The 70,087-nt window shown below is 44.3% G+C and overlaps 1 protein-coding gene and 1 non-coding gene across 2 annotated transcripts; both read right to left on the reverse strand.

Annotated features, from left to right (window-relative positions):
• Positions 1 to 31,469: 31,469 nt before the first annotated feature.
• On the reverse strand, positions 31,470 to 36,766 carry LOC122719493. The gene is made up of 6 exons (XM_043945361.1): positions 36,651 to 36,766; positions 33,903 to 36,567; positions 33,273 to 33,380; positions 32,902 to 33,117; positions 31,838 to 32,158; positions 31,470 to 31,628 (listed from the first exon to the last, which is right to left on the reverse strand). The coding sequence occupies exons 1-6, from the start codon at positions 36,764 to 36,766 to the stop codon at positions 31,470 to 31,472; spliced, it is 3,585 nt and encodes a 1,194-aa protein (XP_043801296.1).
• A 2,135-nt stretch (positions 36,767 to 38,901) lies between these two features.
• Positions 38,902 to 38,983, reverse strand: Trnal-aag. The gene has a single exon. It is a non-coding gene; the product is annotated as a tRNA-Leu (tRNA).
• Between the last annotated feature and the right edge of the window lie 31,104 nt (positions 38,984 to 70,087).

The following is a 70,087-nucleotide window of genomic DNA, read 5'->3' on the forward strand; positions in this document are numbered from 1 at the left end:
CAACCGGCAAGGTTTTCGAGCATAAAAGCACCACGGATTTCCTTGTGCATTGTAAAATGCCTTTTAACCTTTAAACGGCGCTCATACGGATACCATATATCGATCGGGCCGCCACGGGGAAACTCCATTAATAAATCGTGTTTACGAAAGAGGAAAAAAAAAAAAAAGAAAAAAGAGGAGAGGCGAACAACAAGGATGCTTTGACGCCGGTTGTGTTAATCATCGCCGCGCTCCTTTTCCCTCTTCCTTTTCTCGCCACCTCTTTCGTTCCTCTCCTCGATACCGCGATACGGGAAAACCGAATACAGGAGAATCGATCTTTCCGCCCTTCTCCGTACCGGATATGAAGTAACGACGCGCGCGAGATTCGAAACGACTGACCCGATTCGCGTCACACACGCTCACCCTCCCATCAGCCGCGCTGCCTACGCCGTGTTTCTCATTCCACGCATACGCGTCCATTGTTTGCCGAGTGGTAGAGGCGGAGGTGGTTGTGCAGGATCGAAGCGGAAATCGCTACGCTGTCCAAAGTTCGACCTTTGCCACCGTCGCGTTTGTCCCGGAGGCATCGTGCCGCGGAACAACGCGACGACATCCTATAATTATGTTAAGTACACGATCCGAACACGGCAACTGTATATAATATACGGGAACTAAACTAGCACGGCCGGTAATCGTGCACTCGGTTTGCTCAGATTCCCGCCTCTTGTAGACAACGAGGGATGGGTGTGCATATTACGAGCCAGCCTATAACCTAACGCTGTTACGAAGCAACGCGGCCGACCTTCCCTGTGGTGATCAGACAGTAACTAACCGCATCTCGGTGGCGACCGTGCGCTCCTACACACACACACACACACACACATACGCGCGCGAGTATGTGTGTGTGTGTGTGTGTTGGAGTACTTATCGCCGGTGGAGTGGAAAATGTAAAGCGTATCGGGAAAACGAAGGTAAATTTTGTGTCGGGCAAGTGTCACTGTGTTGATTGCGAAAATGTCTCGTTTCGATTTCCAGTGGAATTAAGTAGGAACGTATACCTGTGCGCGATCGCGTAAAACGCGCTTGATTACGAACGGGTGCAGAATAAATATTCAATCAGTTTCTGGCCCGGTGGTCATCCGCGCCTTTTCCACCCACGAGGAAACAATCAAATCCGCCAATGAAGTTTTAATCTTTTCGTCGGAACGCGTCTCCTCTCCTTCTCCCCCTCCCACCCCCTCGAATCGGGTGAGAAACAAGGGGAGAAGAGAAGAATCGGAGAAACGGGGAGAAACGTTTTGGAACGATCGTAGAGCGCAATAATAATAATAATAATAATAATAATAACAACAACAACGCGCGTTTCTCGGCCCGCAATTGGCATCGGTCCGCAAATTGACGCTTGGCCGACGATAATAGCCGTTCTTTGACGTCGTCATTGGCTCGCTTTCACCTCGATCATTACCAATTGGGAACGGTTGACGAACAAAATAAACTCGACTAACCCGTATAAGTTAGGTTGGCGGGCAACCGGAACGTAATATCTCGGGAAAGGCAATTAACCTGGGATACAAGGAATCGTTGTTTGCCCGAGCGCGACGTTTGCTCGAGCGTTAGAATTACGCGTTGGCGGGCAAATTATCATCGACACTCGAAACATCCCGGGTGGAAATATCAGCTGCGGTTCGACCGATCGCCTCGATCGGACGGGGGGCAGGGGAAGCGTTAGATCGGGGCAGAAGCGGTGATGGGTGACGTATCCTGTATTCCGCAGTGACGGCAGACAAGCACGTATATCAAATAATTAGATTTCGGCCTGAAACGTCAATAACCATGTCAAACCATTACCCGTACGAGACCCTGTCGGCCGGTTCGTTACAGGATGGGCCGGCCGATGGTCGGTCGGTCGGTCGGTCGGTCGGTCGGCGGGGAGACCGGTGCTGTCTGCTGTCTGCTCTCTCTCTCTCTGCCCGTCCGTCGTCTAGCTCTGGACGGCTGCTCGCGAATTTAACCGTGTTAGCAAACAACTCATTTAACAAAATTAGAGCCCGGAGCGCCGCTTAAAATCGGAGAAATAAAATTACGTTTCAAAGCAAAGGGGTGGCCGAGTGGAAAGTAACCGGGAGGCCGTCCGAGCATTCCGCGCCTTCTTTTCTCTTCGTCTGGCTCCCCTCCCCTCCATCCCCAGATCGAATTCTGCCTGTCAGCCGATTTCTCGGCCTGGTCGATTGCCAGAGGGAGGAAGAGGGAGGGGACGTGTCGCGGATATTTCCCTCGAAATGAATTTTATCGAGAATCCGTTTTCAGTTCGGGGGTCCTCGAAATCGTATCACGGAGCTGAGAGTATCATGTGCCAACTCTCGCCTGAGACGAGTTTTCTCTCTCGACTCGAATCGAATCGGTCAACGGAGATAGAAACAGGGATTAAGAAGATCCTCCTCTTCCTCCTTCTCCTCCTCCTCCTTCTCCTTCTCCTCCTTCTCCTCTCTCGGTCAGATATTTCATAAATCTCCTCCCTTCGAGGAGGAGAAATCTTTGCCTTAAACTTAATCAGTGCTGCGATAACTAACTTCGCTTCAGACGAGTTCGGTATAAATAAGATTTGAATATAAACGAAGAAAGTTTTTTTCTTTTTTTTTTTTTTTTTTTCTTTTTTACACTCTCGTTATAAGATCCTTCGCCCTTCGTGATACTACAAATTTGTATTAATAAGATATCGATAACATCCTAATACGAATATCTTACGTACGCGTTATCGCGCTCAAAAATTTTTGTCTAAATCTGAGATCTGAAAAAAAAATTGCGAAAACCATTCGTCCAATCATCGTGTTCAACCCGGACGAACGAACGACGAACATCAAATCGTTACGCAACGCTGGAAAAGAAAAATTTTTCGCGTCTTCTCGATAATTGGAATACGTGGTATGCATTAGCGACGTCACATAATAACGTTTGGCAAATAATAAGGGAAGAGTGAGGCGAGGCGAGGCGATAGCGTTTGTTTAAAGCGCGAAGGAAACGTCGCCGATGTCAAACGTCGGAGCCCGCGGGCGTAACAATGGGCGACGTTGCGCCTTCCGTTCGAGATACGATTCGTCGTAGTCGTCTCTCGTCGGTGCGCGGCTCGCTCGTCGTGGCCAGGCAATCGCGCGTGCAATTGTGTAAGGGGGCTCACATTGTGCCTCACCGCCCGCACACAGAGAGGCGCGCGAAACCCGCGCGTACGGCTATCGCAACCTCGCCATCTGACAGCCTTCCCTCCATTCTCCCTCCTCTCTTCCCCCCTTCCACCGTCCCTCCCTCCTAACCGTCATTGTTTCGACGTAACCGCGTACCGAAACTTGCGTGCAGTTGCATCGCGAGGAGAGGGAAACTTTTGGAAACAATGCGACGATCCTTAGAACGATGCGACCGATCCCCCCGTTAAATTGGAAACTTGGATGTAACAGCAAATGTAACCGATAGAGTCGGCGATAGAGTGGGCGTTTCTTTTTGTCCATTTCGAAGGCCGCGATTTTGTAACGTTGTGTGTGGAGAAATAATTTGTGCCTTGTCAAGGGAGTAAGCGAGAGAGTGGAAAGAATAAGATTGGCGAGTGGTCGGGAAAAATATCTCTGCAATAAACGTGGCAAATTGAGAACCATCGTCGTTTCATCGGGAGGGGGGGGGGAAGTTTGTTCGCCCGACGAAAAGAAGTCGCGAAGTCTCTTTTTCTTCCCTCTTCTTTTTTTTTTTTTTCCTTCCTTTTTTTATTAGAAGGAGAGCTTAAATCCCGTTAGCGGTGGCGAAGATGAAAAGTTTGGATAGGCGTTCGATCGATTCGCCACGCTCGGCGAAAAAGTGGCGAGCTTTTGCGATCGTCGATATTTTTATCCTATTCTATTCACGTCGCTCCATTTTCAAATCGTTTCTTCTTGCGAGAACAGAAGAGTGGTTGATAGAAGTAGGATGGAAAGAAGTAGGTGTTCGAGGATAAACTATACGATACGATGGGGATTATTGGTTATTGTTCACGATGGATATCAGATTAATTTTCCAAACTTGTTTCAAAAGTTGTTAATTTCGCTAATGCTCGAGACAGGCTGTTGACGTGGATCGTGGTGTGAATTCGACAAGTGTTTACGACGTAGATTAGTTACAAGATTATTTTAACATAATGCGAAAATACATCGTGTGGTAATTAACGCGGTATGCGATATATACCGAGGCGTAGTGCTATTAAAAGAATTCACAAGGTGAACATCTTAAAATATTTAAATATTTGTATGGATCTCGAGTTCCAAAGAATAAACGCGTTTTAGTTTAAGTCTGTTCGATCGAGCGCCACGCTACCGTACCGTATTATATACCACGTTCGTATATACGTTCCTTTTTTTTTTTATTTGTAAATATAACGAATTAATGCGCCGTAATGAAATGCGAAAAATTCCACGCACAACGATCACGTGGTAGAATGGAAAAGACACGGTAACGAAAAGAGCAATCCAGCGAAATATTAAAGCGGAGCGTGGAAAGGAAATATTAAAACAAAGCGGTTAAAACGTTGGACAAACAGACGAATGACAAAACATGTTTTCCTATTCGCGAAGAATTTTATTTGCCCGGGAACCCGCTGCCCGTTATTAACCGAGTTCGCCGGTGGAAACGTTTTAATAAGTTTGCCGCGGGTAACGCGGCTGATTTTTGCAATTGGAGAAATTGCACGGTCGCAAAGGAAGAGGCGAAGCAACGATGACTTGGACGAGTGGACGAAAACGGCGACGAGTCGAGACCCCCCCCCGTTTAAAAAAAAATTACAATTGTGAAAGTTGTCGATTCCCGATGCGGCGAATTTTTTGTTCCCCAAATTTTGTTTCCAGATTCCCGGACCGCTAAACGTTTCTTCTTTTTTTCTTAATTCCAAGTAATCCTCACGCTTTATCTTCGTTACGTTGACGAAAAATCGTTCTTCATCGATCGATCGTCACGTAACGAAAGAAATGAGAATATATAAAAAAAAAAAGAAAAAAAGAAAAAGAAAGAAAGGAGAACGTGCACAAATACGGTGTGTAACGACGCGTTAATCTTTCGCTTAGAACGATCGACCAACAGTTTCTACTTTCTCGAGTTTTATCCCGGCATCCATCTTCTCACACTCTCTCCTTCGGTTTCTCGCCTCCTCTTCTCCTTCCTCTCCTTCTTCCTCTTCTTTTTTTTTTTTTTTCCAACTTCGATCCAACGTTTTCCTCGTTGTCGCCTTTCTCCCTCCCCCTCCTCCCTTCCCTCCCCCCATTTCTCTCTCGTCGTCCGCCGAACAAAAGATCCCTCCAAGTTTCTTATTTAATTAAACTTCGCGAAACAGCCGGTAATGAATTTAGATATCCCGATGCGTTCCGTCCGCGGAAAAGAGATACGTCTCCTTGGCTGTCTTCTTGGCGGGAGTTTCCACCATCTTGACACGTCGTGAGACGCTAGAGACCCCCGTGATTAAAACGATCGCAGTGGAGCGAGTCAACCTTGGGACGGACACCTTCGATCAGACGTGCCGCGTTACGTAAGTAGAAAACGGACGTTCTCGGTCAGACTGACCGCAGACCTCGAGATTGCGTTTTATCGATATTTCTTTTGACTTGTATATAAAAAAAAAAAAAAAAAAAAAAAAAATTCTCGAAGAGAAGTAAGAGGTCAAAGAATGAGAAAAGTTATTACTTGGCTTAGCAACGGACACGTGTTTGGATTGTTCATTGTGGAACAAGGCTGTTTATCTCTTCTTCGTTTTCTTTCTCCTTTCTTTAAATACATTCGAAGAGAAATTGAGCGGAGAGAAAGATTATTACGTTAGACGTAAGAGATGGGTAAAATTTAATAGTTGAAGTTAAGAATAAAGTTACTTCGATAATTTATCATTCAAAGCGTCGAATAATTATATATGGCAAACGGCCGAGGTTAAAAGAAGAGTGCGGATTAATAAAAATACGAAAAAATTATTATTCGAGCATTTTAATAAGTAATTATTTGAAGTAATTTTATTCGAAATTTTTATCAATGCTTTTATCTTAGGTATGTTTTTTAAAATTATATTAAACAACATAATAATCTTTATATTTTTAACGATTTTGTTTGAAGTTGTTTGAAGTTTGTTTGAAGTAGAGTAATTTTTACGGAATAATAACTTTGCGTTTAATTCGAACATGAGATTCTAATCGACGATATTTGTATCAGTGTTCATCAATGTTTTCCGATTTTCACGAGTGTTTCGGGTACGACGATTGCCGGGCAAACACGTATGAATATGTATCGACTCGTGTCTCGTCGCAAGTATCAGTTTGTCTTGCGGCTGATTGCCAGGTGTATCGCAATTATTGGATGAGCAAAGAGCCATGGGCGATATCATCGAGTTTCACGGTGTTTCGTCTGATTTCCTGAAGGATACGAATCGATCTGACCCGATTTTAAACCATTCTGCTCGAGATACTCCAACCCTCGAGTATAAGTGCAAGATGGTTCGTCGTTATTTGGGAATATTTTGGATAGTTGTTGATTCGAAGAAATTTTCTTTCAAGATATAACGTTTTCCTTCCCAAATTACAGACTTTTTTGTGTTTGTATACAAATGCTCCATTTAACTTTATCCGATCGTTATCCGGCGAAAGTGAAAATCATCAAAAAGTAGCCTTTCCTTTTCAATCCTTTCGAATCGATTAAGCTTCTTTCGCGAAACAAATTATTCGAATAATTTCAGGAAAATGTTTCGCGCTCGATAAACGGGGAAATCGCGATGCGAAGAAAAAGCGTATAGAAAAATCGTAGAAAAATGGATACGAAACGATGCGAGGGGCGTGGATAATTCACGGCTACGCCTTTATTAACAAAATTAATTTTCAATAATATAAATTAGTTTCATAATTGAGTAATTTAATACGGTTACATTATTAAACGCGTTGATAATTAATATCATCCGACGATTATACGATAGTGATACAAGGATCGAAGATATTATAGGGCGGGGGGAAAAAAAAAAGAAAAAAGAAAAGAAAAAGAGAAAGACTTTCGTTTTTCAACGAGCTGGAAAAAAAACGATGAAAGGAGCGAAGATCTTTCGCGCTTTGACTGCTCGACGAATTTTTAGCCAGAGAGATGGGGATCGATTTCCATTTCCGGCTTCATTGCGCTTTCCAATTAAAGGTCCCGCTAAAGTTTCTTAAGCGGCGGACACCAATTTCCTCGCACTTACCCGACAAAGAGATTGACTAGACGCGGAATCCTCCTCTAAATTAAGTTCTCGATGACTTCCAATATACGCGAGATCGCATTGGATACCGTTGAAAGGGAACCGAAATAAGATTAAAATTTTAGATACGAATCTGTTCCTCGTTATAAATTTTTCCGATCGTTTCGAATTGCCTATAATCCCCCCTTCCCAAAATCAGCCCGAAATATGGACGAAGGTTAGTGAAAATCAACGGAAACGGCCTATTTTTCCGCCAATTAACCACCATTGGAATCGCGTAAACGGGAGAGACATTACTCTCGGACAATTATCGATTCGCGGCAGTTTCGAGGCGAATTCGAACGAATCCGTGGCTCGTTTCGCGCGGGAACTCGAAACACGCCATGTTAATTTTCGTTGCTTCCGCGTAAATAGGCGTTAAGTTTAACTGCCCGTGAAGTCGGCGCGACGCGGCCATCAATTCCGTCGCATCGACCGGCCCCGTTTTCCCTGTTCTCGTCCCTTTCGCAGAGTGGCTCGGTGGTGATCCTGTAAACCGTTTCGCGAAAACTCTCTCTTTCTCTCTCTGTCTCTGCCGAACGGAGAGGAGATCGCTTCCGTTAAGCCCGCTAACTGAAATATCGCCTCGATAACGAGAACGTACGAGGGATACCGATGGGAAAAAAAGAGATGGAACTTTGGAGAAAGAAGAGCGGAGAAGGGAGGGGGAGAGCGAGAAATAGATAGGGTACGTGTATACGGTACATATATATATATATGTACAGATAGAAAAAAAAAGAGAGGGGGGGAGGACTAGAGATCCAAGAGAAACGCAATCGTATCTATTTGTACGAGTGTAACAGATGCGGCTATACCGTGGAGTAGGTTGTATATAGGCCGATATATAACGGTGTATATATATATATATATATATGCGCACGTATTGTAGCGAGTACGGGTAGAGAGCTTAACGGGATCAACGATCGTTTAGTATCATTTTATCCGTGGGTTTAACCGTTAATTTTTGCGAATAAACTGGGTGAACTGTGCACACAGCTTAGCCACCGTGCGTGCGGCTATTTAACGAATTTACAGCTGGATCCGATCTGTTACGGATTTGGCCGCGAACTACGACCCCGAATTCGATTGCGGCTTTCTCGATGATTCATTTATTGTACGATCGCGTCGATCGTGATTCCGCATTAATTACCGAACATCCCAACTATCTATCGCGGATTCGGACGCGAGGAGGAGGCGCGGAAAAGGGGGCGGAGGAGATTCGAAGTGGAATTTTTCGTGGCAGTGACACGGCTCGTCGTATCGTTTCCGTTTTATTTTTATCGGCGGGAGATGGGGCGGGGATCGCGTTTTATGGGGGTCGTTTCGATTTAGACCTCCTCTCCCTCCCTCGATTCCGAGGGATTGGTGGGTCATTTCGGGTAGCGACAACGGAATTCGATCGTTCGTTCGTTCATTCGTTCGTTGGTTCGTTCGGACGATCAACGGATCCGGCACGACGCGTGCGGGAAACGCGGTTAATTGTTTATACGATGCAGATTGAATACCCGCTTAATGATTCATTGGATCCAATAGATCTTGAAATTGGATACAAACGATAATGGAACCGTGACAGAACACTTCGATGCGATTGATGAAAGCATTCGGAAGGGGGGGAGGGCTTCGATGCGTGCCGGCCATTCGAACCGCTTAATATAAATCCGATATCAACTATCGATTTATACAAGTCGGAGAATATAGTTCTTCGCGTTTCATTCAGGATTATCGTACAGCTCCTCGTGTAACGACGTTATAACGCCCATCAATTTCAATTCTATTCCCACTCGAATTAAATCGTAATTAAATCGACGATCGATGTAACCTTCCGACGGAACCACCAGATATCGTCACCATCTTTTTATTATATCCACCTCATTCCCGTGGAACAGCTTTGTCGAGAGTTAAGACTCTCTCTCTCTCTCTCTCTCTCTCTCTGTGAAACCTTAAACCTACGAATCCTCAAAGGAAGAGAGACCAAGGAAGGAACGGTTGCTGGGCAAATGATCCCAATTACCAGGTCCAATCGGATAACTTAATCCCGAAGCGATTTACAGAGCTAGCGCAGGTGGTCTGCGGTTTAATCGCGACTCATCGCGGCCCATCTTTGTGCCAGAAGCACGAAATAACATGGAGGGGCCAAAAAACGCGGGAGGAGGGGGAGGAAGAGAGAGGAGAGGGAGAATAGCAACCAGCCAACAGGCTTACGGCGAACGGTCAGAGACGAGCTTAGTATGCATTGCATGAAGGCACCGCGTATATCCATTATATTACGATCCCTCCCCAACCTCCTCCTTGCAGCTCCGTGCTGCTATATCCACTGGAAGAGATTTTCTGGCGGATGGTTCTCCGCTATTATCCGGGTGCTATCTGCTTCTCTCCTCTTTCCATACCCCCCCTCCCCATGTACCACCTCTCCTTTATGTGCACCCGTTATATGGAGAGGTATTTACCTGAATGCGATCTAGCCAGTGTGGCTCACGTGCGCGACTGCAGTCTAGCCTCCGCCCGGAATGCTCGACCCATCCGCGTTACCGCCAGATATATTCGAGCAGTCTGCGCCATAGGCGAAAGCACCTATGCCCTGCTTCAACCGCAATCCAATGCGAGAGAGAGCGTTGAAATGCACCAGAGGCTCCCTTCCCTCTCCTGCCGTTTGTGCCAGCCTGAGGCTTCCGCCTCCCCCTACATCCACGTCTACCCCTATCCGTGTATCCATACGATACGTGCAAAGTAGAACGTAGATTCGCGTTCGTAGAGGCGCGTACAACTGGTGACAGGGGATGATAGGTGATGGTACGCGTCAACGCGTAGACAATGTTCCGTCCAGCGAGCGCGGGGGTGGAAAACTGCGCGACAGGCCCAGTGGGCAACAACCAGTGTATTTTGCCGTTTTCGTTTACCTGTCGAAACGAATTTCACCGTTTCCGCTCGGCCGCATCTCGAGCCGCTAATGTCTGCAGATGTGCTGCACAGACGAGGCCGTCTTCCCCGCGCAAGAGATGGCGCGAGATGGCGCGCGGCCATGCCTCCTCTCCGCTCGAATAGCCTCCCGGGGTGTAAAATAAAATTTTACTACTACGTTTCGAGGCTTCCGTCTCTAATTTGATCGTAACCCGTTTTCCCACGAGCCGCTATCACGGCCCATTACGAGCAAATTTCATTTTTTCTTCCTCGATCTATCGCCCTCTCTTTCTCTCCCCGGGTATTAACCGTTAATGCCGCCACTATTTTCGACCGCTTTTCGCAAACGATCCTCGTACAGCCGCTCCAACGCCCGATCGCCAGGGGAACGAGAGGCTTTGAGAGTCAGGCCAGGAGCAGCGTCTGGAGATCGTTTCCCTCCCCCTCCTGAGTCTAGATATCGTTACATCGAATTCGCTATCCGGGAACCATCTCGGCCAACTTTAATTGCAACAGCGCGCTTCGAATTCGACCGAAGAATGGAAGCCACTAAATCGCGCGGGATTTCCTTTTCCGCTCCATCGTTCCTCTCTCTCTCTCTCTCTCTCTCTTTTTCTTCCTCCTCCTCCTCCTCTCTTTTCGAGGGATATTTCACTTAGAACGATGTAACGCCACGTCCGAGGCAACAGCCCCGGAAACACCTTTCTCTTCATTACGTTAATAGACCGGGCGAGAGTTAATTCCCTTTTTCTAGCCGCAGACTCATCGTCTCGTCACGGCTCGTTCTTTTTTCTCTCGCTCGCTCGTTTAGCCCGCTTTTTCTCGATCGCGTCGAGACTGCCAATGTACTCCGGGCCGAGATCCTAGACTCGCTTGATACTCTCTTGATACTAAGATGATTTTAAAATTGAGAAATTAACAAGTGATTACAAGCTATGTTACAGCTGATTTGATAAAGCGAAAAAGAAGATGGAAAATTTGAAGTTCGGTAAGTAACGTCAACATTCGTCCATTCGTAAGGGAATGCAAAAAAGTATGTAACGTATATCGGTAATTTGAAACGAGCTCTTCAACCTAATTTAAAAGATGTCCAGTCGTCCGTAGAATAAATATTATATTCGAATATGGTATTATCATTTTAACACGCGAGATATCCGATGCTCGCGGTTTCGTTATTCGTTCCCTCGTTCGCGAAACGCACGAATCGCTTGTCCTACGCCTGGCTTCTCCCCATTTTCGCGGAACACCGGAATATATACGCGGACGGGGCGCTGGGAGGGAAAACGTTAATGTCCGTCGAAAAAAAAAAGCTGTGCCGGCGGCAGTTTCCCACGGAAAATTGATTTAATATACGCACGGGGAAGCGGGTGACGCCGCGGTGAGAGACCGCGTCGCCTGCGCCCGTCTCGATTTTCGCGTTTCATGAGCATAACAAATCCGGTAAATCCGATTTCGCCTTCGCGGATGGAACCTCTCTCGCATTGGACAACGTTATTTCGAACGCGGAATATTCGCGTTCAACGTTGATTTCGCGCCGCCTTTCGATCTTTCGCCCCCTTCTCCTCGCCATCCTTCTCCTCGTCTATACGCGTCTTAATTGCGAATGAACGCGTCTCGAGTGAGACTTTTTCTTCCTTTTTTTCCCTCTCTCTCTCTCTCTCTCTCTCCATCCGACCAAAGAAATACGGAGAGAGAAGTCGATGGAATTCCACGGGTGAAATCAATCATTCTCTGAATTCAACGTTGATCCCCCCATTCGAGGAGAGACCTGGAGCTCTTCACGCTTCCATTCACGACACTCCCAATCCCCTTTCCATCGGCGGGAAAATACGTAAACGAAGATAGACGCGAGCACGCGAGATAGGATCGGGGAATACGTGCATCCTCGACATGTGCATGGCAACGAATATCGCTCCGTTTCGTGTTTGCCGAGGGTGCGAGGTCGAGGAGAAGAGAGGACGAGGTGTTCGTTCGACGAGGTGTGTCGTTTGATACCTCCTCGAAGGGATTCCAGTCGAACGTTATTAAGGATCGTTTCTTCTTTTCTCGAGAGTTCTCGAGAGAATGAGCGAATATCGACGCGTGGGGAAGAATTTTTTTTTTTTTTTTCGAAAATTTTGTAGGCCGACGACAAGGATCGAGAGGTCTCGAATGCTCTCGACACCGACGTACGTAAGCGTGAAAATATCCTCTTGCATTTTTTCGCGCCTTTACGAGGGTGGAGGGTGGAGGGTATTCCGTAAATGGAATACGGTGTGCGTTTACAAATGTACCGGGTGGTGCAATGTAACAGGTGGGCAATTCGAGATATGTACATACGTTGATACGATTTCCCTTTTGGCGAAACTTTTTCCAACCGACGACGATTCTGACGGGAAAAATCGATACAATAGTTATTGGCTGCTCGTGGATAGATTCTATCGCTAATGTTTGAGATTTGATAAGAATTTAAACGAGTTATATTTTCTATCATAAAATTCTACCGTAAAACTAATGTACCTTTTATCAACGAATCGGAATATTTAAAATTAAATTCGTTCAAATATGTATATATATATATATATTTACCGAAATTTATTACTTCCATATAATTTCGCGAAACAATAACATTCTGGAAATTAAAATATCCACGTATGATTATGTCCGAGCGAATCCCCTTAAACGAAATCCAATAAATCCAAATTAACGAAGAACATAGATTACTTTACTAAAATCGGTCTCCGTTCCAAAAATATATACCCTCTGATAAAAAATATTCAGTTTCTCCTTACGAGGGTGAAAAAAATCATAACCGAAATCGTATCGAACGACGAGTGATAAACAATTTTTAAAAATCGTTTTTTTCACGAGAGACACTCGTGGCAAAAACTCGTGATCATCGCTCGTGGCGTAAGTAGAATCGTTCCACCGACCGATTCATAACGAGTCTAGCCGTTTTAAACGCGCCGTTGCATCTGTTCGCGGAAAATTAGGGGCGTCGGCGCGATCGGCTCCTCTCCGTTTGATTATCGATCGAAGGAGGCATCGAATCGGCCGAGTATCCAAGTATCCTCGTTCCGTCGCTGCGGTGTACCTTTGCTCTTCCTCCGCCGCTTGCTATTCTCCTTCTACTTTCCATTCTCTCTCTCTCTCTCTCTCTCTGCCTCTCTTCACCCCTGTTCCCGCTCCCCGGTCCCACGTGCCTTCCCTGCCACGACTCTCCCAACCGCTCTCCCCGTGACTAGTGAACCGTGTAAGAGGCTGCTTGCTTTTTCTAATCTAGTCTCCAGGGATTGACGGAGGCAAGATCGTGCTTTAAAGCATCAATTTACATGTAAGTTTCCGGCCGATGCCTCCTCGTTCCCGCTCGTAATTACGTTCGCACCAGGGGTAATCGTTCCCGTGTCTTTATCAGAGGATGTATATAGGCGCGAGTCGCGATCATCGCGCGTCTACGTCGGCCGAGAGACGTATCTTCCGAGCCTCTGTCGAGGGGATTTTATCGATTCTCGGTCTCGCCTCCCCCCCCCCTTTCTCTCTCCTTCTCTCTCTCTCTCTCTCTGCCTTTAACAAGCGTTTCGACGCGGCCGTGTCTAAAACTTGATATAGAGCTTGCTCGAACAGGAGGGAAGAAGGAATCGTTCGTGGGGGATTCGAGTTTTTCGATTTAACGATGATCGTGGGAGTCGATCGTGTTTGGGAACGAGAAAAATTCATCGTTTCCGATCTTAGGTTGATCGAACTTGGAGAATGAGTTGGAAAGGAAATTGTTATATACGGACACGTAGGAGATTGTCTGGGGGGATAATTGTGAGTGGAAGTTCCTTCTCGTTATTTTAAGAATCGTATCGTTAATTGATCGCGAGATGCAGGCGCGGCCTGTTTGCTCTTTCTTTCCTGCTATTATTCCACTTTCTTCCTTACTTTCTTCCTCGTTATTGCACTCTAATAACCGATCGTCTCCGTGACTCGACGCGTCTCGCTCCCCTCCCCTTAACTTTTTCGAACTCTCGAAAATCGATTCGTATCCTAAGCTGGATATCCCACCTCAATATTCCATTAATTCTCCATTGAATAATTTAACATTTAACGGGAAACTAAATTTCAAAAACAAAAATTCTTCGTAACTGATTCATCTTCAATTCTTGATTATTTTCGCTCGCCAATCCCCGATACAAACGTACTCTTTATTTCATATTCAACGTCAGGAGCGTTTTATTAAAAAACAAAGTCGCGAAGCAAGAGGGAATCGCCGTGGGATCGAAAACTTGCAAATTAATTTCTATCGTGACGTGTTCGATTCGCGGAAATATCGGTCAAAAGGAAACGAAAAAAAAAAAAAAAAAAAAAAGAAAAAAGGCAATTGGTCCACGCCTGTCCTGCCGGAAAGTCTCATCCCTTTCACCACAATTTCGTCTGATTTGCTCGCACGAGTTCCAAAATCATTCGTGCATGTTCAGAGTCCTCCGTTTCCAATTTTTCTACGCACGCTTGATTCTTCACGCCGTGCCATTTTCCTTCTTCCTCCCTCTTCCTCTCTTTCCCCCAATCTCCTCTGATGGTGTATCTCTCCTCCACTTTGCTCGCTCTCGTTCGTTCCACGCGGGGCATCGGTCTAATCGCAGCTGGGTGGAAGGAGGGAGGGTGTCGAATCGGGAGGCGAATTAGAGAAATCGCGGGAACAATGGATTCGTTAGCTACCACGGTTTACTTTCGAAACGTTCCTCTTTGCCGAAACGCGGGGAAATTTGGCCGAAATACTGGAAAAGATCCGGTCGAGGTTCGGTGGATCTGGCTAGAAAGAAAGAAAAAGAAAGAAAGAAGGTAGGAAAGAGAAAAAGAAGGGCGTGCAACGAAAAAAAAACTGTTTCGCTTGTGTGAGAGGTAAAAGAGAGGTAATACGACGAAATATCGTGTACAGTCAATTTCACTTTGTCGAAAGTTTCTTCGTAGTCCCTGGTCATTATAACGGCGCTTTGTTATCCATCGTCTCGTCGTACTTGCCCGCGATATTCGCGACCGCTCTCGAAACTCTAAAACTTTCTGAAACAACGGTGGAACAGAGGGAGCGTGGCCCAGGCTTGCGCCGTTTCGGAAAAAAGAGAACTGGAAACCGAAGGCAGTGTAAATTGAGCTTACAATCCAATCACCGGCCCCTCCCCTTCCACCCCTCGCTTTTCCTTCCCTCGGTGTCTCGGAGGTTCGTCTCGAGGCTCGGGAGGAGGTAGTAAAATGGAAGAAGTAAAACGGGAGAAAAGGAAGGCGAGGAGGAGAAAGTGGAGGAAAAAGGAGGAGGAAGAAGAAGAAGAAGAAGAAGAAGAAAAAAAGGATGACTGGTAGATGGGGAAAAAAGAAGAGAGCGAGGGAAGGAGAAAAATCGCGCGAGAAGACGTGGAAGGCGAGGAAAGGAGGAAGGGGAGTTGGTCAGGATCAAGGGAAAGGGTGGAGCGTGGGGCCTCGGAAATAGCCCCGAGGAGGAGGGTTGATACAGTGACAGCGAAAGGAGAGAGAGTGGGGGGGGAGGGGGGAAGCGAGAACTCGGGAGCACGCAGATATTTCCAAGTACATTTTTGATGGGATTTTTAAATGAGCCCCAATTGCGTTAAACGGTACGGTGCTCGACTTAAGGCAAGATTTCCTTAAACGATGTTTCAGATTCTCGGGGATTCTCGTTGGGCCGCCTCGTTAAGGGATGAAGATTAAGCCGACGACGTCTTGTATTTCTTCTTTCGTCGCGGCCTGCTTGCGGCTCGTATTATAAGCAGAGCCCCGATTTTCACCCCTTAATCTATTCGAATTCCTCTATTTTCGCGCCGGTATTAAAGCGGACCAGATTGGATATAATTTCAAGGCGGTTGAAATTGCCAAGAGTGTGTGGCGTTGAAGGATTTCTCGGAACAGTCCTTTTCGAAAACTACCATTTTTTTCCTTGAAGAGGCGGGGAAAAAAATTATTAGAGCAGGGAAAAGCGGCGAGTACGAGTCGTTGCACGAGATTCTCGGTACGAGAAGTTGCAGCGTAAATCGTGGGGTATGGTCGACTAAAGTAAAACTAGTTGACACTTGATCGCCGCGAAATTGCTGGTGTACCTTTATTCTTTTTCGCGATGAAGAGGAATCTTTGATTGGGAAGGGGACTAGAAGATGATGGGAAGAGCGGGAATATAGGGAGACGGGATGACGTAAAATAAATTACGCCGGGTTTAAATACACACACTTTCACAGAAGCCAGGTTTCACACTCGAAACTTCGAAACGGCCTCGAAGCTTCGTTTTATCCCGAACGAGCGCGAAAATTGTGCGTCTCGCGGGTACCGTCAACCTCCACCGACGACTCCATCCGTTAATTTAACGGGGATATTCCGTTCCGAGTAAACACGATCGCCCCGACCAACTTTTTCACTCCCCCTCCCTCTTCTCGACCGAGTTACGCTCGAAACGTCGCGTCGCTTCCTTCCCTTCCCTTCCCTTCCCGCGGCCCAACTATTACCGTAACCGGTTCAACCCGCTCGAGATCCGCTCGAAATCGCGTCCTTATTTATTTCCGCCCCGCGATAAGCGAGGAGGGAGGGAGGAGGGAGGGGGATTCCCAGTTTAAATTCTATTTCCATTACCGCACAGATTCGATCCCCTCCCCCTGCAACGTACATCCCCTTTCGTCTTGCAGAATTGCGTCACGCCGGTTCTCGGCTTGCGCGCGACAAACGGGATTTCGCTCGACTACCGTGCCATCATTCGACCCTCTCCGTTCCTCCCTCGAACGGATAAAAAAGGGGGATAGAGGAAATCTACCCCTCCTGTTCTGTTTTCCACGCGACGCGAAATTCCTCGCGGTAATCGATCATACGCGAATCGAAAAACGGATTTAACGGAAAAACTGTGCGTGTGCGTGCGTGTGTGTGTGTGTGTGTAACTCGTATCGTAACTCGTTACGAGAGCTCGATTCGTTCGATTATCCTCTCTTTCTCTCTCTTTCTCTTTCTCTCTCCGTTCGTCCGTCTGGTCCGGTCCCGATCGTTGATGCTCATCGAATTAAAAGTTGGGCACGCCACGCAATCTCGCGGTGCTAAGAGCCTAATTGGCATTTAATCCCGTTAGCGGGGACCCGTTAACACCCTTGGACGGGTCGTTGGAGGAGCGATGATCGCGCTCTTTGAACGCGATAGGTAGGTAGTAGGGTAGGGTGTACGATAAACTATATTCCATTTGGGCCACGAGCATTTTGCGAAGTAATTAATTGCCGGAAAACAGGGATACGCTCGCGAGCGCACCACGTACTCCGCGCGTACACGCGTCGATGAAATTGTTGAACGACGGTGGTTGGCGGCGCGCGCTCTCTCTCTCGGTGCTTCCGGCGTGGCGGACCGATACACCGCGATGCGATATAATTATTTATGTGACGAAGTTGGACGGCATTCACGCGGCAGACACGCGTCCAAACGATATACTTTGCAATTTCTCTGCTCTCTGGTCCGATCGCGTTTCGATGCGTACGACGAGAGTGTCGCATGAGTAACCAGTGTATCCAGGGACAGATGGATCGCGGTTATTGTTTATCCTGGAAGAGATCGTTCGTTCCCTCGGCGATAGTCAAACACGCGACGACAGAAGTGGGAACGGTGTGTTGCACGGTGGTACGAGGTTGAGAGCGGTGAACTTGATAACGTTTATTACGCGCTGTCCCGTGTGGAACGCAATAATTATTCGCTGCTTAACCACCGCGCATCGTCGGACCGACCCTGGTCTATCGGATAATTTTATGATCGCAACGTTGTACGTTCAACGTTGTATCCTCCCGTCGCTCTTTTTTTTTCCTTCCTCCCCCTCCTCCCCCGTTTGCTTTCCATCCGTTTTCTTTTTTTTTCTTTTTTTCTCTTTCCCCCTCTCCCTTTTGTTTCCTTTTTTTTTTTTTAGACTGGATGAGGGTCGCTCGGACGGATACTAAATCCGACGATGGTGGATTAAACGATTAACAAAGGCGGTCGAACGGAAACGAAGCGAGTGTTCGATCGGATTGACCAATGTCAACTATTTTAACAGTTTATTTTTAGCCGGTGTACGATCGAAAGGAGAAAATTTTCCGCGTTTCCATGGAAAAGTACGTTAGAAATTAAAATTTCGCAAAGTCGGGGCGAATAATATGGAAGCCCCGTTGAAGCTTGATCTCAATTCCCCGAAACTATTTCACGCGAAATAGTTGATAACGTTATCAAGGATCGATACGAGGGGGAATCCGATTCGAAATTTCGCGACTCTGTTATCGATATCGATAAACGGTCACGCGAAAGAAATACGGTTTATGGGCCGATAAAAGAGACGTGTTTCAATCGGGCGGATCGCAACGTTCAACGGGATACAAATTGTTATTCGATTATATAGGGAGAATGGGATTTCGTTGGCGGAGAGATAAACGTTCGATTTCAACGAGCGACGACGAGGCTTCGCGTTACTAGCGGGTAGACGCGCCGGTGTGCTCCCGAGGCTCCCGTTTATTTATAAACGAGGCGTTAACTTTTGTTTTCCGACGTAATTGAAACGGCACCGACACGACCATTCGTCACCACCGTTAAAACCGGTAGAGATGAAAACCACCACCGCGTTTCGATTCAATTCAATCGTGGAATTTTCGTATCGAGGCGATTTACGAGCAACGTTACGCGCTTAAGATTTAAAACTGTGCCAACTTGTTTTTCTGACAACGGAAGAAAAAAAGATGATCTTGATTACCTGATATTCGTGTTCGTCGTTGTTTCCAGCGTCGCTCGTTTCGAACGGCGATAAAGAATTGGTCGATCGGTCCGATCGGTTTATCGGCAGTCACAGGCTGTACGAATGTAATGAAACGCGCGTGGATTGGAGGCGAAGAAAGAAGTGAGAAAAAAAAGCGGTGAAAAAAAGATAAGACGGGGATCGCGGGTACGTATCGCGGGATAGCGGTTGAGCGGAAGGTCGAGAGGGAGAGCGAGAGAGCGTGGGTGGCGAGAGCGAGAAGAGGGAACGGGGGGAGAGAAGAAAAAAAGAAGAGATGTAGTTGGAAGGATAGGTGCGGAAGCGCGTTGAACCGAGTACGTGCTTTCCTTCGAGAGTTTGGCGCGCGACTGTGCTACTGAGGCCAACCCGGGCCACCATCAACCCTCTTATGGCTCTGTCCCTTCGTTCAAACCCCTCTTTACACCCCTCTCTCTTCGCGCCACTCGTCCTCTCCCCCACCCCGGTTCGCGCTCCCACCAGAATTCCGAGCGTCACATACTCCTCTGTTTCCCTCTCTCAACCCCTACCGCCTCGCCCTCTCTCTCTCTCTCTCATCCGACTCGCTTCTCGCCTTCCCACACCCTCTCTCTCTCTCTCTCTCTCTCTCTCTCTCTCCCGCCCATGGCCCGTTCTTCGCCCCCTCCCTCCCCTTCCTCATCGACCTCCTCTCTCCACCGTCCACCTCTCCCGCGCAGCTTCATTACACCCTTTCCTCCGTGAGCACCTTCATCCCCCTTGTCTCTATACCACCGACTATCCTACTCTCTCACCTCTGGCCACTTGCTGGGTTACCTACCCCTACCTACCTATCCACCTACCTACCTATCCATCTCTCTCTTCCTCACTCTCCTCTCCTCTCCTCTCCTCTCCTTTCTTCCCCATTATCCTTTGTTCTCGCTCTTTTTCGCCAACTCGTTATGTCTTTATTTCACTCTCTCGGCTTTCCTCTATCCCTCCCGATTTCGTTTCGTTCCTCTCTTCCGTTCGCCTCTTCTCCGCCGTTCCTCGTCGTAGCGCGGCGACGACCACGACTCAACCCTCTCCTCCTCGTCCTCCTTTTATCTCCCGCTCTTTTTCCCTCGTCTCTCGATGTCTTCGTCCCTTCCGCGCCCTCCCACGATCTCCTTCTTCAACCACCGTATCCCTATCTCCGTCGTGCAAGCCGTGCAACCGTCCTCCCTCCCTCCCTCCCTCCCCTCGACCCCGTCGTGAAATCGCCAGCGACGTGGACCGACGTGGCGCGGTTGGCGACGGTGCGCGCGCCGCAATTCAAAACTGCGGTTAGAAGGGGTCGTGGAAGATAAGGATGAGCCCCTAAATATAGCGACACGAGGTGCTTAAAAGATCCTCACCCCCTCGGCCCATCGGCTGCTTACCTCGCCTTACGTGCTCCTTTTAGAGCCGCCACCTATTCACCGCCGGACTTCCCGCTCCAACGGCCGAAAAGCCAATAACCCTTTCGACATGCGTCATACGCGCGTTCAGAGGCGCTTCGCGTGGAACGCGCGCCCGTGCAACGCTCGTTAATTTTCTCGATCGACTCGCTTAATGGCCTCGCACCCCTCCTTTTTCAAAACGTAACGTAACGTTCACCCCATCGAACCATTCGCGCGAAGAAGAAGCTTACTTGAGAGGAATCCGGAATCGGGTGGAAATTTTTTGGAAAAATTGTTTTCTCGCGAGAGCGAGATTGATGTTGTTGACGTCGAGGCGCACACGGGAACAGGGCGCACGTGGTTGCGACCGGCTTTACCTTTCGTAACGAGTCCGACGAGAGAGAGAGAGAGAGAGAGAGAGAGAGAGAGCGTTTAATAAAAACTCGAGCTCGATGATACGAACGATCGTGAAGGATAACTTCGAGGAGAGGGGAGGGGGGAGAAAGTTGGCGCTGCTTTAACGGATAGAGATCGCTTTGGAATAAGCTTCGGAACGTACATGTATTCGATCTTCTCGATCGAACGTGTAATTTCACCCGTTTCGCGCGATTGATCGGCGATCAATCGAGGACGCCGGGGTTGCACGTTAAACGCCGCGTTCACGAGTGGAAAGTGTGTGTAAGTGTTGACCGTGTGACGCGCATCGCAGCGTGACGCGTGTATAAATAAAGATCGGCTAAGCCTCGTCCTGCTCCTGTAATTACGATGGAACTAAGCTGGGTAGTCTGCGGATCGGTGATCCTTCGTCCTGGATCGTCCTGCACCGTGCTTCCTATCTCCACGAAACCAATTTGGAATTAATGTAACGTCCTGCTAAATTAACGTGATGCCCTCGCGGATGGAAAGAGCGACCTCTCGATCTTTCACGGAATTCGAATAAACCTTACCGCTTCGTTTTTTTTNTTTTTTTTTTTTTTTCCTTTTTTTAAACGAAATTTTTTTTAAACGATTTCCACGCTACTTTTTCACTCGCTTCACTATTATTATTGATTTTACAGAGAATTAAAATAATTAACGTACAAATTTCATTTCTTTCTTCTTCTTTTTCTTCTCCTTCTTATTATTATTATTATTATTATTATTATATAGAAACGGTTAATATTAATCTCGTCTCGAAACGATAAAGTTCATTTATCCTAGGAGACTACCGTCCGATGACTTATGACGGGTACGTACTTATGATGGATCGAGGCCATGGATCACGCGATCCTTGTAAATTTATATCAAATATTTCCCACGCGAGAAGTAATTAAAGCTGGAAAGAGGATCGTTTTCTAAGATTATCCTTCCCGTGGAAGGATCTCACCGTGGAAAGTGGAGGAGATTCCACGCTCTTACTTCCGTCCGACTAATATCGAAGCGTCGTGAAGGCGAAGCTTAAGCTTTCCATTATTAAACCTATCTAATCTACCCATCCTTTTCCGAATCGTAACAGGGAATCAAAGGGTAAGAAAGAAGAGATCGCATCCGATTATCCACTCGACGTAGAGTTTCGCTGGACCAAAAATTTCAAAAAGATTCGTTTAATAACACGATTAATCTTATTCTTTTCCCTTCTCCCCTCCCCCTCCCCCTCGAACTCGAACCTCCTAGGCGAATTCGAATCACGTGAATCGAATCTGATTCGAATCGAGGAGGGAGGAGGGGAGGGGGTAATATAGCAAGGTCAAGCCCCGCGTGTCCACGGGTGGAGGGATTACTCGCGTGAGATTAGATAGCGGATCGCGGTGCGTTAAATGAAAGGCAGGCATCGGGACAATAAGTGCTCCGTGCCGGTTCGCGTACGTGTGCTGGACGCAAAAGCACTCTCTCCTCCGTTCTATCTCCTCTCGTTAGCCCGGTGGACGACGGTGTTTCACGTGGCATGCGCGACGATACACCTATCCGCGTCCACGAATTAATAATCCGGCGAACCGAGGAAGATTTATGTCCGCCACGTCAACGTGTATGTATATGTGTGTGTGTGTGTGCGTGTGTGTGTATGCACGCGCGGAGAGAGAACTTTTTGCGGGGGAAAAAAAAGAGGAAGGAGATCGCGGTGAACAGGAGCGACCCTGTGACCGTCGTCGTTGGTGAATGATGGAAAGGTGAAACGAAGATATCGATGATGTATGGGGGGGTGAAATAAGTTTTCCTTTGTCGTCGTAGCCCTGTATATATTTTTCCTCTCTAGGATATAAATTCGAAGGAAACTTTTGGGAGGGATCGGTTGGGACGATGGGAATCGGAGGAAAGTGGAGGGCGGAAATCGTTGGTGGAACGTCTAACGAGAGAGGCGTTAGCGACTACGGTTCGTAGCAGATTCGAGAAGCAGTCGAGGCAGGGAACCACGGATGGAAGGAAGCCAGTCCGCGGAAACGCAAGAGGGGCATCCTATTTCGCATTAGATGGCTATTGTTTCGAGGGTGATTGTCTTCGGGTGTCGACAGTGGACGGGTGGTGGGACGGGAGGTGGAAACGCGTTTTAAATATTCACCGATATCCAACGTTTCTCGCGCGGTGCCGTTCCGCGCGGGATTGCGAGAGAGGCATCGATCGGCTCCGCGCGATGCCTCCTCGGCTTCTCTCGGCGGAGGAGAGGCGGTATCCGATTATGCGACTCGCCGATCGAACCCTCGCCCATTTAACCGGTGGCTTATAATAAGTGGAACGATGTATAACTTGCCTCGATGCACGAATTTTAATTAAACTTCCACTCTCGTGTTTGTCATCGAATCACGCTTCATTTTCAATAAAGCGGTACAAGTTACCGGTTAAACTTTGCTAAAGTTTTAATCTAATTTCTCGAAATTAACGGTCATTTGTCCCCTCTCCCCCTCCCCATTTCGGGAGCCAGGGGTCCGGCCCAACGTCGAAAAACAAGGTAAACTACGATAAACGTGGACGCGATACGTAGTATCGATCACCGTCGATCGGGGGAGGAGGGCCACGGCGAACGTTGGAAATTAGGAGTACAAAAAGTGGAAGCCGTGGTAGGTGGAGGAGGAGAAGGAGAGGGGCTCCAGTGCGGGCGTGGGGAGGAAGAGAAGAAGAAAAGTGAGACGAAAAGAGGAGTCGGCTACAACCCTTGCCGATAAACCGACACCATACCAAACCCTTTCCCCTTCCCTTCCCCCCTCCCACGGGTTGTGACAGTTTACTCGCGGTTCACTTGTCATCGGCAAAGATACAAAGATAATTGGTCATTGGGGTATGCCGTGGCGCGGGTCGGAGCGAGATAGACGCAACCAAGTACTTTGAAGAGGACAAGCACTTTGAACAGATTTGCTTTGGCCGTTGTTTCGGCCTGGTATTTTAGTTTAGATCAAAAGACTGACGCTACTAGCCAATTCAGCCGTATCTAAGCTGCCGACTGTCACCCTGTCTCTCTCTCTCTCTCTCTCTCTCTCTCTTCCGTCACCGTGTAACTCCTCCCCTCCCCGTCTTCATCTCCCTATTTATCTCTAACTACGTTTCTCCGGATTTCCACTTGCATTCGCGCCGCGCCTATTCGAATCCTGTTGCATATATGGAATATGCACTTTGGAATATATATACACTCTTGGCTTTGATGCCGTGTGTATAATAACCGAGGCGGATGTGGCCGCTGCGAAAGGGATACGGCACGAAATTGGCGAATTGGAGAGGATCATTCGCCGGCCAGACTGTTAAATAATTATCCGTTGATAAGATTTTCTTCTTGTTAATACCGTTGGATTAACGCCAACATCTCGTTTTATTCTCTGCTTCGTTCGTTCGGATCTGTGACATAGGTGAGAGTAAAGATTCTCTATAGAAGGAATCATCGAGTTGAATCTCCATCGAGCTTTTCCATTACATCTGATACCAAAGTTCGTTACTCGTTTTCGACGTTTTCACCACCGAGTATAATGTCGAGGACAGAAAAGACGCGAGGAAGAGGAGAGAGAGAGGGAGAGAGAGGGAGAGAGAGAGGGAGAGAGGAAACGATGGAAAATGGTACTAGGAAGGACGATGAGGTCCGGGAGGCGGAGAAGCAGCGGCGTCGAGCCTAGGACAGGCATGCATGGTTCCCAGATTTGCATCTCAATGGCAAGTAATATAAATTACACGTAATTACCCGGCCGTTCGAGAGAGCCGTGAATTTTATTCCACCGCTATTTCGAGCCGCAGTCACACTTGGGGGCGAGGGAGATGGAGGACTGTGGCTTCGTGCCACCTGGCCAAAGATCGTTCCGATTCTTCGTGCGAAACCTGAATTTAATCGCGATTCATCGTTTCGTTCGAGCGATTCGTTCTCGCGGCTTGGAATCGCGTCAAATCACATTACATTACAAATTTTTGACCCATGCGATCAGAGCTGATCCCCTCCGATGAACGGTACGAGCGAATCAGCGTTTTGCTGCCGATAACGCGGAACTTGCCACTGGAGCTGTTCAACGCATCGATTTACGATTACAATCGCGGGCACCCGTCTGCGGCCGTCTGAGCTACGAGAAAACTTTTTCACCGAGTTAAACCATCCAATTATTGTCCGCGCTTTCCAACTCTAATAATAAACATCGAGCGCGATAACGAACCCCATTCCAGACGCCAACCAGCTATACGCCGACGGTCTTTCGCCTTAGTAACGTATCTAGACTGCGAGCCACTCGATCGCCCCCTCCTTCCCTTCCTGTCTCGTGCAAACCACCTATTATTTATAAACGGTCATCGTGAACTCTCTCTATAAAGAGAGTTTCGCGCCCTTTAATCCATCCTTCTTTTAACACACCACACTTTCTCGGCTCTTATAACGAATCGAATCGTTCTTTCTTCCTTCGAGACGGGATGGAACCCTTTCTTGCGCAATGCGATGCAACGTAAAGAAAAATCAGGTCTCCCCGTTCCCCGTCTGTTCCTCGATCGCATCGCGCGGCGTTTAAATCTTCCAACTTTCCTCCCCCTCCCCGTATCGGCCGACGATGGAAGTTTTCCAGTTTTCTTCCCCGGGAGGAAGAACGTAAGCCGGCACTTTTTAATGTTTATGCTTTTCGAGGCGCTTAACGCCTCCCATGAATATGGGCTGCGAATGAACGAGCAGACTTCTCGCGAGCGAGCGAGCTCGCGAGGAGTTTCGCTCGCCACGGGCCGCGACCGAGATAATTAGAGAAATATCGCTTAATAAAGTTGGCGCAGGGAGGATTGCACCTGATCCTGCCCTTCCCTTGTTACGCGGCCTGCCCTCCCCCTCTCTCCTTCCCCGCTTCGATCCCCGAGCCGCGACGATCGCACGGTTTCACGCTGAAAACATGCACGCTGAGTACAATCGAAACTTCGCTAAGTGCCTGCCAACGGCTCGGATTAGTCGAGCCCGGTTACCTTCCCCGGCAGGAAACACTTGTAATTACACGAAACTCCAAGTTTCTCTTACTTTGATTTCAATCTGGCCCGCGTGCACCGGCGCGTAAGGTGTCGTTTAGCAACTTCCAAACGAATAATCCATTCTCGGCTTCCACTCGTTCCCCGGCTGGAAGATTATTCCGAGTTGTCGAGGATTCGGTTCGTTAGGGAATCGTTCATATTTTCTCTAATGCTTCCCCTCCCTTCCTCCTCGAAACACCGTTTCGCTCCCTTTTTTCTTTTTTCTTGTCTCCCTCTTTCACCCCGTCCACGTTTCTAGATCAACGCATAACGCGTTTAACACGACGGGATTTTAATGAGAGTTCGTCGGAGGATACGGGTGGAAGAGGGAGGGAGGGAGGGAGGGAGGGAGGGAGGAAGGAAGGAAGGAAGGAAGGAAGGACGACGAAACAAGGATTTCGAATGGAGAAGCTACCGATTTTAGAAGCTATAAGTCAACCCCGACGCGCAATTATCCCCCCTCAGGCCGTCACAGACCCTCTCTATCATCGTTCGCCACGGGATTCCTGCCGTGATTCGACCCCGCAGGGTTATAACTTCTGAAAATGACAAAAAAGAAGGGAGAGAGAGGAAGAGAGAGAGAGAGAGAGAGAGAGAGAGAGAGAGAGAAAGGCTTCTTCGATAGGTTTCGGATTCTTTTTCTCGAAACACGAGCACTGTAACGTCGTGTCGAAATTGCAAAATTATCGTAATACCTGACGACATATATATATATAAAAAAAAAAAAAAAAAAAAAAAGAAATGAACCTATAAATAAATAATCGAAGAAGAGAAACCGTAGAAACTTCAAAATTTTCCCCAAGTCGACAACTTCGTTTCCCTATTCAACAGGTATTCAAGATTCAACTTTCTATTTATCGATCATCCTCGTAACGTATTACCTTACGGAGGCGTCGGAGAACCTTTAACTTTCCAGAAGAAAACTTTTCTTATAAAGCGTTGAAAAAGGAAATTCGTATCATCGACGGGGAGATCTTCAACGAATATCCAAGAGTCGATCAACGATTCCGGGATAACGATTTATTCGATTCTCGAACAAATTCGGGGGAGAGGAGTGAGATGTGATCGAGACATTGCTCCTTTCTCTTCTCCTTTCTTCACCGCGGCGTGAGGAACGTTCGTGGAACGTTGGCCGTGAAGCATTGTCCCAGGGGTTAAAATCCGGGCGCGAGACGCGAAAGGGTCATCCCCAATTCGGTCGACATCTCTGCGGAGAAGGGGATGGGGGAGAGATAGGAGGGGGTGCGCGAGAGGTGGTTTGACTCCTACGACTGATATCGGTCGGCAAAGTAAAGGCTTTGACCGAACCTTCGTATGTAAATATACATTGCGGCCTTGCTCGGCTACGATGCTTACGACGCCCGGACTAGGGTTCCCTATCGATCTAGTGCCTCGACGCTTCAATCCTAGAAGAAGAGGAAACAAGCTGGCGGGTCCGTCGAGGATTCAACGAGATGACAAGTGTGCACTAGCGTTATCTGAATTTCCTACGAGTGGATAACGAAATCGTTCTTCCTTCCTTCCTTCGTAACACTTTTCGCGAAAATTCTTCTTTTTCCTTTTCTCTCCACTTTTCTTTCCACTCTTTCTCTCTTTTTTCTTTTTTCGTTTCTTTTTTTTTTTTTTTCTTTTATTCATCGAAGTTGGAGGGTTTGCATACAGTTCAATTACGAGAGATTCCCGATTTTTCGGGCAAAGTGAAGCAACGTTCTGGTCCACCGGTTGAAGCGGTGCTCGATTAAAATTAAACGAGGCCGTCCGGATCGATCCGGACGGTTTTTCGTGTACGTACAACTCGGGCCTACGTGTCGATGAATCGCGTCCTATTTACTACGGTCAGTTTGGAGGCAACGAGGACGAGGGTTCGGCCGCTAAAAGGGGGCTAAAAAAATAGAGAGACGACGGGAAGGAGGAGGAGGAGAATGACGACGACGACGGCGACGGCGGCGACGGCGGCGGCGACAACGAGCAAACCGTAACACACGTATCCGGACGTGCGGAGGGGTTTGGTGTAACCATCTGGAAACGGCTGGAAACGCTTTGCCCCGCTTGCGTCATTACGCTCGCGCACCTTTTCTTTCGCGCTTCCGTCTAATTGCTTTGCTTACGTGCCAAGAGGGAAGGGGGACACTGTGTCACGTGGCTCGAGCAGTTCTATTACTTCAAACCGGACCTCTGGAAAATTTCTTTTCCATTTCGTCCCCTTTCGTTTCGAACGGACGTAATCGCGCGGACGTACCTTTAATCTCGTCCCGTTCTCTTCTCTCTTTTCGCAAAACCTGCGTCGAGTTTCACCAGTTTTTTCACCTCGAAACATTTTACGGGACGAACAATTTTTCGCCTCTCCTCGTGAAGAAGGACCGTTCAACTCGAACTGTATAGACTCGAATCGAATAGGCAAAGATGGATAGAATCGATCGATCGCACGCACGATTGATCGCACGGATGACGTACGTGGCGATGGACGATGCTCGACGTGTCATCGGGTCAAAGGACAACGGGAGACTGGTCGATCTACGATCCACGAGCGATGCTCGACGACACACGCCGTCCTTTGGCAATAAAACGTGACGCACTGTCGAAACGCAGAAGAATCGCGCGTTATGCCACGGGTCTGTAACTATGACGGGAGTAACCGTGACGGGAGCGGCCTTCCGGGTGTAACCGGATGTTCGTTCAAGTCTATTACGCGTCGCTGTTTCAACATTGTCAAGAGTTTGTTGAAATTTTAACTGGAACTCGAAGAATGGAAGATACTCGAATAATTTCCGTTTCGTATTTTTTTTCCCCCTCCCCCTTTTCTTTTACCGCCGATTTTAGCGCCGAGAGACGTCTCGCTTCCTCTGTTCCAATCTAATCGAAGAGAGAATCAATTTTCAATAGTTTTTTCCATTTTTCTTCCCTTTTTTTACCATGATGCATTTTCGTTCGCTTCGTGGATGTTATCCACTCCTAGAACGCTAGCAATCTGTTTATTACACGAAGCCAGGGCAGCCAGCGTCTTAGGCGATTCAATCAGGAAGTGTAGAACGCTCCCTGAAAATTCGTTAAATCCGTCGGATGGTTCTATCTTTCTCTCTCGTTACAGAAACTTTTGGCTCACGGTAATTTCCTCATTCTACCCGAGGCGTAACGCGCATTAAGTTATCGAAGGCAAAACAGAGGCTTAATACACTGGTGCTAATCCACTCGAGCGTCCATTCCTCTCTATTCTTTCCTTTTCTCTTTTTTTTTTTTTTTTTTTCCACCCCAAATCGAATCTCTGGACGAAAACTCGGACGAGAATTGGTCCGAGAACGAACGAGAAAGATGGATAGGCGGTGTGTACCCGGTTAGCCAGTGTGTACTCCACTTGTTATATACACCGTCACAAACTTAGCCGACAATAGATCGAACTGACGCGAACGGTCGGCAGGAAGCGCTTCCTATTTCGTTCGTTGAATAGGTACGCGCTCACACGTTTCGAGCTCTCGTGTTATACGGGGAATGAACGTAGCGGACCGGATCGCCCTAGAACCACGCTTCTCGTAGGGACCTATGTTGCGGAGACAAAAAAAAAAAAAAAAAATCGGTCATCCGATTCGATCAATCCATCGAACGGCGCGATTATTGCCTTTCATAATCGGACCACGTGTCGGACCACGAGTAGCCAACGCTCGTCGGATAAAGGGGAGCGGAATCGGGTGAAATTTCGAAGCTTCATCCTTCGACTCCTCGTACCCACGGAAGAATCTGTGAAAAGTCGCATCGAAATTTGCATAACGTTTGGTAGTGTACGCGCGCGCCAACTGAATCTAGATCTTTCGAGGAATAGTGGAGGCTTGGAAAGGAACCGGTAGTTCCTTGAAAAGTAGCGAATCGAAGTGGCGCCACCGAGAGAGGCGGAGTTTTTAAATGCAAACTTGATAGCATGAATAAAAGATTTTGGGGAGGGCCCCGGTGCGCGCGAATGCCAATGCGATCCGACAGCAGCCTAACCTTATTACGGCCGGTAATTGGCTGACGTTGGAACGACGCTGATTGTCGCGTACGATTATCGCGGGTATCGTATCGTATTCGATCTCGTCATCGGTCTCTTTCTTCTGTTTTCCCCCCTTTCCCTCCCCCTTTTTTTCTTTCCTTTTGGATCGTTCGAAAAGAAGGAACGCGAGAGTTGGATGATCGCGCGCGAGGCCGTTTCCCTTTCACATCCCAGGAGGCGAAGGGAAACCGAAGGTTTTAAATTGAAGTAATTAAAATCCAGGCATAAGAGGGGGAGTCAGAAAGTTGGCTATTGTCGGTAGGGAGCGTGCGCCTTGTTAAATTTCTCGGTCGAGCGCAAGTCTCTATTTCCAAGTGGAGCGAAACGGATGGCCAATGGCCAATGATCACGCTGCGTCCTTCTTCCGCTTCCGCGGGCTTCCTCTCCCTCGTTTTCCTTCGCCGATTCTTTCGCTACCCTTTCTGCACCAACCTGCTCCTCTCCCTCCGCCTCGTCGATACTATCTCCTGGGAAATCCCTTGATAAGGAAGCATAAAAAAAAAAAAAGAAAAGAAAAGAAAAGAAAAAGCGAACGTAACTATGAAAGCAACGGGATACGGATACAGGTTTTTTTTTCGAAGAATTCTGATCGACGTTTCTGATCGAGACGAGAAATTCATTCGTCGCATCGAGAGGGGAAGGGGATAAATCGTGGACGACGAATAGAATTTCAAACTTCAGTTTCTCAGCCTCGATTTTAAGTAGCCTCGAACCGTTAAGCCGCGTCGAACGATTCTATGCCGTGTTCCTGTTCCTGGGCTGTCGTTGGCAGCCCTTCTCGGATACATTTCCAATATTCCTCGACGCCTCGTTTGTATTATATGCATCTCGCGCAACTATTGACATCGGCAACGAGGACGATTCGTTTCGTGGTCAAAGGAATCGGTTGGATTGACATCGGATCGTGTTATTCCCTATTTATTATCGTCCCCCGGCTGAAAAGCATCGCTCGTTTTCATTTCGCCTCATTCTCGGGAAAGTAGGCGAGCGAGTACACCTACCGGTTTAATCATCGTCGGCCTTCCCCCTCCGAATGGGAAAACACTTTCCTCTATTTTTCCCCCCTCCCTATCGCGCCCCTTCAGATCTTGTTTTTTTCCAAATTCAATGTTTGCCGCGACATATTTTAATATATCGAACGTTGACGAGTTTATTTACGCGAGACGATGAAAATAACGATCCTCCACGCCCCTCGAATATTATAATTCTTCGGATATTTCGTTCTCGATTCAAACGGCCCGCTCGATATTCGTGCAAATACATAACGGATACACTGGACGCACTGGTCGAGGCAGAAATTTCTCGTACTGGCGAGGCCTCGGAGGTTAACCCCTTCGTTTCGTACGCAAAACGAGAGCGGGAGGGAGGATAGGCTTTTGACACGGTGTCATCGACTGGTCGTATCGGTTACACGCCCATTTATAAGCGGAACGGAGGCGAGAAATTCTGATATCATCCATCCATTTGGACAGCGTTGATTTTTGACGCTCATTTCGTATTCGTGCGACATTTATTGCGGCACAATCAAATGCAATTAAAATATTCATGCATCGGCTCGATTCAAAGCGAAGTGAAACAAGTATATATACAGGAATATCGGAAGTAGGTACAATGTGTGCGTATGAAAATTTCACGGATATTGAAGTAATTCGTTTCGATGAATAAAAGTGAAAATCCCGTAGAAGGTTTCGCGCCGAGATACACCATGAGGCTATTCATTTGAGAGGTGAAATTAGAAGAGAGATGAAGGAAGAAAGGGAAGAGATGAATGTATATAAACGTAAGCTCGGGATCTCATATCTTCATGGGAATGTCTTCGTTAACCGCCACTCTCAAAGTTTTGATTTGCTCGATATCCAGCTCGAGATGGGCGAACATCTCGTCGTCCTCGATCTGTCTCAGCATTTTCGGATCCATCGCTACCATTTTCTTCAAAGCTTCCGGCGGTGGTATCTGCAACGGCAATTAAGAGGATTTTAGGCGGATCCGGGAAACGTTGTAACGAACGAAGGAATTCGGTTCTAATTATTCGTTTGTCTTAAGCGCAGCGGCGTTGGTAGCGCAAAGGTCAATACAGGAGGGAAAGAAGCGAAGTGGAAATGGACGTATCGATAATACCGTCGCATCTTTCGAGAAATCTCTTTATAATACGGTATAATTACCTTTGGATGCTCTTGAAGCCACTCCACGAAACCTCTCACGCTTCTAAGCATCATTATATCTTTCCAAACAGCTTCCATCGTTTCGATATCCACAGGCACGTCCTCGCATTCCAGCCATCTCTTGTGTACCTGATTATCGGGCGGTATGAATTGAATATTCAGAGGCAGAGCCGTGCCGAAGGCTTTTATCTTCGGTGGAGTTTTTTCCGCTTTCGCATCCCTCATCACGTGTTTCTTCGTCATGATGAGCTTGCTCGCGCCGGGCGAGTTTCTCGTGAAGGCCACCTCCGCGGGCACAACCGGCATTTCCTTGATCGACACCTACTTAAAGGGAAAAAAAAAAAGAAAGGAAGGAGTTAAACGCAAGAAATAAAGCGTACAGGTGCGATTAAACGAGACAGCTGTGCAAACTTTCTCGCGAGATTCAACTTCGGAAGGGAGGAAACGGCCTTCCACCCGAAACGTGTTGTTCAAAGTAATTAGAGATTCGAGTCGATATTTGAGGAGAATTTTACGAAGAGCTCGTACCAAAATCAATAACGCTTGCGTGGAATGGGTAAATATAAACGGATTAAAATTAGAGCTTTTATTAAGTATCCTGATATGTATTATTTGAATACTCGAGATTCGAATTTTCTTCCTTCTTTTAATTGGATAGTCCCAAAAATTCTCGACCAAAAAATAAATTGGGAACAAAGAGTAAATTTATTGATGTACAGTGAAACCTCGATTAACAAATTCAATGTGGATGAATATATATGAAAAAAGTTTTCAGATAACCAGAATTATTTTTTGCATACGCGTTTAAAACGAGTATTGTCACAATCATTTCGTTGTACTTTTTTGTAATCGTTTCTTGTATATAAATCGATATCCTCCATCCTCCTCGATTAACGCGTCAACCGAGTTCTATACTCGAAACTCTAAATCAAATATTCGAGTACTGCTTGAATCTCGATTAAATAGATATTCAAATACAATAGGATTCGAATGAGGCAACGGTAAGAGCCCTAATTAAAATCTGTCCAACAAACAAGGGAACATCAACGATATTTCTCTTTAACCTGTAACGTTCTGCAAATATCCGCACTGAAATCGATTTCAAACATATCCCTGAGAACTTCCTCGTCGATGGTATTATCCGTCCCGCCCAAAGATTCGACCCACTGGCAGAAGTCCTGACATATCCTTTTCATCGAGTTGTCGGCTCTCATTTTGAGCGTCGCCTCCGGATCGTAGCCCTCGAGATCTTCTTTCTTCAAAGAGCGCCACGTAATCACCTGTCCCCGTAAAAAGATATTATCTTTCTTTTTCTTTTTTCTTTTTTTTTCTTTTCCCTCCCCCTTTATCTCTCTTTCGCCCGACACTTTTATTTTTTTCCACATCTTTCCGATCGTTAGAAGATTACTCTATCGCTATCAATCCGATATCGCACCTTACGTCTTGGTTTCATCAGAAATAGAGCGTAAGGATTGTATCTACGCTCCATGGGCAGTTTCTCCTCATCGGGCGGTTCCTCGTCTTCCAATGTCGGTGGATTCACCTTGATAATTATAAAAAGAAGAAAAAAAAGGTTATCTTTAAAAAGATGGATTAAAGTAGAACAACAAACTATAAATATCGGGTAACCAAGAATGTTTATTTAATTAAAGTATAAGAGAAATGCATGGAATAATATAAATAATCGTTTTTAAATTGGACTCGTGGTAAATTATAATTAAATGTTTTATTTCTATTGTGCTCGATTATGGTGAATCTATTAAAATTTTCTTTTCCATAAGATTCCTTCTCTTTCATATTGTTATATATATCTAATTCTCTTTTTAATAACTCGACTCGAATTCAAAAAATCAAAAAATAACGAAGAAACGAATGAAAATTTCTTTCTCTATATTTTTTGTATTTTCTGTTCTTCTTTGTCGTGAAAAAACAATCAAATATTTCTTGATTACCTAATAATAACAACTCACAACATCCGTCTAGTATCGAGTTATAATAATTTTTGTTTTTTTGTTTTTTTTTTTTTTTGGTTTTTCAAAGGAAAACGAAAGTACGACAAACTTACCTCCAAACTGTCGAAACTTTCTATTTCGACTTTCTCCTCCTCGACTTTTTTTTCTTTAACTATCTCTTGTTTTATATGCCATTTGGGTAGTTTCATCAATTTCGAAATTTTATTATAAGTATCTATAGGTAGTATCCGTTTCAAGAGTTTGATGTTATGTATGGGTGGCTGATCAATGGAGAAAAGCAAATCAGAAGGATATTTATCAGGATACAAATAACGTTTAGAATCAATTAACAACCTGACGAGATTCGTAATCATTCTATTACGCTCTCCTGTGATCGGGTCGTCGTTCTCGCTATTTTTCGTCAACCGTTCCGAAAATTCTTTGCACAAGATGTTTAACATATCGGTGGACGATACGTTCTCCTCGAGATTCGTTAAAATTTCCACGATCTCGTCCGGACGTGTAAGCGGCAAATTCGTCCCGGCTCTCGATAAATCGGTCGCGAGTGGTGTTTTTAAAAGGCCATCGTCACGAGTCTCGTCCAATTCTCGTAATGTGCCCTTTGACGCGTCGTCGCGATATATTTCCGACTTGTTGGACGTCGGTGTTGATACGGAAAAGCCCGAGAAGCTGGTTCCCTTTCTGAGAACGCGTTGCCGCTTCTCCACGATCGTTTCACCTTTTTCAGCCGTCAATTTTTCCAGGACAGACTTCGCTTTCGTTAAGGGCCGAGGCGGCACAGGCTCCGCCTCGTCTCCGCTCGATCTCTTCTTCTCGAGGACACTTTTAGGCCTTGATTTTTCCGCAACCTGCTCGTCCACGGAATCGCTTTTTCTCAACGAGGATGTGTCGAGCAGGTCGACACGATGTTGCAGAGTCGTCGGTTTACGGTTTCTCAGGGCTCGAAGGGGCTCTAAGCTCGGCCTGAAATTCGTGGGAGCATGACAGGGCGCCAAGTATTTCGGTTTAGGTTGATCGTCGCCGATCGAGGTCGCAATCGAGTCGTCTTCTTCTTCCTCCGTGCTCTCGTTGCGTAACGAGGAACGACCTTCTTTCGTTTGTTCCAGGGAAGCGACTTGCGTCCGATTTATCTCGATTCGAGCCTCCTCGTTCAAATTTGTCGATGCTGCCTCGTCGTGTTGCGGATCCCCTTTACCTTTCTTTGTAATCTCGTCACGCGAAGTCTCCGGTTCCGCAGTACTTTTTTGCTCCGCTGCGTCCTCTGGTCGTTTCTGTATTCCCTTCTCTTGGAACGAGGAAGCGGCATCCTCTGTAACTTCACTTTCAGGAACATTGGATTCCACGTCGTCGAATCCAACGTTTCTCGTTTCAACTTCATCGTTCAAAATTCTTTCAATTTCGTTTTTAAGACTTGGTATGCTGGTGGAAGTGGAAATGGAAGTGGAATCGCTGTCTTCGAATGAATCTTTAAGCGACGTTACTTTGAATTTTTCATCATCTATAATTCTCTGCAAAACGGTTCTGGGTAGGGATATCTTTCGTTCGGGAGGAGTCTCGAACGATTTGTACATACACGGCAAACACCTGTCCCGACTTTTCCTTGGATAGGATAATTTTGGAATCGATGATAGAATACGGGTAAAAGGATTGTCCTCCAAGCCCTCTGACAACACGAATTCTGGATTAGGCCCCGATGTGTAACGAGATTCGGTGGGAATGCTTCTCGACGTTGACTCGTCGGATTTCAAAGCTCCGTTTTCATCGTCGGTACCTGAAAATTCTGAATCCTCGAGTGATTTTTGTTCAAAAATTGTCGGCATCTCGCAAATACGAGACGATTCTTCATTTAATTTATCTTTTTCAATCTGTTTACTTTTTACCAAAACTTGGTTGTCGTCATTACTTACCAGAAAATTTTCACTCAAAAATGATCCTTGTTTTAAATGGTCGATAGATTTCAATTTGAAATCTAAATTTTTGTCCTTTGACAAACGTTTCAATGCTTTATAAGCAGAACGAGCGGTATACTTTAAAGAATCTTCGTTTGGTAATAAATTTTCCTTAATTCGTTTCATCGTGGATCGATCAGTTGAAAGTTTCTTTCTAATTTCTTTTATCGTTTTATCATTCTCATGTAGAGCCTGATCCTTGGTTTTGAGATCTTTTTCCTTCGATAATTTTAAATATTTCCGTAATTTTTTCAATGTTGATTGGAATTCTGACATCCGAGGATATTTAGTCAGAATTGGTAGAGTGGTAGAATTATTTTCTTGTATCTTTCCTTCATTTTGAACACTGAAAGAAGCCCGGATATCATCCACTTTACCAGGATGAATTCTACCGGAACTAGGTTGAGGACCACGGGTATTTAATTTTGGGATTCGTACATTTTCAAATGTGGTAGAATAGCACATTGTATCCAGACTTTTTGGAACAGTTTGATGCGATCTCTTTAATATCGATTTTACGTTATCGAAACGATTTCTATTCGATTTAACGTTTGCTTTTATAAGATGTGACTTGTGCAAAGAATTGTCGGACGTATCGCGATCATCTAAGCAAGAATTAGAAAAAGAATTGCGATTAAACGATTGATTCTCAACGAATGTATTACAATCAATAGAATTGCAATATTTTTTAGGAAAGGAATTGTAGGATAATTTAAGAAAAGGATTTCTTACTGCGAGTAATTTCTTTTCCTTTTCGTCAATCATTTTCATCCAGTAATCTCTTATACACGGAAGAGGATATTCCCATCTGATAATCGATAATTTTCTTAAAAATTTATTCACGATAATATATATAATGTGAAAATATTTTCACGAGATTTATATACGTACCTTTTCCCTTTTACGATTTTCTTGTAGGTATATTTTCTCTTCATGCACGGAATACTCGTGTCAGAAGAACAACAAGAATTTTGAACACATTTAGAAGTGCTCATTTTATTACTCATTTAAAAAATATTACTTTTAAATCTAATTCTAAATTATATATCTACGGGATTTTTATCCGCGAACTTTTACTTCAATTTCAACTATCGATCAAACAAATTTTGACCAAATTCAGGACATGCGCATACACGGTAAGAAGTCTTAAAAGAAAAGAATTGCATTACATATAGGTTATATTACCATGAAAAAATACATGAAAGTACTTACCAATAATTTCTATTTGATCGATGAATGTTTAATGTTATCAGTTGTAGTAATAGCAATTTTCTTATTATAATGCAACTTATTAATTGTAGATAACGTTACGGATAAAATTCCTTTATAACGTTTATTAATTCAATACATTTTCCTCTCTCTCGTAATAGTGAAATATACTGACACTTGTGAATAAAATTAGATTTAAAATTGAAATAGATTTATTATTTAATGCATTTTTTTATTTCGTATCTCAGAGATATTACGATTTATTATTTTAATATTATACTCAAAGTTCTCACCATATATTAATATCGAAATCATTATCCAGAGATGTATTATAAAATTAACAATACAATATCTATAATTTTTAAATTAAAAGTTAAAATTAAAAATTAGAAAAAATTAAAAATAAATTTAAAAATTAATTAGATTAAATTAATAATAGTTGAAATTATAGCAGTTTTGAAAAAGAAATAATGAAATAAATTTATTGACATTCTATACCTTGTTTATTATCATGTACCAAGAACAAGTATGAACAAGAAGGGTAAAGTGAGAAAAAATAGGGATATGGTAAAAAATATGAAATCAACGCCATCTTTATAGATGCAAATGAAACAACAATATACAAACAAGAAAAGCAAATAGTAGAAGAATAAAAGATAGAATTGATTCTTAGCATCATTTCTCGAATATTAAAAATATCTTTTCAAGTAAAAATAGGATAAAATAGAATATAAATTGGAAACTAACACCATCTCTTAAGAGATAAAAATATCTTCCAATGAGCTCAAAAGATGGCACTAGTCATCAACTCTTATTCTACTTTATCTGTTTGAATAAATATTTTTAGCATTCAAGAGATGGCGTTACTAGTTAATTCTTATTCTATTTTTACCCTATATTTTTACCCTTCTTCTACTATTTATTATCCTTATTTATATTAGTTTCATTTGCGGCATTCTGAAGATGGCGTTAATTTCATAATTTTTACTCTATCTTCGTTCTTCTCCCTTTGTTTGCTTTCTTTATTGTACTAAACTGATTTATTGTAATTCTTAAATTGAAAGATAATGCCGATTTCTATCTTTATTGTATCTAACATATTAAATAAAAATCATAACAGAATTTACTTTTTATATATCATAAATATATATATATGTACTTAGATTATAGCTTGCCAGATGGCGTAAGAAACATTGATTGATGCAACACGAAATTTGCATAAAATGTCATGTCTAGTCTGTTTTGATCTGTGTCTGTGATAAAAAGCATATGACTTACCGTGGATAATACATTAACACAGTAACAATTTCCTATCCATTAGTAATAACAATAAAATATACTGATATTTACGAATAAAACGCACACAATCGTTACACTCACGAATAAACGTATTTTAAACACGGATAAAATACATATATATATTTTAAATGCGAAATTTTACATTATACCTGAAGTCGAAGATACAGTTTTGACGTATCTAAATAGGACAGTAATTGAAACAAAACTAATGTGACTTTTCTCCAGATAAGCATAATCTATTTTCTATTTTATTCAATTAATTTCTTGAATGTATAACAACAAAAAATATACTGATGTTAAGTCGTTTTACAAATTCTCATTTCCGTTTAAAATTGTGAATTAAATTAATAATTAAATAATTCGAATTTATCATTTGTAGATAACATCGAAGCATCACAAGTACTTATATAAGAGAATTATTAATCTTTCCATTTCATCATCAATGTTTGAATATATCGCAAATGATTAATTATTTGAATAAATAGATTTAGAAATAATTTGTGCGATGATAAAAGTTTAGAATCAATTTTATTTTAGTTTATAATAATATTTTATTTTATAATAATTATTTTAGTATTTATAATAATACTTTTAAACGATTATAAAAATTTATTAATATATCGAAAAAAAAATTTGGCAGCGGTGGGATTCGAACCCACGCCCCCGAAGAGACTGGTGCCTTAAACCAGCGCCTTAGACCGCTCGGCCACGCTACCAGATGTGAGGTAGTTTTTTATAATCAGTTTTTTAAGCAAATTGCAATATTTACATACGTTATATTTTTTATGTATATAGTTCTATAATTAATAAAAATAAATAATGTGTATCAGATATAAATTTATTGAATTCAATATCTCAATCTTTCTTCAGAGCTCATATTTGTTTAAATAAAACTTATTATACATATAATACATATAATAACAATATAAAGTTCTATTTTTTTGTAATTATATTTTAAATACTTTATAATAATTTCATCGATTATATTTTTCGTACTTATAACGATGTTTGAAACATTGTTACTTAATCTTCAATATATAACCTTAATATTAACAATAAAAGTGAGTTAGATTTTTTTTATATTTTACGCCATCAAATTTTTATCCATGTCATGCTTTTTAGCATCTGTGGCGTATTACAATTCTACATTAGGATCCCGTCGAGAGATAAATTCGTACTTTTGCTGGCCACATGTCGTGGGCGTAGATAGCATAGATTAGACAAAGGCAGTCTCCGGGCGGAGCTTTCGATCCACGTAGTTGGCGCATGCGTATAACGTTTTCTGTCCCCCACGCGCATCGTATTCCGTGAACCAGCATGTGATACACAGAAGCGAGAGGAACTAACGCATCCCTATTTTTTTTCGCACTTCGCGACGGCCATTTTGTATGCCGACTTAATATTCACCTCTCATTTTCTCCCTTCTCATCTGTAACTTTATATCGGCGCGATGAAGTTCAATTGTCACGCTGGTGGTCTTTTGTTCTCGTGGGCTTGAATCATAATCGAGTCAGTTAGCGTCCTTACGCAGCGAATACAAACGATTTCGGAGCGGATTAGTCATCGATCGGTAACAATAACCGATCTCCCTCCTCCTTTACGGCAAATAAATCGAAAGTTAATCCAATCAGACTTTACATACAGCGTTCGAACATTGTTTTGACAATGTATAAACAGTAAGTACGTAAGTATCTTATAAGGTTTCTTTATCTAAACAATACTTTATCTCTATAGATTTCTATTCTTTAATTTTTTTTTTTTATCTATAAAAGAAAGAAAATCAATTTCGATTTCCAATTCATATTATCTATCTATGTTGTATATTTTTTTAAAAAATATGAATCAAATATCTTTTCATGTCAATACTTAACAATTAACAATTTATAATTTTTTAACGTAAAGAAACACGAATACAATACACGAGTATTTTCAATTCTCACGGAATTTATATGTAACAGGCGTGACACGTTAGCGTCAAACGAATGTCATCGTGAACGATGTTTAATTAAACATTCGATGGTATTTATAGTAACGATAAGGGCGTTGATTAATCGAGACGAGAACCATAATGGAAAGTCGGAATGTAGCAACGCTCGCGCGAACTCGACCGCGTATAGCAGAGAGTCTGAATAAGGCGTAGGAGCATCCTCGTGGTGAATTAATCATTTCAACAGCTGCTGTCGCATTAGCGAGAGCGGATAAGACAAATGAACGTCGTGGAGCTTGTTAAGACGTAATCCGAGAGATGCGTCTGCATCGCCTCCCGCTTCCACCTTCGCCGCCTCTCCGTCATCCTTCGCCACCACCGTCACATCCGTCGTCTCATCCGGGATTAGACGCTCGTGTATCGAGTCGCCATTTTCCTCGATGATCCTCTTTTGTTTACAGACCAGCCACAATCATTTGTTTTTAATCTGTTTTTCTCTTTCTCTCTCTCTTTCTCTCTTTCTTTGTGGATTGTCCTAGATAAAATCAAATTATTGCAATCATTGGAAATCTATCGGATATTTGGAATAAAAAAAAAAAAAAAAATCTGTCATTCGTCCATAAAGATATAATCTTCGGAGTCTTTTTTCGAGTTGAACATTGTTAAACACGAACGGTCGTTTCGTCAGTACCCACGGATTGAAAGATCCCCAATGGCAGATAACGTCAATGCGGGCGCCATTGAACGATGTTAACGCAAATCTTGTGGACATGACGTGATCGTTGTCTTGTTCCCTTTTGTTATGAGAAGAAACTGGTAAATCGTATTGCATTTCATTTTTGTAAAGGGTTTGGTAAAATAATATCCGTATCTATCGATCTGTTGGTTATATTGTTAACTTAAATTGTTAATTTAAAGTTTACATCCTTTCGTAAAAAGTATTAATTCATAAGAATATTAAAGACGTCTTCGTTTTCGAAGAATTTTAATCGTGGATGCATTAGCGAGAAACTTTACGTGTTTCCATATCTGTCACTGTATAGATTTCGACTTTTCAAATACAAGTACGTAGCCGAAGAAGTTCTTCGATTCTACTTCGCTTTTGTCAGGCCGAGTATTGCGCCTCTCCATTTTGTCATCCCCTAGCGGGGTTTCAATGTTGTAACCATGGAGACGTCGCGTTTCCGCAAGGGGAACGTATAAAGGGTGTCGGGCGTACGTAGGCAAGTATGGTGAGGCTACCATTGTTAAAATTCGTGGCTGTACTACGTGTCCAATTTGATGATAATGAAAATACGATACAGTTTTGAGCGCGGTGCGATTGATGTGTCTCGGCTTCGTGTAACAACGTTACATTTTTCTAATTTTTATTTTTACATTTCTCAACTCTACATTACTCTCTACGATCGTTATTGCTGTTTCCTTTTCTTATTTCTGGATATTTTTACAATATAAGTTTTACAATATAAATATCCTTTATATTTATTTATTTATAAAATAAAAGATTCGTCGATGAATTTGCAATTATTATCTTTTCGAGAGTAATTTGTAAGTTTGCTAGTGAAAATGTCGCAAAGGAGAATAGAATGATTGACGAGAAAATTCGCACTCGAGATCGTCAATCTTTCAGCGTTTATCGGCGCGTCCTCGCCGTTAAATGGCCAATGAGTTTCATAGGAGCCATTAAGGGGTCCTTGATTCGTAATGAGACTCTCAAGGAGAATCTTACGATTATCCCCCATTAGGACAATAGAGAGAATAATAGTAAGCCAGTCCGGCGGACGTTTCATTTGAAAAGCAATGTAATATTCCTTCGAATTTCGAACTGTCGAATTTTTTCCCCCCTCCTCGTATTAACAAACTTCGTTTATAACTTAGCGTTTAATTGTCCGCTTAATTTTTTTAAATTCTCGTCCTTTTTAATTACTTTCACAAAATTTCGCAACGTTTGCTTAAAATGCGCGACATGCGTATCCTACGCGAGCGGAAAGAGTCAGAGAGGAGAGAGATTGAGAAGAAAAAAAAAAAAAGAAAAAAAAAAAAGATCGACACTTTTCAAGCGAAGAAACCATTTGTTAGTTCTGGGCCATGTCACGAACGCAATTAGTGAGTGATTCGTCAAGCACTGCGAAGTCCTCCACAGTAATAGCGAAGGGCTCTTCAACTGCTCGAGTACTCTTCCGGTAGCGACTGCATTTTGATTTGTGCTTCAATGTGCTTCCTTAAAGTGCAAGTTCACACAAACCAACGAACATTGTGCTCCAACGGTCACTCTTTTATCTTTCTCGCCTTGTTCTTGTTCGTTTACCTTTTGCAACCGAGGGACACGGCATTTTGTTAACATCCCCGTCGTGGATTCCTCGTTTCGGTGGAACATTAAGTTAATTGATCCGAAAGACGAACGCTTGTTTCACGCGCGTTCAATAGTAACGTTCATCCGACGGGAAGTGGATCGCCAAAGCTAACCCATATCTTTTTTCCTTTATTTACGTTTTCGAATTTCCTTCTTTTCCACTGTTCGATAATTCAAAGCAAAAAATCGCTTTTCTCGAAATACTTGAAAAAAACGTTCAATCTTAGATCTGCCTGTAATTCTATATTCAGCTATCTTAAGTAGCTGGTGCATGTCTCGAATTGGATACGGATAAAAAGCGATACAAGAATATCGAAAACTGTCGTTTTACTTTGAGTATCGAATATCTGTGTTCTTGATCTAACTGGTGGAAAAATGTGTTTTTCAGGGGAAAGAGATTCGATCTGTCGTCGTCTTCGTCGCTGGGACTGTTTACACGCGCGGGAAACGCGACTACGTTCGTTTAAAAGGTTTCGGTGTAACCAGACTCCCATTAAAGCAACACCTTTTGTAGCGAGAAACGGTATTGTGAAGATATTATTGTATGCGGCACGGAGCGCATTATAATTCATTGTGTTCTTTACAGTGAGGACCGTTCTTTGGCGCCTAGCACAACACCTGGTAGGTGTAACGTTGCCGCCATTTTCTATTATAAGGATAATTTGATACATATCGCGGGCAGGGTGTCACAATGGCCCAGTCGGGATTCTCCTATATTTCCGGTAGTAAATTCGTGACGATACCTATTGGCTAAGTTACGATGTTTGATAATCAAATTTTTTTTTATATTAAATTTTATCAAGCCTACATCGTATCTTTAGATATTTGTAAAATGATTTTAAAAATAACAAGCACACGGTCCTTTTTCTTCCCATTTCAAAAGAAGCGAAGTCGAGGAATACATTATCAGGCGATACGTACATTTTTGCAGCGCGTATCGTACGCTAGTTCCATATCCAGTCGGATTTTGGTCACGTAGAAACCCCATAACGAAGTTACCCTAGAAGCTCCTTCTACGGGCGGACCGTCGTATAACGTGTCTCGATTCCAAGAGCTCTGTATACTCGAGAGCCCATAGAACCAAACTCAATATGGCGGAGTCAATTGGACGTTCCGTACTTTAGGGTTCTCTCTCTCTCTCTCTCTCTCCCTCTCCCTCTCTCTCTCTTTTTCCCTTACTCTCCCATCCAGTTTCCGCTCCTCGAACATCCGACTTTCTCTCGCTTTCTTTCTCTTTCTCTCTTTCTCTCTCTCTCTCTCTTTCTCTCTCTCGGTTGCGAACATAATGGAGACACAATCGACTTTGAAACACAATCGATAGTTACCGAGACCATGGAGAGAAAAATTCATGGCTCACCTACTCATCGACTTTGAATGGCACACACGAGGGCCACCCCCATGGTGCGAGCAATTCCCTCTACGATTCCGCCATAGAAGCATTATCGTTGCACAGGGGACCTGGGGAAGCTCACCATTTTGTTCTCGATACGATGTCGGATAGGGAGCCGCGTACTTACTTGCCGCGATGTAATTTTTGCGTTTAAACACCGCGATTTACGATTTTTTTGACAATTAGAAACACTTTGATTGGAAAACAAAATAAATTGTGTTTACCGTCGCAATTAATTTTATAATTCTTCTTATCTGTCGAGTATTTGATGTATATATATTGATTTTTCTAATTTATAGTAGTATCCCTCAAGAACTTATCAACTCGAAACGAAGGAGTTTCGTTCCGTTCAAAAGTTCGTCAGAAGTGGATGACTCGTCAAGGTTCCATTCTTGCATATGTAAATTCAACAGAACGCGTTGTAGCGAATACAAAAAAGCGTGAGTACGAAAAAAAAGAAAAAAAGAAAAAAACGTTCAACCACGAACGTTTAATTACAAGATAACATATTATGTACTTACCTACTCGATCGAACAATTTTAGGTATCTGTCATCGTCATCGTCATCTTGGAAATATACATCTTCTCGGTTCTTGGTCTTAAATCTCGCTTCATTTACCAAGTTTCTTTACAAAACAGAGAACACCTCCCTTCCCTTAAGAGGGAAGAAATATTCGAATCCTTTGACCTGATGATGGCGTTCGCCCACCCCGTGGCGTCGAGTTAAAAATGCCGATCGGCCGCTTCCCATCGCCATGGCGACGAGAGCGTAGACGTTATAGAGAGTGCGGCGCTCATTTGTTTGTCATTTCCTCGCGGCGACTCGCGGAAACAAAGGACGAGGCACAAAGCGCGAAACAAAAAGCAATCCGGCGGCAGCGACGGGCGAGCAAGCGCGAAAAGCATCGAGGGGGTGGCGTTGGTAGGTCGATGGGGGAGTGAGAGAGAGAGAGAGAGAGAGAGGAGGGAGGGGAGGGAGCATGGTTGTTTGTTGCCTACGATGAGAACAGTGGGATGAGGCGATGGGGCCGACCACACGGCTTGTATAGGAGGCAGCAGAGAGTGAAGGAAGGAGAGTGAAATACCGGGGAATTACCTGTTCGGAAGAGAGCATTTCGTCCTCATTTTTATTTCATTTCCGCGGAAAACTCGGCGACCGGCGGAACATCCTCTGGCGGATCCTTGCCACGAGAGATCGAGACGATCTCTCGATCTCCATCTCTGGTTCCCCAGAGATTGAGGAAATGTCGCGGAATGTGCATTTTCCTGATCTCGTAAGACTTTGATAGATTTTTTATCTAAATATAAGACGATCGAGACGATCGTGACACTTGGGACGGACCATAGTCGCGGCTCGGAAAGTTTGCTCGCACCTCGTTTATTTTTCTCGTTTCTTCCTTTCAACGGATCTTCTTCCATTCGTATCCTTTGGCGGATACGAATCCGTTTCGTCCCGAAATTATTTTTTCACGAGTTTTCTTTTTTCCCTTTCTTCTTTTTTTATACACATGCACATTTTGCGCGCACACAGATTCGCTCGATTCGCGAACGCGTCAACGGTTTCGAAAGGTCTCGCGCACGAGCAATTTAACGGTAACGATCGCGTTGTATTATAACGTTGGTGATCTGCAACGGTGGCTCCGACAATGGAGATAATATCTGTCCCTAAGAACGAAGGATATTCTCGAAGGAAGAACGTCAATAATGACCTCGGCTGGCCGTCTTCGTCTCGTTAGCAACGATGACTCTTCCACTTTCAGGATCTGAACGCCGACACTTCGAAACTACTTCTTTTCTCGTCTCACGGTAGCCGAGTGTCGATTACACACACCTTGGATATAAATAAACCTACGTAGAAATTAGTTTATGGACCGTTTCTTTCTCATATACGTCCCTGGATTAGCCGTCACCTCTTTCTCGTCGATGACAGCTACAATTTTAGATCAGATATATTCGCGCAATGATTTCTATTTTAATTCTACTTTTAATATCGAATAATAATATCGTTATAATAATTTTTCTTTTTTTTTTTTTTTTCTTTTCTTTTTTTGTTTCTTCGAGAATATACGATTCGAGACGAGATCCCATAAAATGTTTCTCCGTCGATGGAATTTATCTTTTAGGATCGAGGCTGTTTATTTTCAACCACCGGCAAAGTTTTCGAATAACGAGCTGTCCTTATTCGTACGTTTAATTAAACGAGAGACTTACTTTCGCCCGTCGATTTCCGTCAGTTACACAACACTTTTTTTCGCTCCTTCGGAACATTCACGATAAAATGCTCCTGCAGCTACATCGTAATTTCTTTTTAATTACTCGTTCAATTAAACGAAACATATTTTTTATTACGTATTTATAACTTCCCTTAACGAGATCGACTTTCCATCCGCTGAAAAATCGCACCGCTTAACGATCATTTTAATTTCAATTTCAACGAGGACGAGAGATCATCAACAAATTAAACAAAATTGAAATTAAATTCTATTTCAATTCCACGACACGAAACAAATTTCTAACGATGCAAAATTTCGAAATTCGAATTTTGTTTACATCATTCCTCGCCTCACTTGCTCGCTCTCTTGAAACTTCTTAGAGAGATCCCCTCGTTGGAGGGAAACTCCAACGAAAATTGTCGCGATAATTGCGGAGAAGTTCCTTACTTACCGTGCATCGATGCTTTCGATCCGTGGCACTAAGTAATTAACAGGCGTATTATCCGGTGTATACGAGATGTTACAACCCTCTATAATACTCCTTCACTTTCCCTCCATTGCCCCTTCGGATAACCGAACGAGAGGCCCATTGACTTCGTTCATTGATTTTACGTCAATCTGTGGAGAGCACCCTTGTGGGGTCTCTGCGATGCATTTACCATACGCGATAAGGGCGGTGCGGGATGGGTTAGGGAACGGTCGACACACCCCATGAAAGGGAAATAGAATAGAAATGACCCCCCACGGGAGTCGCATTAGGGACACATGGCCAGGCGACAAAGCCCGATTTTCTGCCAACCCTCCACGATCTTGGGCATGTATACGGTTACATAACGTTACCCCGTGCTTGTTACCCCAGAATCTGAGGGGCTGGGACCGAGGGGTTGGAATATACACGCGTTGCCACCCCTCGAGGGATAGAAACGCCATTTTGTACCATGTTCAGGATGCACGGACCGACATTTTTCTATTCAAGATTTCGATCCTCGTGGTTCACGTGAATTTAATCCGAGATCTCTCCTCGAAATATTTTTATTCTCGAATCGAGCGTAACCGCCGTTGCTTTCTCGTATCTCGAAAGAATTTTCAAGTATCTCGGTATCCGTAAGAGCCACCGTTAAAACTGTGTCGTGAATTGAAGAAAATTCACCGTTATCTTTGATCCTGGGCGCGTTGATCACGCGATCGTGATCGTGATCGAGAAAGGGAAGAAGCACGACCGAAAAACCGATGTCTTCCTCGAATCGTTCGAGATGATCTCTCCCCTCCCGAAGGGGATTCGCTTTCACGTCGAGTCGAAGTGGTGAAACGACAGGATTCTGATCGTGGCAAATGGATTCGACGGAGCGTAGCATGTAAACCGGAAGATTTGTCGATCCGTATCGCGGGCCCTATGGACACCTGTTGTGTCACCAAGGATAGTTTTAGTTTCGCGTTATCGCGGCTGGTTGAGTGAGTTTTCGTGTAAACTCGACATATCAGCCCTGCCAGGGTGGCGAAGGGGGGCGAGGAGGAGACAAAGGTTAATTTGGTACGAGCTGTAATCCGTCTCATCCGTCGGATAGAGCGGCCAGGACCCCAGCACGGATGACAGGAGCTCGGATTAGTGCCTTGTTCCGTCAAGGATTATATCGAGCGCGAAAAAAGATTAATCGATATTTCCATTCTAGCACGGCTGCCACGTACTTTTAATGAAGTCACCCCCGGGACGGTGTCCCGCGTTTTCGGGAAACGGCGTGAAACGCAAGGAAATCGCATTTACCGAACGGAGATCACCGCACAACTGGACCAGCCAATTCTCGTTCAACGAAGAACTCTGATTGCACACAGTTTCGTCCGTTTCTCTGTTCTCATAAATTCATTAATTGACGCGCATATATACATCGCCAATTTGCCCCTCCCCCCAATTTGAATAAATCTTGATCGCTCGATCGGGGAAGAGTAACGAGAAACGGAAGCGTTTACAGGTTCATCAAAATTCGTCAATTCCCCCCTTCCCTCTCCTCCCTCCTCATGGTGGTAATTATTCGATCAAAAAATTTCATTTTTCACGCGCGAGGTTATCGCGCGTCGCAGGAAGACGAGCACCTAAAGTATGAAATTTGGAAAATGGTCGTCTTCCGCCGGACTTCAATTAACGAGGTACAGTGTGCCACCGCCGCCGCCTCCACGATTTGCCTCGCCACGGGGTGGAAACGTGCCCTGGATCGCGATGTTACCATTGTTCGTCACGGTAACATTACGATACGCGTGTAACCATTGCGGGACTGGGAAGTCGAGACTGGCGTGTTCGTCTCGTCGTTAATATAATGGCGAAAATGGTGAAACGGTCCGACATCACGTAGAGGTAATTCGGCACGCGTACACTCGTCTATCAAATTGATTTCCACACTCTGCGTCCTTACCAAGCACGTTTATTTCGTCACGTTTGCCGGACGTTGGGTAATGCGACATCGTTGGCAAATAACGAGAACATTGACAATTTTTTTATTTTTCTCTTCTTTTTTTTTTTATTTTTATTTCAAACAAAAAACAAAATTTCTTTTGGAAATTTCGTTGCATAACTTGTTTCATTACCTGAGATATTTTTTTCATTACCTGAGAATTTTTGGAAGAGAAGATAAGATAATCGGATAAAGTTTTTGAACACACGAAGCTGAGATCTGAGCATACTCCAAGCAACCAGAAGATTGTGTTAGATGGGATTTCAAGATTTCTGGTAAGTTCGTGTCTGTTACCACAGGTCATTTCCAAAAGAGATCATGGACAACGTATATTTTTCTCTACTAGAAATTTCACGTAAACGATAAAGTGAGAGAAACGGCAGCCAAAAAAATAAAGAACGTGACGGGTCATTTTTTTATCTACCTGTTTCCAAAATGAACACCGTAATCATTTGCACCGGTTGGTGATTCTGGTTCCGAAACCTGTCTAATTAAACAACGTTAGAAGTCAATTGGAAAGACTTAAATTATAGGACTCAGAGAAAAATAATGATGATTATTAGTAAAACATAAGTCTATAAACAAACAATAATAATTTAAAATTTTGATAAAAAATAGAAGACGAATGTTTACCAAATTTTTACGTATTTAAATTTTTTTTAACTAATAAAAATTTTAATCACATTGCTTATATATACGCGATATTAAATCAATGCACACGCGAAGCTTCTAACTGAAATCGTGCCAACTGATTTAACGGGTCAAAACTGTCCACGATGGAGTGGGGTATGAGGGACGGTTGAAAATGTATCTAGATAAAGCCGGGCACATTTAAGAGTCGATCGAAATCTTATCGATGGTGGCGATCATAGACGCTGTGGGTCACACTCGAGTTGGCTGTTTAATTTGTCGGGCGTGACGATAATAACGAGCACGAGTTTCGAGATGGTGGAGGGACGAGGTCGATGATGACGATGACGATAATAATGACAGTCGTAGTAATAAAGAGGCGAGGAACGGGAGGGCCATTCTTTCGCGGCTCGAATACGGCGTGTGGTATATTCGAAAGGTCTACTTAGCATTCGGTGTCACGTAGAACCCTCGGTTTAATACATCAAAAACTCGGGAATCCATCGTCTACCCTCTCGGTCCTCCTTACCGTCGCGACATCCCCGGGGGGTTTCACGGTATTCATTTGTTCAAACTTGCAACCCTCTCGAGGACTGTGCGTGCCTTTTGTTTTGGCCGACACGAATTCTGATTGGATCGTTCGCCGGGTACTGCCGGCCATGGCAGCCTTTTCCCGGGCTAGGGTTATCGGGCCAATAGTCTCCTCGAGGGCGTTCCTGGGCGGGGATTCAAACGCGTCCTACATCTGTCGCTGTTGTCATCATTATTATTATTATCATCGTAGCTCGTTCGACGTACACCTTATGAGTTTCCGGCCGAACCCGCAATGTCGGTAAAGGGATTTCTGCATGGGATTTCCGTTTGTGTCTGTCAGATGGCGCCAGCTGCATGGTTTACGACGATATATCGAAAACATATCTACGTAAGGGAATGTACATACAATGACAACAATGATATTTATTAATTATCTTTATGTAACAAGGAAATCTTGTTCAAAGTTAATATTTGAACGAAATTTATATTTGTAAAAAAATGGCATATGAAAGATAGATCAGAACGAGAACTTATGTAACAATATTACATTTCATTCTTAATTAAATTGTTGTAATATATACGCTATATATATATACTATTTAATTGTAGAATACGTAAGTAGTTATTAATATTATACGATGTTAATCGAATTTATGTTAAAATGTACCATGTTTTAATATAATTGGTATTCTATAATATTCGATTCATAAATATCACATACGCGTCAATAATAATTTCCATGGAAATTTTTATGATGAAACGTTTTCGCCGTTATGTCAAAAAAACCGTTGATACTTCGCCATCTATGTACATTTCTTTTAGTTATCGTAAAAGTTCGGTACGTTCGAGACGCGTTCTTGTTTTACGATGATTAAAATTACAACGAATTAGTGAAACTTGTCGTTTTTTCGTGGTCTATATCGCGTTGAAGTATCGCTTGAGTAAATTCGAGTGCGTTTAGAATACTGGAGTGGTTGAAAGTTCGTGAAAATGCAATTTTCATCGAATGTCGCGATCCGTTGGTCCATTGACGGGCATATTTTTAAAAAGTGTAGAGGAACAACGCAGGCTCGTTGAATGACGTTAATCGCTTTTAATGTTTTCGTACGGATCGTTTAGTGGTATCTTATTTTACGTGGAATATTCGATGGAGTTTACACCGTAATTTATCGACGTTGAGGCTTCAATCTGCTGCCTGTTGATCGTGGGAGTTCGCTGTTCTCTAACGGGTAAGTGAATTTTGCATACATATGAGCAAAGAACACGCCATATTAGAAAACTGAGCGAACTGAACTTCGGTACGATTCATCCTGTCAAAGGTCAGAGGTTTTAATATCCTGTGCCGGACACTCACTTGGCAGCGATAATTCGAATTAATAAGCGCAAATTGCCGAGCCGTGGCTAATATAGGCGCATTTCGGGACTATGTACTCGCTGCCGAGCATAGGGATATTTTAACCTCAACGAAATGGATTCTCGGAACATATCGAAACGGCCGATCGTGACAGACAGCTTCCGTAGTCCTAAGAATCATGCGTTCAAAAAATTAATGCTCGGCCATATTGGGATTACATCGATTACTTCGAAATTATATCCGATATATATAATCGATATCGTTCGTGTATAGAAAATACGTATTATCATAATATTTATTGCATTGGATATACTTTTGATTTTCGAAATGTAAGTTTAATCGTATTTTTCCAAACCTTATTTAATATTGATATTCCCTTGATAATATTCAGCGTTACGCGGTTTCGAAACGAAATGCGTTTTCGTCGTTAATCGATACAGTTTACTCGCCAAGAGTGCCAATATTTTCCACAACGGACTTTTAATTGTCCGTTGCTTGCCACGGTATATTGCGTTGCATTGTACACCGTTGAAAGAAAACGTGTCGCGTGGCCGAATCGAAATTAATATTTTCTATTTTCGCGGACAATATCCCATTTTGTATCGTCGAGCGCATTCGCTTATTGTCTCGTGTGTGGACGTACGAGCGTCGATACAAGGCGTGGATATGCGTGTATTGAACGACTAATAAGAGAAAGAGAGAGAGAGAGAGAGAGACAGAGAGAAAGAGAAAGGGGGAGGAGGGGGGGGCAAGAGAGGAGAGAAAAAGGAAGAAAAAAAACAGAGAAAGATGAAAAAGTATAAAGCATGATATAGTATTAGTGGCAGAAAGAAAAAGAAAGGAAGAAAGGAAAAGAAAAACGACACTTGTAGAGATGCGCCCATAGTTTTGTATCCTATTGCGGGTCCGGTGTACAAATGACACTCATTTGTACTGATAGGGATCGTTGCTCGTCTTGCAAAAAGCGCGAGGCTTAATGACCGAGATGCGCCTATACGATATCTCGTCACAGATCCGTCAGCGATATCGAGCGTGGCTCAACAATGCATCCGTCGGAATTAAAAATGTATTATGCAAGCTGTCGTTCGGCTTGTGTTCCGTTTAATCGACTCGATCCTCGTTACAACGCGAAACTGGGAAACGTTCCACTCGAACGTGCTCGCTTAACATTAAGCTGTTCTCGTGTTACCTTTACTTGTTCTTTGCTTGTTAGGTCTTCTCTTACGTAATCTCTTGTATTATCAAAATTTTTCTTTTCTGTTAATGTTAATATAAAAAATATTAAATTATATTTAAACAATATAAATATAATGGCAAAAAGTACGTTTATAATTTTATAAATTTGAATAATAGTTATTGAATTAGACAAGGTATTAAGACAACTTTTCAACTTAATAGAATAATTAGAGCACTAAAATACGAGATAAACATTAACCTACTCGGAACGGTATCATTCTAGCACATACAACACTAAATCTCGAATCAAGAACCGTGACAAGCCTATACACACAATTTAATTTACAACAGTTTGTGAAGTATAATCAATTTTAAAATGTTCATAGACGATACTGACACGTTTCCTCTTTCCTAATTATATATTCATAATATATCATAATGTAGTATAAATCAAAAACTAATATATTTTAATCAAGCGAACCTTTCCCTTTTAACGTGAATAGCATGATGTTTATTGGATATACTATAATTAATTTTACCGTAACAAATAAATTTGTTTATGGATACATTGGTACATTGTTATCGTTGTTAAAATAGTAATAAAGCTTCATATCGTTATACATGGCCCGTGAAGATGGCCAAGTACGTCATACATTGCGAATGAATTAAATTATATATTCATAATAAAATAAATACGAAAATGTTGGATCTGATGACTGTGTCATCAAGTTGTCGAAAAGTTCGATCTTTAAAAAATTCCATTCGTTCAAACGACACGAAATAAATGGAAAAGTGGTTCTCATTGAACGAGTTCTATTTCAGTGGCCGCACTCGATTAGAGGAAAGATTAGCTGCAGCAATTATCGGGATAGAATTTTCCTTCGAATCGGGCCTAGTATCGAGCGATTTGGCGGTTCTCGTCCGGGCAGAGGTAATGATGCAAGCCGAAGACGATAATCACCAGGATAATGCGAATGATTGTGTAGAACGCCAGCCGGTGTTAATTATATGTTCGCCGATACATCGCGCTACGCATCTCCGTGTATTATCCGATTTATCATTGGCGAACGTTTAGACGTTATCGCGCGTCGTTGCGCATATAAATGCAACAAAAAAATCGATTTTAATGATTAAAAAAATTCACGGATAATTCTCAGACAATTTTTTTTTAGAAAAATTCACGAATTCCATTATCCGTTTTTCCAATTTAGAATATGATTGGAATAATTATACATCGTTTAAAAGATGTAAAAAGTAAAATCTTAGAATACTTCTGCGAAAAGTGAAATTTATAAATTGTTGGTATACAGGCTTGTTGTTTGATTCTATCGTTATAAATTTAAATTATTTAAATTGAACGTGATTAAACCTCGAATCTTACACTGTTAGTCGATTACTCGCTATTATTTCCTGGAATAATCTAGATTATGTGTTCCACTGTGCTATAATGCCAGATAACTATCGAGAGAAACATCCTCGTTAGAACATCACCGCACTCCCGTTACAAATCAGCGAATTAAACGTTTCAAGCTTCACGCACACCTGAGCTCTTGTTGTTGGCCGGGAACGCGACGCACTACCGCGCTTTTATCCATCAACCACTCGCTCCCGTACTCAACCTCTTTGCTTCCGTGGCCGACTCGCCGTTACCGTGATTTTCCGAGATGTCGCTTTGACCAACGAAAAATCGTGGCGAAGGAGTCAACGAGGGAAAAGATGAAAGAAAAAGGAACGCGAGAAAGAACGCCAGGGAGAGGAAAGGAGCGAGGGAGAAGGGGATAGGAAGACACAGCTGTGAGAGAGAAAGGGGTGAGATAGGAGCAGAGAAAGAGAAAGAAAGAGAAAGAGAGAGAAAGGGGGAAAAAAAAAAAGTAGAAACGTCGCGGCGTGGCGGAGGAAGTTGAAAAATGTCAGCCTGTAAATTGGAAGTACGGGTCGAGTACGGCAGCCCCGACGTCAAATAAACATGCCAGGACGAGCAATTTCGAATATTAGAAGGTCCCGCAGGGTAGGTGCATCCTGCGTCAGGGCGCGTGAGCTACGGTGATGATGTTTGACCGCAGGACGCATCAGGGACTCACTTGCATGGCCGATGCAATTGCATATGCCAACCGCAAAGTAAATGGGCACTGGCTGGTGGGAATTAAGGATTTCTCGCGCGGAGAAATCGAGTGTTGAACGTTCGATCGGCCCGGTGTATATACGCGACGATGACGATGACGACGACGACGACGATGACGACGAGGACGAGGACGACGATTTTCCACGGTTCTTGGAAACGATTTGTGCGAACAAACAGACGTGCGCTTCGTTTAACGCCTCGTGTTACGAGACGGCGAATTGTTGAAATCGTCGGTTATTTCTACGCGGTTTGCGGTGGACAATTTAATGGACGTCTTTAAAAAGGCGCGCGCATCGACGAATGTTTCTTTTGCACTAATAACTGGACGTTGCGTAATTCATGCAAGATTCGCGGAGGCGTTGATCGGATCGTAAATGGAACCGTGTTGCATTGTTTCGCCAGCCGGTAACCGCATACGATGACACGGGGACCGGCGTGTTAATTATGTAAGATCGTTGCATCAGAAACGTGGAATATTTCTTCTCGAAATGAAGGAAAAATATCGAAGTCTCTCGCCGAGAGCTACGTATTCGTATTATCGAATTACCGATTCACCGGCAATTTCAATGCAATTTAGATCGAAATATCTCAACCATGTCGGTCACGTAACGTTCCGAACGTCGAAACAAAGCTCTTTGGTAATTTCTAACGAGTCGAGGGGGGGAGGGGGAGGGAGGGGAAGAAAGGTGAAAATCTTGGAGGGTAAATTCGAGCACGTTGCTAAATTTAAATAATCTTCAGACGTCGATCCGGCAAGGGTGGCGCACCCTATAATCTCGGCCACGTGCAGCACCGACAACAGAATGGGGGAGGGGGAGAAAAATGGCCGGAGAGGCGAAACGGTCGAGTGAAGCAGTCGATAGCAGTCCAACCAACGGCGCCGATAAGTATCTAATAGGAATGTACTACGAGCTTGTAATAACGTTACACAATGGGCCGCGTTGTAATACGATTGATCGTGAAAAATTTATTTGCCCTCACCTGCCACGGATCCAAGGATGGAGCAACGTGAAAGTGCTGTTTCCCGCGGCCCTCGAATAAAGGTTTCGAGGGAATCGAGCGCCACTCGCGAGTGCAATTCGCGCAAATCTAATTTGCATGCCATCGAACGCGGAACCCACTTAAGGGCGAGGTCTACCGTGGAAACTTTTCACCGCTGGAAAAAAAGTTCTCGCGATGGCTGCATTTCCTCTTCGTTGAATTCTATTCAACGATGCCGATATATATATATATATATATATATATATATATATATATAATGGCTCTCTGCCATTTTGATTATTTCTGTCGTTCCTTTGATACGCGGCCGATCTATATACATATACCTTCGCATATTCTTAAAGTGAAACTAAAAACAAAAGATGGATTTCCTTCCTTGAAAGGAACAAAAATATTCCTATCCTTCATTTTCGATCGAGCGAGATCGATTCGTGGACAATGCGTATTTCTTAACGAGGAAGAGAGATCCCGTTTAAATTATAACGCCTAACGTTATCGAGCGAGCAAACACGAGGGCGCAGGGATCATCCCGATAGTATCGATAAATTCAAAGAAGATAGGGGTCGAAGCTGTTCGAAATGCCAGATCCATTTCGCGCCAGCTCGATCTTCCCCGAGGGCACCACTGCGATGTTGTAGGATGTAACTAGTTAGAGGGGAAGTGTGCGTTTGTCCCTTCCTTTCTTCTCCCTCTTTCGCTCCCTCTTTCTCTCCCTTTCGCCGGAGCGAACTCCGATTGCTCGTACCATTTCCATGATGAAACCGGCCGATGGAGAGGGGCCGTGGAAGGGGGCATGTAACGCGTCGACGACGTCTCGACCATGACTGGTGCATCCTGCTTCGTTCGAGTCTCGAACGAGAGACGCGCGTGATTCTGAGAAAAAGGCCCGGTCTGCCTTCGACCGTCCGATAGAGTCATCACGTGTCGGCGCTAGGATAGTGGTTTTATTGTAACATATCGAACGGTGGATACCAGTTGGGGGCCACGAAGGGGAGGGAGAGAGAGAGGGAGAGAGGGTTCCGGCCACGTTCTTTCAGGCCAGCAGCCACGGAGGAGAAACGAATTGCGGGGCTAGTTGTCCTGTATCGCAGCGGGATGCTTGAACGCACTGTGTATGATTGATCTGACACGTAGTCTGGGGCACCGTGGCCTGGTCGCACGTACCTGGTACTTTGATTCGATTCACCGATCCCTGTTTGCATCTTCCCCGTTCTATCTTTCTGATCTTCCTTCTTTTGTCGATATCGCAGAAACTCGTCCCGTTTTCACGAAGAGAATTCGAAGGATATCGTAAATTCTATATAGGAAATAATTAGAACAATCGTTTGGCGAATTTCTACGATAGCGTTAATAATCCTAAATTGATTTCATCCATATATTAATGGTATCTTCCTAAGGAAAGGAAGAAAGAAAGAAAGAAAGAAAGGTTCAATTATCCCCGCTCGTTTCCGGCATCGTGGCAAAAACGTTGCGCGAGAACGTGAGACGTGTTAATTAGAAAAATGACGAAACACGACACACGCGGTGTCTCTCGTTGACGCGAGAACACACGTCCCTTTTCCCGGGCAAATGCATTATCGTAAGTACGAGATTGCGTGTTTCAATTATGAGAAGGCTCGCTCCGAGATATATTGGGATTGCTCCCATCCTTCTCTTCCCGTTGTCTTTTGAGCCCGTTACAGGGAGAATCGCTTCATCATAATCGGTCATCCAACGTTTTTCTACAGAGCGTACCCCCCGTTGCCTCTACGCCCGGATATCTTAGCATCGAAATGCCGCGCTGACAGGCAAAGAATTTGATATCGTGATTAGCTCGTTACGGTATTGCGAGTTTAACGCTTTTTGCCAGCAATCTTCGATCCCTTTGGATTTCGATTTTTGTTTCGTTTTCTCGAGAGAAAAAAAGAAAATTAAATTTCGGAGGGGAGGCAACGAGATTCGTTTCGAAAGATTCGAAGTAATTGATTTCGGCAGTTATACGCAAAATATATCGAGAGGGTGCGGTTTGTAGTCGATGTAAATGTTTAATTGGATCGTGTAGAAACATCGGGAGGGGAGAATAATCCGGTGGTTAATGCTTGGAGAATGGATTAATTAATTCGAATTATCGAAGAAGAATCGGATGGTTCTTTCGATCGGGAAGATGGTTAAGTTTACATTGGATTAAGTACGAGAGAATTTCTCGTGTAAAATGGGCTGGTGTTATATAATGGTTCATTCAATAAAGGTCAGTGTTGAAGGCGTATACGTCTTGTTTGTGAGAAGAGCCGTGAAGAAGTTTCTTGGCAAGGCTATCGGGATAGATCTCTGTCGCCGAGATTCGCGACAAGATATTCGAAGATGTCACTGGAACTCAAAACTCGGCACTCTTCTATTTGCCGTCGTTCGAGTCCTTTCGAGCGGGGGTGCAGTCACAGCCCCTCAGTTGCTCAACCATGGCCTCATTACCAAAGCAAATATTTTATAGACGAGCCCTCGGTGACGGCTCGAGTATAAATCCGAAGAGAGAGACGGGATGCTGGCGGAATCGATGTAAAAAAAGGCCTCGAATAAAGCGCGAATTCCTTTTTCCTGTCTTCCAATCTCTGTCTCCTCGACCAACCCCCTCCTCCCCTCCCCTCTCGACTCCGCTCTGTAGGCGGCGAGGGTGGAAAAAAATAGAAAGGAAAGGAAGAATCTCTTTTCACAGACTCTCCCGATTTACTTTTCAACTCGCTTGTTTTATATCCACCGTCGACTCCTCCTTGTCCTCTCGAGTCGTCGATATTCCGAGGTGAAACGATCGGCGTTAAAAATTAGATGGGTCGCGCCGCCTCTCTCCGCCCTCTTCGTCCTCGTGCACCCCACGAGCCGGGTGAAAAAGATGGAGAGAGAGAGAGAGAGAGAGAAAGAGAGAGAACCGCGGAGCGAATTTCTTTCCCTTTATCGTGGATTCTGCATAGAGAGGGACTGGTGATGATATTATCGAGGGAACGTAAGGTTGGAAACTTTATTCTTGTTCCTCGTTTAGTTTAAATCTGTATCGTGGGGTGAGATTCAAAAAAAGTAGAAACCGCGAATACTTTCTACTCGATCGAACGAATAGCGTGGAAAAGTATGTTCCAATATTTTTACAGTTTACACGTTTGGGACGAAATTTCGACAACGACATCGTAATGATTCGGTGTTCGAAAATGATCTCTATTCCAATCTGTAATCGTGGTGCACGAGATTCGTCAATATTCTATAATACGCTTAAATTGATCCTTTAGACGGCATTGGCGCAGTGTATCCTTTAGCATTCGATTGAATCGTCAATTTGTCTAGCATTATCCAGAAACGTAAGGAAAGGATGGTGGAGGGTCGAGCGTAGAGGGATGGCTAAGGTGGGAGGTAGGGCGAAGGCGGACCTGGCGTCTCCAAAGGATTTCGTGTATTTAGGATAACAAGCTGCTCCGCCCTTGAATTGGTATGCAGAGACCCACGAGTAACTCCTTTATATTGACATATCGTGGAACGTGATCCAAATACATGCAACATTATACCGAATTGCGAACAAAGCTGGTGCCGGTGCAGCGGCAGCAGCCCCGTCAAATTGTCCATGAATAGAAAACAAATCGCCCGTAAGGCAAATTCGCGTTCCCTCGAAACTACGTAACCATACGTACGAATCGATTACGAATGCGAGTCAATTTTCGCGTCGAGGGAGTACGTACGCTTGATTCCCTCGTTATCGCGTTTTAAAGTTTCCCCGAATATACCGAAGAATATTTCGAATCCTGTGCCCGAACGATCAGAGCGAAGAAAAAAAATTTTAAACGCGGGAAAGTGATATCGATGGGTCATGAGATCCGGTTGAAAAAAATAATAATAGGAAACGGAGGTCCTTTCCGCGATCGTGCCGGCCAAATAACAAAGTAACCGAAGATGGATATCCGTTTCAAATATTCACGCCCTTTTCGCGCCGCGGCGTGAAATTGATGCGTTTAGGAACCCCTTTACTGGTAGGCGGACAGTTACGCCGGCATAAATATTGCCAAGAGCCCTGCTGACCACATGGCACAGATACGGCCCTGAATAATGTGCGTGCCCGCGTACTTCGTGTCCGCAGGCATAACCGAAAGATTTAACGTAGGCGAAACTTAGGGAAAAGCAAAATTTGTTAACTCGTGTGACTTGTCGAGAAGAATCGAATAATCGAGATAATCAGATAATCTTTCGATTTCTCTGTAAACGAACGAATTATATCCAACACGAGACGAACGCGATGATTCTATTAAAAAGACACTTCGTTACGCGAGTTCGTAGGAATTTGAAAGAGAAATTGATTTTTGGGAAAATGACGTGTTTCGACGGGAGGAAAATCTGTACGATGCGAGGTGTGTTTACCATCGCCACGGGTAACGTCGGGTTTGCGAAGGTAGGAAACGATATTTGTTCAGGCATCCCGGTAGGAAATTCAAGGCGACTAAGAGATTATTCGCGGCACCCGTTGCGTGAATATATAATAGCGTGGCGTGTTTATGTATCCAGCTATGACAGGCACTTCCGTTTCCGTCGAGCGCTCTTGACTTCGTTCCGTTTCTGACCGCGTATAAATGTGTTTACATCGCGCTGTCGTGTGTCATTTAGGGTCCTCCCCTCGCGAGGAGAACGTTGCATTTTCGTATCCTCTCGTCGACGAAATCTTCCAATTTTCCCATTTTCTCCGAAATTCGATCGATTCGTACGGATTCGTATTTAACGATTCAACTTTCCGTTTGACGGACGGAGCCAACGATCAGCAATTAACCTCCCGCGAGACGCGTCGCAGTTATTAATTCGAAAATAATTTCTGCAATTATTTTCAAGCGTTTTGTCCGTTACAGCGCATCATTTATTTTTCGTTTTCCACTTATACGGCTCGTCCTTCCGGCCATTTTCTTCTTCCAATTTATCAGCCTCTGCCGGCCTCCGTCCATTAACTTAATTAATTTTTCTCGAGTGTTCGCCGCCTCTTTACACCGCGGCCAACTGTAACGACGAGAAGTGTCGAAATTAACGAAACGTTGTATTGAAAAATGAGAAGCACGGGTGTTGATTGTTTTATACACGGATATACTTGGGCCACTGTTGCGGGTGCGCGTGCTCACGGGGCGAATGCCAACGGTTTGTAGGCCGCTAATCGCCATCTGTTCCGCCAAGTGACTCGACACATTGCAATATTGTTAATTATTCAAACTCGCATTGTAACGCTATGGTCGGTAAGTAGATGTTCGGTAATCTTATCGAGGCCGCGCTACCTTTACCACACATACTTCTTGCGTATATTTCGTACCTCATTATCAATTCTTAATTGAATTTCGCTATAAGTGAATTCCGTTAACGCCGCTCTCTTATATCTCTTACCATCATCGTTTTATTCCGAATCTCCTCCTTTCCTCCCCCTTTCCTTTCGTTACTCCGTATCACAAATATAATCGTTCCCCGTTACCTGAATTACATCGTGTAAAAGAAATCGTTGAAGAATTCATGAACGCGCAATCATGACTGAAAAAGTAAGAACAAAGTAATATATATTAGATGCAATAATAGTAAACACCTTTGTAAAAGTTAGATTCGTCACGGTGAAGGAGTTCGAAAGATATTCTATTCCCAATACCTGAACAATTAAATCCTTGAGTAACTCGCACGTATTCGGAGTAATTAACCCCGCGAGTAATTTCCAACCTGGTCGAGCCTTACGAGCTCGAACCGTCGATCGTAACTCGAAGTGGCCAACAGCAACGACAGCAAAACCTCGGAGAGACACGATCTGCGCCAACTTTCTCTCTCTCTCTCTCTCTCTCTGTCTCGCCTCGCGTATGGTACCTATATCATTGGCCCTGGTTGGGCGGAGTACGGCGTGAAGTTGGCGCCGCCAGCGATAGATACCGCTAATTATCGATCGTAAATAACGTCGCGGGGCGCACGGCAGCCCGATCCTATCGGTCCTTCGGCCGGTTTCACCCCCCGCCATCGAGTTCCGCAGTCTTTCGATGATATAGGTGCTATGCGAGTCGCCTTTAAAACGGGGTTGGTCGAACCTCGAAGGAACGAAGAAGTCCCCCTCTCTCTCTCTCTCTCTCTCTTGGCTCCTCTCTAACGGCGTTCTTTCGGTTGTGCCGCTCTCTCAGGGTGGCTTGGATATATTACAAGCGGTGGCCGTGCACGGTTATTACATCTTGTACGCGGTTATAATTGCGGACAAGAGGGCCCACCGTGTGATTTGTGCTCCCGCGGCAAGCGAAAAACGGCTACTTGCCACGGTTATACGTGCCGCGTACACACACACACACGTACCCGTGAACTACGTTCCCGTATCGATTCTCGTTCCGATAACGGTGTGGCCTCCTTTTCCAGAGAAAATCGCGCCGTTTTAACGTACGATCGTGAATGCCAGCCTGTCCGCCGTGTATAAATAGTCCCTCGGCGATATCGGCCACTGTTTCTCCTATTGCTACTTCTGTCGTACGCCGTTCGCGCCGATGTTTATGCGTTCGATATGGTAATCGGGCTTCCTCCCGGTCAGATTCGCGCGGCTCGATGCAGATTTCAGAACTGACTGGGATTTTATAAAATTTAATCTGATCTAGCTGGTCGAATTGGAGACAGATCGAAGAAGAGAGGGGGGTATCCTCGGCGTTTAATCCCCTTGATTGCTCCGTAGTGCTTTAATTTACGCGCTACGACTGCGGATGGTGGTTCGAAGATAGCCAACGGGCTATCCGCGGTATCGATTTTTCTCGTAGTTTCTTTGACCATGTTGTTCAAAGGATGTTCCGAACCAAACAAAGGACATGTTCGGAACGAATTTGAACGAAACGTAGAGGGACGCTTTACCCTTTCGATACCACACTTTTTTATCTATTCTAAACTCGAATTCTTCTTCAAACTTATCATCGAAGCTAATCCTTTGTTGTTAACGCTCGTAAACGAGATTCAATTCAACGAAATCCTCTCCTTTTCAAAGAAAGGGAAAGAAGTGCGGAAATGTTCTCTACTTTGCCCGACCGCGAACTCCCTCTTTGAGCGAGCAACACTCCTCTTTCCCGCCCTTAATGGTTGCTACACGATTTCTCCCCGTGCACGTTGCCCGTGCTGCAGTTGACACCTTCGCAGAGACGATATTTCCTTACATGCCCCACCCATCACAACCGGAGGAGAAAGTGCTCCTCCTCGTTCCTCTCGATCCTGCGAAGGAGGTGGTCGTTTGACATGGTGACCGAGGCTCGGGATAAAAGGGGAGGGGGAGGAAAGGGGGAGGGGGGTAGCAAGTCGTGCCCTATCATGCGGGGGCGATATCGCGTTACTAGAGCCGGCTTTGATCTCGCGACACTTACAATTTTCCCCACCGGCGATACACCCTTATTTCGCATCGCGCCACGCGAGTCCTAATGAGAGGCTATGTTCTCTGCTTCACCAGCACCGTCTCTTGCACCCCCGTACCCGGGGGTTACCGGGGGGTAATCACAAGGCATGGTGGCGCTCGCCTTCCTGCCGCTGTGTAACCCGCCATCCCCTACCTACCTACCTACCTACCTACTCGCTACCTCCGTCCGTGTTACCTCGCGCTTACCAACACCCTCTCACCGCCAACGTCCATCGCCATTACGCCGTGTGAAATGGTAATTCCGGCGGCTTCACCCGCGTTTACCATGTCGGACGATAGCGTGGGGCAAACCGATGGCAATTAGACGTTTTCCACGATTCGTTCCACGACGTTCTTATTCCTTCGTTTCCTTATCAGGATCGGATTAATGTCGATCGACGCTGTTTGGGAAACGATTTTTTAGTTTTTATCTTATGCATTCGAGAACGAAGGAGAGGATTTCTTGGGTAATAAGAAAAATTATAGGGAAAGAATTGTAAAATTGTTATCCAATATTGTTATCGGTTTCCAATTTTCATGCAAACGTATTACATTTTCTTCGATCTATTGACTTTCTCGCTTATCCTAGGTATTATAATTTTCATCGTAATCGATCGAATTCGCGAAAATTGTGTCAATTCGATTAAACTGCTGCTCGATCAGGAGGATAGACGAGGATAGAGGAAATTGGAGGATCGCGAATGTTCCTCGATGCGAATAAGAAGAACGCGTTTACCACACGTGTCGGGGCCATCGCTCCAAGCCTCGGTGTAAATACAATAACCCTTTATTTGTTCCCCTTTCCTCACGTGGGGGCTGGCCGTGATTCAACAATACTCGACGCGTAGGCGGCAAACATCGCCGTCTCGTCGGCCCAATACTCGCCCTAGGCGATTTTCGCGAAATTCACCCAACGAATCCCACCTATCGACGTGGACGAACACATTCGGGCCCGTGTCGGGCGAGATTCGAAACGCGTGAGCAAGGATGAACCGAGACGGAGCCACGCGTCAAGAAGGACGCGTGATAAACTTGAGGAAACTTCGGGAAGTGAAGTTGAAGAGAGAGAGGGAGGCAGTCGAGGAGAATGGAAGGGTGAGCGTTGTTGGACACACAGAGCAAACACTTCACGAGATTGCCGTTTCTGCGTTGCAACCCCCCCTACTACCACCCTTTCCACCCCACAAGGAAATCCTTACTTTCCCCGAAATCCGTAATCTTCCTGAGGGGCGCGGATTAATTCTCTGGACTTGTCACGTGCCCCAGCTCCGCTGCCGGATCTTGGTTAAACAAATCTCTTTCGTTGCGGACGTTGCGTTCACGATGAAATGTTGTGCACGGGGAAATGTATTTTATCATTTGAAAAATTTGAAAAAATTCCTCGTTGTTGTTTTTTTCGATTTCAAGGTTCGATTTCATTTCAAGAGTGGATCGAAGCTTTGTACAGAAAAATTCTTCTTTAATGTTTTTATATTTGGATATCTATCTATCTACGTTTACGGTTTACTTAGAATATGCTTTCCCCTCCTGGTTAGAAACTATGATCCTGTACAGGTGGAATGCCAGGAACTCGTTTTCGATATATCCTTATATAGCTTCGATGCTGATTCTGCGCTTCACGAGCCGCCGGGGGAGGGTCCTGAAGGAGCAATTAAGCCTGAAGTGTTTCCTGCAAGGTGTGACTCGTAGAAACGAACGGACGGACGGGAACGAGAACGCCAGCCACCTGACACGAGAGACGACTTCTCTCGCACGTCAAACGGTAGTAATTCAACTTTTATTCGAAGAGGATGCGATACATACGTCGGCCACGTTTAAGAAAAGAAAAAAAAAAAAAGAAAAAAAGAAGACAGAAACCGATGCCGCGCAAGTGACTCTTGAACTGTAAATCTACGAAACTGTTTCGAACCGGTGCCAAGTCGAGTGAATGATAAATACGGCTAAACGCAAAAGTATTTTTCGAAGGGAAAAATGAAGGCGCGGGCAAAAGAGCGTGTATGGTCGCAGGAATTGATGCCTCGATCAAGAAGACTGGATTTAAAGGATGGTTCGTGCGTATCGCGCGTGAAAACTCACCGGATAGAAATGGGATCCCTTGAATCGTTGTGTCAGTAGTGAACGTAACACGTAAGGCCGCAAGAAACTAAGTTTTTTTTCTTTTTTTTTTTTTTTTCCTTTACGAAAGAGAGAACATTTTTGTCGTATTCTCACATACTTTATGAGCAACCGTTTCTTATCCATTGTATGTATGTATTTTCATTTTTCCATCGGCGAGAAACGTTCGTCCAGCGTTCGTGAGAAATTTACCGCGCAACCGGCTACCGCTTTGTGTATCAGTGATTTCTTCCAGGATGATGGTTACGCTGGATAATAAAACGTGTTCTTTCCACCGACGATAAAAAGATAAAGAAAAAAGGAGAAGAAGAAGAAGAAGGAGAAGAAGAAGGAGGAGGAGGAGAAGAAGGAGTAGAAGAGGGAGAAAAAAAAAAAAAAAGCGTGGAAAAGTAGACGGTCGACGTGACACAGCGAGAGGATTTTAGTTTGCGTCCATCGTCGCGAGCTTGTGTTTTCTTTCCTCTGGCTGCTTCTTAATTGCGGGAATAATAATCACCAAGTTGTCACGTTGGCTACGTTCTTCGTGCAACCGGCGGAGGTTCCTGTCTCCTTAGGAGACAGAGATAGAGAAAAAGAGAAGAAGCTGGCATAAAAGAGGGAATTGAATAAAATTTTGGCCCGTCATGCCTCGGATAAATCTGAATTAATTAAGACGGTTTTGGACTAGACTTTCGATCTCTCTTCTCTCTTTCTCTCTCTCTCTCTCTTTCTCTTTTTTTTTTTTTTGCTCTTCATCCCCATCTTCTCGATACATTATACTTCGTCTCGACTTCTCGTATCTCGTTCTCTTCTTCTTCTTTTTTTTTTTCCACGTGAAGATTTCGTGGTAACTTAAACGCGGGAGCGATTCGGTAGCTGATGGGTTAATTGAGAGTGGAACTAGCCCTTAGATACAAAAGCCCTTTCACGTGGAAGAAACGTGGAAGATGCCGGATTTCGTTTCAAAGAAATATATATATATATATATATATATATACTTTTGTGTCGTATCTAATTGTTCGAAAAAGGATTGGGATATGATTTTTCTCTCTTTCTCTCACGTCTCTTTATACTTCTCTATTAATTTATTGTTATCTATTATTGTATTTCCGCGATCACAATACTCGATTCGAGGGCACTCGTGTCTTTTAAGGAGTTAACGCGCAGTGTTAGCCGGTCTTACTTGTCAAAAAGCTGTAATAACAGCTTTGAATATTTCATCCGAAACTAAAAAAAAAAAAAAAAAAAAAGAAAAAGAAAGCTGAAAAACCCCCCTTTTGAATGGAACCCTAGTTCAACCTTCTCGGGTCATCAGGGACCGTTAATTGTCGAATCAATGGTCGAATTTTAGCGTCCTTGAGACTGGTTCATCCACCCAACGTTGGATCCAATGTTTCCGCAGCTTGCGGACAGCATCCGGTAATGAGATGGCCCCTGCATCAGGTTCCTGGACCAGTTTGTCTTTGCTCCGCTGTTTTTCTTTTTGCTTTTTTTTTTTTTTCCTCCTTTCCCCCTCCACCTCGTCGATGGACGATGGTCAGCACAGTGGTTAAGTAACTGGTTCGTTAGAATGTTTATTTGCTTAGGGATCTTTTGTCAGGCCTTCGAATAATGTTATGACGACCTGTTACCGTCCCCGGTTTCTCTTCCTCGCATATGTTTCGTGAGCACAACGGACGTCTTTCAGCTATTCTGGCGGTCTTCCTGAAAAAAAAAATCTCACGTTTCTCCAAGACAAAATCCTCGAGAGAAGAAAGAGAAAATGTTCTACTTCCCGATTCTCGCTGGTCCAGTTACCTTTGTTTAACGAGACGTTCCAATTTTTCCTTTCAATTTTACGCGAATTGTCAAGAATTTGGACGGGAATCGAGAATCAAAAAGAATTAATATTATTTTTTTTTCTTAGCATTCGTATCGCAGAGCGGGGAAAGGAATAAAGACGTTTCGGTTTGTGAAAATTTCTTTCATCAATTACGATCGTCGACTGCAGACGGGACAGTAGCCGTTCATTAAAAGCGTATATACCATGGTTGCTCGTTGCTCGAAGAAAAATACGCTAACGATACCGCTCGTGAACGTGTTCTGAATACACGGTTCGCGTTCTCTCACTGTATTCGTAATCCCCCTCGGTGTCTGATTCTTGGGCCGAACGTGGCCGTTCGGGAATAATGCAAAGTGTGGAGTCACCCTGTGGATGGTAGTCAGGTATCGCTTCTGCTTCTTATTTATATAAATGACCAACGCATAACTCGCAGCACCCGAACACTGAAGCGCGCCTATTGCCATGGTGAATGCACCGCTAACGTGTCGACTCGATGATAAATTAATTGTGGAAGGGAACGCTTGGTGTTATGGTTAATGTCGAGATTCAGTTTTCAACCGGTTACCTTTTCTCTCCTTTTTCTTCTTCTTCTTCTTCTTCTTCTTTTTTCCTCCACTCCTCCTCCATTATCCTCTAGATCTAGCTAGAATCGAAACCTTAAACCTTTGTCCGCGCAATTGTATTTTTCTTCCCTCCCCTTTATCCTTTTATATTTATAGGAAATAATACGGATAATCGTTCAATCGTTTTCGAAGCGATCATTCTTTTAACGGAAATATATCATCGTCATCGTCATCGTCTTCGTCGTCCTGTGCCACACGAATCGGTTAACTGGTTACTCGTGCGCTCAAGCGATATTGTGGACGTATTCGCTATATATAGCGTTCGTATTGTTGACTCGTCACGCTTTTCAAGAGACGTCTTCCTTCTTAAAAGCTGCATAACTTGTCACGTTGGATTCGCGCGGGCCAACTACCGTGGCTTAAGAATCGTGGTACCCGCTTTTCATCGCTCGAGCGTTGGTTAATTAGCGGGAATAAAAAGCATCTGAAAAATATTCAGCTGTGTTTAAGCAGTTATAAAATTTGTCCCATCCCCCTTTTCAATTTTTATTCGCCTCTTTTCACGTCTTTCAAAATCCCTGACTCGCTAATGGGGGCACCACCGACGTACCACCACCATCACCCCCATCCCCCTCCGCCCCGATATCAAATCGCTGCGACGAGCTAACCATACAAAGCTCGCCTCCTCCTTTACCGTTTCCTTCCGCGAAGATGCGCGAAAGATTTCTGCCTTCATTGTGTGTATCCACCCTCGAAATAATAGGCCGCTCGCAACCATCGAAGCTTGGTTAACCCCATTCACTTTTCATTCACGGTGGAATTGCCGCGCCGCGCGTTCCTTTTGTCGAAAACAACATCGTGGCCGCGTCGCTCGCGTCCTACACGTCCTGAACGTGTATTGAAACGTGTCTTTCAAGGGGTGGAAGAGGGGGATGATAGAAACGCGCAGTGCCTCTCATTTTCGTTTCCCGTTTTGCCGGGAAAAGGGGCGCCCGCGTCGCTCGATCGCGATTATTCCTCCTCGAAGGGATGTCTGTCGATCGATGTCGGTCGATGATCTTGGCCTTTGCAACGATCAAATCGATTGTAATCAGAACCCAATCGAAAATCATCCCTGGATCCGACTGGGTGTAGTGGCAGTAACCGATGATGAATATTAACCAGCAAACAGCGGTACCCTGCTCCGCTCCGCCGTCAGGAACGAAGCGCAGTCAGAGCAACGTGGTGAGAGTGGACCACGTTGGAGTAGTAGCGAGTGCCGGTAGTAGGAGGGTACATATTCATGACGTTAACGAGCCTCCGTCGAACGTTTAATTCCGCCAACCGCCTGAGTTGGGTTAGGGTAACTCGCTCGGCAAACACGAGCCCTAACTAACCGTGCATCTCCCGCTCTCTCTTCTCTCTCTCTCTCTCTTTCTCTGTCGTTCCCGCTCTTTCTTTCTCTGTCTTTCTCTCTCAGGCAGCAGGCATTGTAACCCGCATCTTTTCTCTCTTTCGCGCTCTTTTCGGTCCCCGGCCCGCCTGGTCCCCCCCCCCCCCCCTCCTATTTGTCTTTCGACACCGCGAAAGAACAACTCTAGCGACGATATATAGCAAGTGCGGTTGCGGCTGCTTGTCACGTTTATGAATGCAGGTAGAACGCGGAAACTTCTGTCTGGGATTATTTTAAGAGGAGTGTTTAATCGACGATTCAACTCAAATATTGGTCGGAAAAACTTGCAGGTTTTCGATAATTAGTTAATTCCCCTCCCTTCGATCGAACCACCAATTGTTTACCAAGTTCGTTGCCGTTTGGGCAATTCGTTCGATAAACTCGTTCAAGCTTTATTATAATATACGTACCATTTTGATTGTTCGATGGTTAATCCATACAAATTTCTAAAGATAAAATTCTTGATGGAATGTGCGTGAAGTGTGTGTTTAAGCGTTAATGCGACGATCAATCTATGGTAATGATAAAGGATACTTTCCAGAGAGAGAGAGAGAGAGGAAAAGGAAAAGTTATCTAGTGAAGTTAATGCGTTTTGCATCGATCAATCGCGTCTTGTTCTTGATAATGCAAGCACGGCTGCAGGATAACTCGGGTAACACGAGAACTGGAAACGAGCACAAGAAACAGCACCAGCTTACGTACATTCCAGCGATCGGATATCTGGAGCCCACCTTATCCCGGGACGTCTTACTTATAATACCTATGGGCCTGGACCGAGTCTCGGGTTAACGTGTTACAGGAGTGACTTGCGACTTGGTAATTTCATCCCTGGCGTGGTGCCTCTTTTTCTTTCCTTTTTTTATTTCACGAGCCACTACCTCCGTACTATCATCATCATCATCATCATCATCATAATAATCATTATCATCATCGTCATCGTCGTCGTTGTCGTCGTCATTTTGGTGGCCATGCTTCGTCTCGTCGCAGTCATCGTCATCCTTACGACTATTGTACCTGCACGTACACCTTAACACGTATCAGCCACGTTTCGACCAACACACGCGTAGGTTTAGGGGTCTTGAGTCAGCCAGTGTTTGCCTACAAACAATCCACTTCAACGTAACCTACGTCTCTTATATGCATTTCCTTCCTCTTATACCGTTCCACTTCAGCCCTTTCCATCATGGCGTCCTTGTCCACTGAAGTTGAGGCAAGTTAGCCGAGCATAATCATCTTCAAACAACGCGTTTTCCCACGTAGCGGCGTATCCATCCATGCTATTGTTCTGACAATCGTCGAGAGGCCAGATTTTAGTTTAGGGAGCTTAACATTATATCGGCGCGATAACGCGACGAATCGTATCCTTGGATGTTGGGTAACGCAACGGCATCGATCAAAC

Source organism: Apis laboriosa, unplaced genomic scaffold (genome assembly GCF_014066325.1).
Source record: "Apis laboriosa isolate Shangri-la unplaced genomic scaffold, ASM1406632v1 scaffold11_cov152, whole genome shotgun sequence".
Classification (NCBI taxonomy): Eukaryota; Metazoa; Arthropoda; class Insecta; order Hymenoptera; family Apidae; genus Apis; species Apis laboriosa.

Excerpts from the sequence above, each read along its gene's own strand:
- LOC122719493 (XM_043945361.1), bottom strand. The coding sequence starts at position 36,766 with ATGAGTAATAAAATGAGCACTTCTAAATGTGTTCAAAATTCTTGTTGT. Across the intron at positions 33,118-33,272 it reads TGATGAAACCAAGACGTAAG|GTGATTACGTGGCGCTCTTT; the intron begins GTGCGATATCGG and ends TTACGGGGACAG. Across the intron at positions 32,159-32,901 it reads ATATTTGCAGAACGTTACAG|GTGTCGATCAAGGAAATGCC; the intron begins GTTAAAGAGAAA and ends CCCTTTAAGTAG.